Source organism: Pholis gunnellus (genome assembly GCF_910591455.1).
Source record: "Pholis gunnellus genome assembly, chromosome: 3".
Lineage (NCBI taxonomy): Eukaryota > Metazoa > Chordata > Actinopteri > Perciformes > Pholidae > Pholis > Pholis gunnellus.
Window position 1 is genome coordinate 3,936,678 of NC_136529.1, and position 72,089 is coordinate 4,008,766.

At 43.6% G+C, this 72,089-nt stretch overlaps 3 protein-coding genes across 5 annotated transcripts in view; 2 read left to right on the forward strand and 1 right to left on the reverse strand.

Annotated features, from left to right (window-relative positions):
- Positions 1 to 6,598: 6,598 nt before the first annotated feature.
- aldh1l1 (aldehyde dehydrogenase 1 family, member L1) lies at positions 6,599 to 23,751 on the forward strand. Its single transcript, XM_079186635.1, has 23 exons — positions 6,599 to 6,682; positions 7,718 to 7,863; positions 9,006 to 9,240; positions 9,318 to 9,483; positions 11,258 to 11,359; positions 11,499 to 11,588; positions 12,134 to 12,271; positions 14,460 to 14,585; positions 14,667 to 14,758; positions 15,000 to 15,144; positions 15,235 to 15,354; positions 15,572 to 15,699; positions 16,260 to 16,410; positions 16,557 to 16,627; positions 17,026 to 17,131; positions 17,460 to 17,547; positions 18,890 to 18,983; positions 19,073 to 19,172; positions 19,253 to 19,351; positions 19,733 to 19,898; positions 20,025 to 20,130; positions 20,687 to 20,886; positions 23,277 to 23,751. Exons 2-23 carry the CDS (start codon positions 7,737 to 7,739, stop codon positions 23,330 to 23,332), a joined length of 2,706 nt encoding a protein of 901 aa, XP_079042761.1. The 5' UTR covers positions 6,599 to 6,682; positions 7,718 to 7,736; the 3' UTR covers positions 23,333 to 23,751.
- Positions 23,752 to 30,609: 6,858 nt separating this feature from the next.
- Positions 30,610 to 34,357, forward strand: pdrg1 (p53 and DNA-damage regulated 1). Its single transcript, XM_079156546.1, has 5 exons — positions 30,610 to 30,712; positions 31,608 to 31,683; positions 31,821 to 31,895; positions 32,032 to 32,112; positions 33,020 to 34,357. Exons 1-5 carry the CDS (start codon positions 30,629 to 30,631, stop codon positions 33,100 to 33,102), a joined length of 399 nt encoding a protein of 132 aa, XP_079012672.1. The 5' UTR covers positions 30,610 to 30,628; the 3' UTR covers positions 33,103 to 34,357.
- Positions 34,358 to 70,501: 36,144 nt separating this feature from the next.
- The window catches only part of LOC306693892 (endothelin-3), a 14,432-nt gene continuing 12,844 nt past the window's right edge, over positions 70,502 to 72,089 (reverse strand). For all 3 annotated transcript variants that reach the window (XM_079156553.1, XM_079156554.1, XM_079156552.1), the window contains exon 4: positions 70,502 to 72,089. This exon is cut by the window's right edge. The gene's annotated coding sequence lies outside the window, so the exon portion shown is untranslated.

Below are 72,089 nucleotides of genomic sequence, written 5' to 3' on the forward strand. Positions count from 1 at the left end.
ACGGCACGAGATCATTACAGAGAAGAAGACCTCTGCAAACTCTGAGAGAAACTAATGTTTTTCATCGAAGCATCGCCTACATACTGTGTTTTGTTTAAATCAACCTTGTTTCACTAATTTGCATGAGCACACTGGCTACATTCAGTCCCACTACGGTAAGCAGTGTTGCACTGTGACGCGTAGAGGAGATCGAGGTCCTGTCTTTAACATTAGTGACCCTATTTTTCTTCATGTAGACCTACAGAAAGATTATCACCACCTCTGCAGTTCCTCTTTAGCTCTATGGAGCTTTTTTTCTGCCTAAACCTTTACTGTTTGGTTGTTTCCAGTTAACCCAATAATGCATCAGTTGACCAAAACCAAATGGTGTAACCTGTGTCCTTCAAAATAAAGTTCCCACACAACTAAACTGCATTCTAAATGATGTTCACGTTTGTCTACCCTGATATTCTTACCCTACACATAACAGAACTCACCCCTCATTCCTCAACATAACCAACCCAAATGATCTGGGCCTATTAAACTATTTATTGATTTCAAATGACACCCTTTGGTATTGCTGATCAATGCTTTAACCATACGTTAATCACGTAATGTTTTGAGTTAAAATATCTACATTTTAGGGCTTATCCAAACAAATGTTGATGTGTGTGATTGTAATACATAGATTGTTGAATGCTCAAAGTGCCATCCGTCCATAAAGGCATGCCAAATGAGGGGAGGAAAGAAAATCTATAATTTGTACTATTTGTTAATATTATTTCATAATATTTAAAAAAAAGCCCACAACAACATAAAAATGTAGCCTATAAATAGACCCTATTTTCTGGGTTGCACGCAGCGTCATTCTAATAACATTAAGGTCAGTTAGTGCCACCTTAAAGCCATTGGGGAGAGGTGGAAAGACTATTCTGGTGTTTGGGGAATAGCCTAAAACATCATTTTGATAGTTTTTCATTGTAAGATTGATCTACATAGCTTAATCTCAAATACATAAAGCTATAAGCTGTTTCTGTGTCTATGACCACAGCGATTGTTGCTGGAAGTAGCTGAGATAGAAGAGCACCGGCTAAAATCTTGCCTATGGCACCAAAATGGTCAGAGCCAGCTCTGCACTCTGAGCAAGAAAAGGAAAGCATAATTCCCAAAATGTGGAACTCTACCTTTAAGGTTTGTCATTTACTGAGTGGAGACGATTTTACAGCACTGAATATAGTATAATACAGTATAATACACTTTGACCAAACAGGGATGAAACAAGGGTTCATTTACATATTAAGACCTCATGCAGCTTCATTCATACATTCATGTTCTATACGTCCAGGTAACACATAACCATTGTTTCAACAGCAGTAGCTACTGCAGTGTGGACCTGCATCATGTCATCACTGGTGAACTAGTCTTGATGTGTCAAATAGGTAGAGTGCTCCTTTAAGCTGCAACTCACAAAGAGTTTTGCTCAACAGTTTTACTTCAGGAATTTCTCACTGCCTCGTCTCATTTCAGTTAAGGTTGAATCAGGCTTTTACTCTTGTCAAAGTCCTTGTTGACCCCGTTCACTAGCTGTGGAAGAAGAAGAGAAGGGTTTTTAGAGAAAACTTTATCTTAGGGTGATTTCAACTGAACAATGATTTATGCTTGTTATTACATTCAACACTGTGCGCGAGTGTGAGTTGGTTGGTTGGGGCTGGTGGTGGTGGTGGTGGTGGGGGGTGCAGGTGTTTTAGTTTATTCCAGGAAAGCCAACGGAGCACACTGTGTATTTATATCCAGTGGATCTCCAGCTGTGGAGCCTGACTTTCGGTGTGAAAATACACTCAGACGCCTGGATACACAACAGCGACCCCACAGGAGCGTTCTCAGCCAATCAGGACGGACACACACACACACACACAGACACACAAGCTATAATTATAATCTCCATGATGGATATGTGGAGCTCCTGAGCACACTGCAGAGTATAGAGCAGCCTCCTCACACACTGAACGCCCAGCAAACACATTGAAATAGATGGGAGAGGAAACACAAGCAATAGACCAGGTCTTGGAAACCAAGGCACGTTTTTACAGTTTAAGTTTTACATTTGTTCAAGTTGTGAAAACCCAAAGAAATTACTTATTTTTCCTCCAAGATCCTCTGAATATTTGTAGACATCTTTTATTTAATGTGAAGCACACATGAAAGGAATCAAAATGACAAATGTTTGCTTTGTACCCAAATCTTGACAAGTGGACGACATTTAAAGGAAGTCTAGCAGTGATTTTCCACCTGAAGGTGGCTCTTCCATAAATTTGGAGGACTCACAAGAAACTATGTTTTTGTGTTCTATATCCTGCTAAATGGCAAAAATTGAGAAAACAATTGATCCTAAATTTCCCTGAATGATAAATGTGTATCCGTGCTGCCTGTGATACAGAAGCTGGAGCCTGAGTAGCGGCTGTTTTATGGTGGGGTACTGCCCCCTTGTGTATGAGAAAAGGAAAGAAAATAGAATGGTGGCAATACAACACACGTCCTTCTATCCTTATTTAAATGACCAGATTACATTCAATAAAACCTATTCCCTCTAAAGAATGTAAAACTAAATTTAAAACATATACCTTTATTGGCTTTATTTGGCACTAAGTATAGAAAGCGAAGACATGTCCAACCACAGTGCCTCTGGTGCTGGTCTGATGGTCAGGTTACTGTATGCTGAGTGGATCATTAACATGAGCGATAACTGAGGACCAGAACTAACCAGTTCAGATTAAACGAAGGTTGACACAACTTTGCGGAGGACCTTCATTTGCATAAAACCTTCCCTGTAGCTCCTTACTCTAACCTACACCATCACAACTAAATTTCTTACCCCAACCCTTCGCCTTAACCTAAGCCTGATTCTGGCCTGAACCTTAAACCCAAGATTGAAGCCTCTAACAGGCCATCTGAGGTCTGGCCAAAATATCCTCAATCTGTAACTCAGATTGGTCCTCACAAAGGTGTAGACGTACGCACACACACAGCACATGTTTGTGGTAATAATTAGAGAAGCACAGATATAGATCAGTTGACTGTCCAGCGGTTTCATTCTTTGAGTTCCATTGTTTTGCTGCGCTTTTTTCGACACACCGACTTGGACCTTCCTGCCCTTTGACCTTTCTGAACAGGAGTAACAACAACAACCTTATCAGCTCCAAGTTCAGTTAGTACGTTTGTCTTTAGCTTGATCTGTGAACTGTGGCAGTAATGTAATAAAAGCCATATACAGATTGGGTGATTAGCAGTGTATTGGACAGACGGTCAAACAGGTTGTGCAACGACCAGCATGGATGCTGAAGTTTGTTTGGAGCTTTGCATAACGGCCGACCTGTTTGGAGTTTATGGCCGTTTAATGGCCTACAGTGAGAGTCTCCTTATCTCTGCTTCATTGTGAAATCTACCTACCAGCAGTAGAAGATGCCACAGTCACTTCGTTTAATTTACTTTTTAAACACTTGGAGGGAAATGGATCTCATGTTAGACTTCTATTTGTTGATTTCTCCTCTGCTTTTAACACAATTCAACCCCATATTTGAACCAGTAGGCTTTTAGAACAGTCTTGTGGGCTCCGACCCTCCGACCCTTTGCACAGGGTCGGAGTTTCTTCCTAGATGGAGGTATAGAGTCCCACGGTGTAGAACAAAGCGGTATAAATACAGCTTTGTTCCAGCAGCCATCACTCAGGTGAACAAATTATTGCAACAGTGCACAGATGCTATTGAAGCAACGTTTGTGTACTTATTGATTTTATTTATTGATTTACTTGTGTACTTTTATCATGTTTATCTTGTTGTCTGTGTTGATTGTAACGTGTGTTGAGATGGATGCCTCGCCTTCTATTGCAAACCTACGGGTACAAATAAAAGTAACCTGAACCTGAACCTTGATGTGGAGAAACAGCTCTGAGGAGCTCTACTGTAAGAGTTTCTTAGACGACGAGCTCAGCAAACCCACGTCTATCATCATGTTTTGTGTCTTTTGAATATCTCATTATTTAGCCTTTATTTGTTCTTTTGTATTGTATACAAGTCCCTGTTTCCTAATAATCTCCTAGAAAGTGCTCCAGGATTATGTAAGTCGTTTTTTAACAGAGAAAAAAACAAACACTGTTGATTGCTAAAAGCTAGCATAGCCTATTTCAGTCTGCGCACAGCAGGTCAGTTGAGCTTGTAAAACTGTGCAATTTGTCCATAAGCAGCATACAATTCAATGTAATGTAGGAAACAGTTAGGCGACAACATCATTGAAAATGCTAAAATGTAGATTAACAGTAGCACAAGTAAAATAAGAGTGCGTAAGTCAGTTCCAGTAGCGGCTAACAATTAAATAAATTTGCTAACATTAGCTAGCATTAGCCACTGTCCAGGGTAATTGACCATGCCGGCCCCAAAACGACTGGAGCTGCATTTTATTGTTTCTAAATCCAACTTGTAGTTTGTGAGAATAATAATATGTAATATAGTTTTTTTTAAAGTTACAGAGTCTAAATTTGGTTATTTTATGGAAATTCACCTGGAAATAGCAAGCAGCTGCTTTTCAACATAACATAGCTAAATTAAGCGTAGAAATACAACTTTAAGAGCATCGGTTTCTGATATTAAAACCTGGTACGTGTAGCACTGCAGTGCTGTGTGTAATATTAGTAGCCTCTGCCCTCACTCTAACTATTTCTCACTGAACCAAACCACACCCACAGGGTTCACATACATTGACAGACCTGGTGTTCAGGGCCGGGGTAGGTGGTGTTTCCAGGAGGGACATTAAAACAACCGCCATTTCTATTCCGGTCGCTCATTTTTTCCGACACCTCTTTCGAAACCCCTCCTCTCTCTCTGACTTCTCTGATTTTCCCAACTTTCCTTCTCCTCCTGGGTGATTTTTAATATCTACATTGATGACACTGACTGATAACCTTCCATTGGTGGCATTCCTGAAACCGCTACAAGGCTTCAACTTCACACGAGATATTAACTTCCCCACCCACGGCAGTGGTCATGTTGGATTTGGTCTGCTGCACTGGTGTTATAATGCATACTCTCCAGCCTCAACCTCAACATCTGTGAACAACTGGCAATCACTATGGACACTGACACCCCTGCCTTCATCGCATCCAGAACTGACTACAGCAACAGCCTTCTTTATGGCACATCATCAGAAGATCCTAAATAAAGTCCAGTACATCCAGACCTCTGCTGCTCATCCACTGGCTCCCCGTCCCACAACAGATCTATTTCTGCCATAAATAAAACGCTCTATAAATAAAATGTATTTGTATCACTATGTACTGCTGTATGGTTTCCTTCTGCCTGTGTGATTTGCTGTCCTTGATATTGGCTGTCGTCATGTGTTACTATGTCTGAATGTTTTAACCACGTATGTGTTTATTACGCAATCAATCAATCACAGGTTTTCCGTAAGTCACCTATTTAAGTCTTTTCTCTCTACACTTATACATTTGTTACTTCATTTTTTAATTTTTTTAAGGATTTAAAAGGTTCTATATTATATTCAGAAAATTATTAAGGATTTAAGGTTAACATTGTCATTATGCAACACATGCGCAAGGAAATCCAGTTGTAGCCCATTTGTAACAACAAACACATGACAAACAAAACATAAACAGTAGTACATTCCTGTATTGCATTCTTTTGAGTTTGCATCATAAGGAATGTAAACAGCAGCAAAAAAAATCGTCTCAAAGTCCGCTTTACTTATACAATCCCCACAATTTATAGCTGCAAACAACTATTATCTATGGAAAGATATAGTATCTGAGCAGAGGATGATGTCTCTCCCTCTGTGTGTGCTGTTATCAGAGATTCTATGTTTGTTCCGGCCGGCTGTGCTTTTTAGTGCATGTTAGTGCATTTGAGTCTGTCTGTTGTTCCGCACTGGCAAGCAAACGGCCTCCGCTAGCGTAGCGCCCACCCTCTAGTTCAGCCTCAGGTAAACACTGTTCGCTCTGTCAGCACTGTTGCTGTTGTTTGCACTGTTAGCACCGTCAGCTGTCACCATGTTGAGGACCTCAAAGCCACATTTCTTTTTTATCTTTATTGACTAATTGGTTGAAAAAATGTATTCAAATTTCACAGAAACTATTGTAGGAACACAGAAGACAAAATACATGAAACATCTGAGTATAATTCTGGACTTTATTGTGGCAGCCATAGTTGTTGTGGTCTTACATAAACTAGACTACAATAGTACCTCCATAATATTCATAATATTTCTGTGTTTTTTGAGCATGAAAGGTCAAGTTTGACCTTTGGGAACAGTATGTGTGACAAAAAACGTAATTATTGTTTATCTCAGAACAGACAATTATGTTGAAATAAAATATAAATATGTATTGTCACATAGACATTTCTCCCCCCTTTTGCACAGTTAAAAAAAAAACCGCATCGGTCCATATTGTAATATTCTCGTATGATTTCTCAAAGTTGACATTTCCCAGCGTTATTGGGCTGTCTCAAACACATTAGAAGCCGATAGGCTGCCCCCTGCAGCCTCACGGCCCGCCCCGTCCAATCACTCTGCCTCATTTGCATGTTATGCAATGGATCGCCTGCCCGTGTGTGCCGGAGGGAGGAAATTAAAACCAAAGCCCTCCGTCCGATCGCTCTTTCCAGGCAAGCAGAGGAGCTCCGGGTCTGCAGGCGGGGTAAGGACACACACTTCACTCGCTTTCCTCTATTTCAGAAGTATTTGCACGAGGGCTTCTAAATGAGAGTGCAGACTGCCTATTTGGCACAAAAACGATTTGTATTGGTAATTTGACACAGATGGTGTTTGCAGCACCTGTTGAGGAAATTAAACTCCACATTATGGCAGCACGTGACTTGATCACGTGTGGTGAAGATAACGCCTGATTATTATTATGAATGATAGTTTGTGGTTAAACTTGACTGTGGGTCTTGAACTGTCTGTCTGGGGTGGCTGCTGTCGTTCAATGGTCTGTCAAAGCCCTTCAACTCCTCCGTGAATTTGATTGGTCAACACCTGAGACATGAGCCACACTGAGGGATGTGATTGGTTAGCGGAACTGTTTGGGGTCAACAAACGGGCAAACAGTGATTCAAACACTCAAGACAGTCATGATGACTGGGAACTTTTTGATTCTTCTAGAAGACTCTAAATGATAAATACATCAGACGGCATGATATGGTACATTCTACATTTTGGAAATGGTTGCTTGGTAGTGATCATATATTGATGTTCTTATGCGAAATATATACGGTCTTATGCTATCAAGTTTTTTATATATATATATATATATATATATATATATATATATATTGCATGTGCACAGTCTTAGTTTTGTTGCATGATTTATAGCATGAAACCACCATAGAACTGATTAGTTTGCTCTATGGACCTAGTCACACTGGAACGACTTTGACATGTTTGCATAAAGTGTGAGAGAGAGTGTGTGTGGGGGGGGGGGGGGGGGGGTGTGTGTCACTTGTTTCATAACAACCCTGAACCGCAGAGCTTTATCATGACATAATGCCTGCACATGTGCAAACCGAACAGAAGCACAGCACATCATGATATTCAGGATGTGAACCTTAGCCCAAGCAGCCCACTTGCAATTTGAAATGTATTTTGTTCTCACATAAACCATTCACTTTGGTTCCTTGTAGTGAATACAAACACATGTTGTATTTGTCCTGGTGTGTGTTGCCGCCTCTTTTAGAACACAGTGAGGTGTGAGGATGAAGATTGCAGTGATTGGACAGAGTCTGTTCGGCCAGGAGGTTTACAAGGAGCTGAGGAAGGACGGCCACACCATCGTAGGAGTCTTCACCATCCCTGACAAGGATGGCAAGGCTGATCCACTGGGTGAGAACTATACTGGCTGACTAAGTGCTTGACTTTAGGACCGGTTAAAGTGAAATAGTAAAGCTTGGGTCGGCAACATTGGAGAAACTATAAGACTGTGGTAGATTTTGAAATTTTCAAACATAAAAACATTTTGAAAGTAGCTGGCAGCGTTCGCTCCAAACGCTGACATCACGTTCCTCCGAAGCCATTCACCCAAAATTATCATAATTTATCATTTGTTTATTATCATAAACAACGAACATGGCTATTGTTAGCACTCACAGCTGTCACAGCAGCTTGTGAAGCGTGGAGTCAGGATGGGGCCAAATGAAATTTGAACTCTTCACACCACCAATTCTATAACTTTGCTCCAGTACACTATTAAAAAAAGAAAATCAATCTAGCTGTCTTATCAAAGTTGCACAGTCATTTGTATTGGTGTTCAAGTGCAGTGTGTCATCACCTGTGTGCTATCTTTATATCCGGCAATACAGTAGACGAGTATGCCTTTCTGTTTTATTGTTGGTTCGACGTCATAAACTTGCCAGAAAACCGAGTTAGTGAATAGTAGAAAGCAGCACGGAGGCCATTAAAAAAAAAAGCCTGGTTACTTTATATAGATTACTTATTCAGTCTGTCTTTCAAACTATAACCAGAGTTGGTGATTGCTGGAACAGTGGAAACACTAACAAAGACTTTTACTTTTACTTGAAAGAGTTTTATTTTGTTAATAAATGCAAATGAGTGTTTTACAATACAGACAGAGTCGGGTGGCTTTGAGGTGCACATACTGTATATCGGCTGTTTCTATTCACATCTAAATCTATGAATTAAGGTTTCGTTTTGACCAAAACCAGAGTTGGTGAGTGTTGGAACAGTAGAAAGCCTAACAAGACAGCTGATGAGTTTTACTCTGTTTCTGTCGAGTTTGAAGGAAATGTTTCAATTATCAGCGAGGTAAAGTTACTGTTGGACTGTTGGTCATTCAAAACGGCAATTTGAATTGAGGTCTGATGGACTATTCCACTATTCTGACAATTAATTGATTAATCCAACAAAAAAATGAGGGATGAATAAAAAAAAAGAAAGAAAGTCATGTATTAATCTTTATCTTTTGTATGGCACAATTTTAAGAGTTCGATCGTTCTTTTCTACCACAGCAACTCAGGCGGAGAAGGATGGTGTCGCCGTCTTCAAGTTCCCCCGGTGGCGCGTGAAGGGCCAGGCTATCCCGGAGGTGGTGGCTCAGTATGAGGCCACTGGCGCCGAGCTCAACGTCCTGCCCTTCTGCTCCCAGTTCATCCCCATGGAGGTCATTGACCGGCCCAAGCACGGCTCCGTCATCTACCACCCCTCCCTGCTGCCTCGCCACAGGGGAGCCTCAGCGATCAACTGGTGAGTCACGTGACGTTCATTAGGTCGGGGAGCGGCGTGGGCGACAGGCCTATTTACGTGCCGTCTCTGACACACAGGACGCTGATCCATGGTGACAAAAAGGGCGGGTTCACAGTGTTCTGGGCCGATGACGGACTGGACACCGGACCAATCCTGCTGCAGAGGGAGTGTGATGTTGAACGCGATGACACCGTCAACACAATCTACAAGAGATTTCTCTTCCCAGAGGGGATCAAAGGCACAGTAAGTGTGGTGATGGGACAAGGCATCGTGGGTGGAGAAAACACAGGCAATGTGAGGTGTTGTGGGCTGAGTTGGTATGAGAAAAAAACATGTTTACTATAAAGACATTCCATATACTCATTAATACAGATGCTTAGGATTGTCACATGAATGGAATAGCATTCCAAGCTCTAGTGTGAAAGATGATACCTTTGCTCTCACCTGCCATAGTTAAACTTTAACATGCTTCAGAGGTTAAAGATGGTCATCTGGCACACACTGTGGTGTGACGCAATTTTATAGCAAGTGCTCTGTCTGTTTAAAGGGTACATTATTTAACATCAGAATTTGGAAAGTGTAGGAATGACAAAACAATACAGATCTATAGTAATTTAGAGTGACGACTTATTTTGCTTCCGGAATTTCCCCTGAATCGTTATTTCCCATTTAACTAATGTAACTCCCGTATTCACTCTCTTTTTGCTCTGTTTTGGTCTCTACCAACCCCTGAGGGATCCGTATCTGCTAAATACTCCACTAAGTTCACTAAGTCTTCATGTTCACCCTGATGGATCACAGTGACAGTGAGTTTGGCATCAAAAATAAAATTTGGCATTGAAAGAGGACACATTGGCACTGGAAGAAGTTCCACTTCAAATATGAGGACTTTTATTTGGTTCATAAAACGTGAGAAGTGATTTTTGTCCTTTTTGTCCGCTCCAGGCACCGGTATCGTAACAGCAAGTTAGTGTGTTTGTGAAGACGGTTCAGAAAGTTATTAAAGAGCATCTTTGATGATATTCTTAGACGTTGTTTTTCACATGGAGCGTAACGTTAGCTATGATAGCTGACATTAGCTAACTTATGCTAACGTCAGAGCTTGTTGTAGCTGTTGTCTGCCAGACCAGCATGATGTCAGTTAAAAGTTAACTTCAACAGGCCCAGATCTATGTGGGGAAAAAAGGCAGACAGAACAGAATCAACTGTCGTTTATGAGTAAAGACTTTATGGTATGCTAGCTGTGTGGTGATGTCCGGCTTTAGAGCAGACTCAGGGTCCAGAAGAGTGAAGTTCTTCTGTAGATTAAATTTAAATAACGCTATCCTTGCCACCTCCCCTCAAACCCCATCACGCCAAAATGGTGATGGAAAGTTGAAACTTAATGCTATGAAAAAGACTGGAAAAAGATTCAAATATAGAAAAGACTGTCATTGGCAAAAAAAATATAAAAGAAAAAATATCTTTGAATGCCTGTCTTTTATTTCTTTCAGTGGAACCTTTTCAGTGCAAATGTTTCCGTTTTTTAAATTCCAAATAGTTTTTTCTATAACTTACTGTCACTGTTCTAGCTCCATAATTTCATGCCGTACAAAAACGCCCTGGAACAGTGGGACAAATCTAAAACATTTTGGTTTAAAACGTTATAGTTTGTAAAATGAAAAAATATACATTTCATAGGATTTTTTGTTTATGGAACAAAACCAGTGGTATGGCCCTTTTAAGTAGAAAAATAAACAAAAACAGACACATTGGCTTGTTAATAAAGTCAAATTACAAAATTTAAAGAGCACTTTCTCTCACTAACACTAATTTGTGAATCCAGGTGAGAGCCATTATTGTTACCCTTTTATAAAATGTTACGCAGGCACATTGACCACTCATGTAAAGTGAATAAGTGAGGGTATCGCGTTGTGGACCCTCCTGCTCCCCTCCCCACTTCCCCAACATAACAAACAGCAGGATGGCAAAGTCCATAAGGATAGCAGTGACTTGAACTGCAATGTTCTGGTTCCAGGTGGATGCAGTGAGGCTGATCGCAGAAGGGAAGGCCCCAAGGATCACCCAGCCACAAGAGGGAGCCACATATGAGTGCATTCAGAAGAAAGACAACGCTAAGGTAATATACAATGACATCCAGACAGATCAAACCACATAAATTCCAATTAATGGTTTTCTAGTAAAACATTTTAGTGCTTTAATTTGGGTTGTATATTAAATGTTAAGACATAATGACGGATTCTTCTGTTTGTTGGCAGATTGACTGGAACCAGTCTGCTGAAGCTCTCCACAACTGGATCCGAGGAAACGACAAAGTGCCTGGTGCCTGGGCAGAGGTTGATGGACAGGTAACGCAGCATCTGGACCGTGTTTTTCAATGCTCAGTTAGAACAAAAACTATCTATTCTGGCATTTTCACAATTATGAATTTTGGAAGCTAAACACAAAACATTTTTCTTCCTTTTCTTTCTTGGTTACATGACAGCCGAGTCAATCATAGGTTCCCAGTTGCATTGAGAAGCGCAGAATTTATTGTTATTTACAGGATTCTGTTTATTTTTAGGGAAATAGAATATAACATATACATATAGAATGATAGAATAAAGGGGTTTGAGCTTAGATTTGGTTATTTTTCTTGACTGATACGTTCTCCACACATGATTTGTTCAAGGACCATTGCAAATCCGGCAATAATTTAGTTTTTTACAATTTCTGGGTTTGATAAACAGTGTTTTGATTTTTAAGAAATACGTACCTAGAAGCGAAGAAAGAAAAATAGTTAGGTTGGGATTTTGGCTTCTGTCAAACAGCACCCACAAGTATTTCTAATGCCAGTAGCATTAGTAGAGTTTTATTAGACATTGTCCTCACCAGAGTGTCTCTCTTCCTATAGAAAGTGACTTTCTACGGCTCCACTCTGGTGGATAACGGCACCGCGGCTAACGGTCAGCCCCTGGAGATCCCCGGAGCCAGCCGCCCCGGCATCGTCACCAAGACGGGCCTGGTGCTGTTTGGCAATGACGGCAAGGCGGTAAGTCAACAACGGTGTTCGTCTTCTTCTTCTATGAAGTTTACGGCAGCTTTTATCCGTAGTGTTGCGTTACTACCATCTTCTCGAGTTAGTAGAATATGACCCCAGCGGCACCTTTTTCTTATTTTTTAGTGTATTGACATCATTTCATAAAGTAAATCCTGACCATCAATGGACGAACCTGGTGTGAGACTGACTCACTGTTTGGTTTGGTTTGTTCAATCCAAAGTAAACACACTTAGGAAATGTGTTTGCCTATCTCGGCTCTGTCACTAGCACCTGACACTGCAGAACCTGCACATAGGGCTGAACCATATTGGAAATAAATGACTTTTTTTTCCTGCGATAAACATCGCGATGTGGAAAAAAAAGTTCACTGGATGATGAGATGACGACTGACGTTGCGTTTTTTCCTTTCCTGTGTTTTTCTCTTGTTCCAAGCTTATTTTCAGGATGTGGTAGACCACTGGTGGGGCTGCTTTGGTTGTTTGGTAAATCCATCAAGAAGGATTGTGATTGGTAGTCCGCTGTGCAACTAACGGTGTAGCCAGGAACCGTTTTGTCAGAGTAAATGATGCTTATCAGACAGACTTCTCTTTTAGATTAGTCCTAGAAAACAGGGCTGCAGACTAACTTTTCCAAATTTCTCAGTTGGTCGTGCCATCACATGATTTGGTCACACCCTCTTTTTTTTTTTTTACTGCATGGTATTAATCAGTGGTGGGAAGTAACTAAGTACATTTAGCCCAAGTACTGTGCATAGGTACAATTTTGATGCTATTAATTTATTAATAATGAGTGAATGAAAAATAATGCATTGTTATACAGTAAATTAAAATATGAACATATATAATGGTATGAAAAATAACTTTTAGCAAGCAGAAATGCATTTTAGTGCATGATAGTATCAATATCAATAATCTAATATTAGAATTAGTGCTGGGCAACGATTACAATTTGTAATCTCAGGATATTTTTGCGATTAATCGCATTGTAATGCGCAAAATTCAATAATGAATTCAAAAGTAGTGTATTGCACACTTTTATTTTAAAAGTACTGCTATATGAACAAAAGTGCAATAACATTTGGTTTGCAAACACTTTAAACAAATAAGGTGCTTTTTAACAGCAGTATTACACAGTAGCAGTTAAAATACCGTTATGATTCTAATAATAGATATTCAGCCATTTTCTTTTGTAATGTTTGTTAAATTCTCAGTAGCGATAACTAAATTATATGCTTATTATACATATTCCAAACAAAAACACTTTAAAAACTCTAAAAAAATAATTTAAATGAATAATTTCAGACACTATGCAACGCTGATTACCGTAATTTGTGTGGTATTTGTTATAAATGTACGTTGACATAGAGGGTGATAAGAAGCTGTACATGGAGGGACTTAGGACCCAGGGGAATGTAGGTGAAGGAAACAGGAAGAGACGCCACACAAACAGCTGTTCACCACTTGCTCAGCCTGCGGGTTCTTGTGTTAAAAATGTCCGCTTAATAATAATAAAATAAACTGCCTTAACGCACGATAAAATAATTGTCGGCGTTAATTGATTAATGCGTTAATGCGATAACGCGATAACTTGCCCAGCACTAATTATAATGTAACAACTAAAGAGCGCATTGGGTACTATGTTGCAAGACACTGAATTGGAAACTCTGCTCTTTAGTTTATTTAAATATATATATATATATATTTTGGTAATTTTAAATGTAAAATATTTTCCATTTTTTATTCATCTGTTGACAAGATAATGCTTTCTTCCTACCACTCTTGTTTATTTTATCTGTAAAGGGAAGGTTTTCTGTTTTTATTTATTTTAAAATGTACAGCACTTTGAGCAACATGGTCTGTATGAAATGTGCTTTATAAATAAAGATTATTATTATTATTTAGGTTGTCAGACATTCATAACTTACATTTAAGGTACAAATCAATTTGCCACATCAGATCAGGACAGATGAACGGGCCGATACGTATTTCCTACAAGTCCTCAAAGGGGATTAAAATGACCTTAAACAAATGTCAGCAATGTCAGAAAGGGGTTAAATATTTTCCATTAACTCTAAAATATAACCTCTGCTAATGACAGTAAGGTTTCTATCCATTAATGTAAAGCTACCGGTGTCGTCATCATGGTCATGTCATGCCTCTCTGTCATTGTCTCTCTGCAGCTGCTGGTGAAGAATCTTCAGTTTGAGGATGGGAAGATGATCGCTGCAGCGCAGTTCTTCAGCTCAGGGAGCAGCGCCGCCGTGGAGCTCACGGAGGAGGAGAAGACCTTCGCTGAGCAGATGAGGGTGGGGCAGATGAAAAAAATATCTGTGTATTTATCCTGTAAAAAAAAGTCCTGTTTGACTCTTGACAATGTTTCCTCACAGGCCGTGTGGCAGAGCATTCTGACTAATGTCAGTCACATTGAAGACTCCACTGATTTCTTCAAGTCCGGCGCTGCGTCCATGGATGTGGTCAGGTAATGAAGGGGAAGATGGATTTATCTCCGTAAAAAAGATTCATCTAACTAGCGCGGTGGCCGTCGAAAATGTATTTTCCTAAACACTAGCAATTTCCATCATTTGATCAGTTCACTCGCATGATCAATTTACCGACGTCCCACTTCGACAGATACTTGAAGCTCTGCGACTTCATTCGTAATCGCTAGCTGTCACCTGGGACCGTGAAATCCCGATGGATACGTTTTCTTTCTCCTCCAGGCTCGTGGAGGAGGTGAAGCTGCGGGCCGGTAGCTGCCAGCTGCAGAACGAGGACGTCTACATGAACTGCACCTTCCGGGATTTCATCCAGATGTGCGTGAGGAAGCTGCGAGGGGAGGACGACGAGGAACTGGTCGTGGACTATGTGAGTGGCTGTTACCGGATGGTGCTTGTTCCCAATTGGCCCTCGAGAAGACCACGTGTTCACTTTCTTGATCACTGTTTGACCCCTCAGGTGGAGAAGAACACCAACAACATGACCATAAAGATGCCTCACCAGCTGTTCATTAATGGAGAGTTTGTCGACGCAGAGGGAGGGAAGACGTACAAGACCATCAACCCCACTGACGGATCGGTAAGAGACGGACGAAATGAACGCTGTTATAAACTATTTCTTTGTATTTTCAAGGCCAAATTAAATTTTTTTTTGTTTCTGGTGTTTGTGGCTGCAAATGATTTTGACGTAATGCAGGTTTTACAGATTTTAAAGTCTCCAACAGTAGTTTTCAAATTGTACCACTGTCCTCCCTGCTGGCTTTGTGATTTGACGTCCCGCGTCCGTTGCCCCGTAGGCCATCTGTGACGTGTCTCTGGCCCAGATAAGTGACGTGGACAAGGCAGTGGCTGCTGCCAAGGAAGCCTTTGAAGAGGGAGAGTGGGGCAAGATGAACCCCAGAGACAGAGGCCGACTGATCTACAAGTCAGTGCTCTTGTTTTGTTTATTATTAAACTTAACTCTTTAAGGCAGGGGTTTCCAATTAATGTAGAGGTCCAGTTAGAGAAAAATTACAAGAAATGTAGCAACTCGCCTTCAACAACAGTGAAGAAGAAGACTGCTAGCTAGCAACAGGCAGAAACCTCCAGTTCTGAAGAGTGAAGCCAATGCTCAAGTGTGTTAAACTTGCATTCTCTCTAATGTCCACCATGGGGGCGACTGCTCTGGTTGTATAGAAGTCTATGAGAAAATGACTCTACTTCTCTCTTGATTTAAAACATGAGTTTATGGTCTAATACAGCATGATGTTCCTTTAGGGTGGGGCTACGTTGTGATTGACAGGTCACTACCAGAGCCATATACGGCGTCTCTACGTTAACCCCTCCACATTCCAAATATGGTCACTTCCTTGACTGGTTGCAAAAAGTTTAGATGGCGACGGCCAAAACCAATGTGTGACGTCACGACAACGTCGTCCACTTCTTGTATACAATCTTTGGCTAGCAACCATGTAACCTTACTCCCCCCCCCCTCCCCCGCCACAGGCTGGCTGACCTGATGGAGGAGCACCAGGAGGAGCTGGCCACCATCGAAGCCATCGACTCCGGGGCTGTTTACACTCTGGCCCTGAAGACTCACGTGGGCATGTCCATCCAGACCTTCCGCTACTTCGCCGGCTGGTGTGACAAGATCCAAGTAAGACCGCCGCTTTTAGTGTCAGTCGTGAAATGAGATCAAACTCACCTTGAACTTGTAAAACTACCAAATAATCGTTGTGTATGGCCAGTCAGCAATATGATATTGATAAATACATTGAAATAAATGATGTTCTCTTGTCACAGGGCAGCACCATTCCCATCAACCAGGCCAGGCCCAATCGTAACCTCACCTTCACCAAGAAGGAGCCAATAGGGTGAGAGAGTGGATTCTGCATATCTGCATCATCAAACACACACACACACACACACACACACACACACACACACACACACACACATGTTGAGCAGGTAGAAGATGATTAACATTCAGAGGTTAAAGTGGGCAGGAGTGATGCGGCACCTTCCATTAAAAAGTTTCACCACTCCACCAGATCTGACTGGGAAGCTTCTAAAAACATGTGGCCGTTATCCCACCTTCAACCCATCATTACATTGCATATGTTATTTGAGATTATAGCCCTTAAAATTGTAGAGGCACTACCTGAAAAACTTTAGTTTGCTGTAAAACAGTAACTCAGAAGCAAGACGAGTCCATTCAGCACCTGAAAGGTGTTGCTTTGAATGCGAACCTCTTCCCTTTCGTTCCTCTCAGGGTGTGTGCCATCGTGATTCCCTGGAACTACCCGCTGATGATGCTGGCGTGGAAGACAGCAGCCTGCCTGACGGCCGGAAACACCGTGGTCGTCAAACCCGCTCAGGTCAGCCTCCACACTGGCAGTCAGGCTCCGACCACACAGAGCTCTACGTAGAATGGATGGCAGAGAGTCTGCAGCCATGCTAGCAGCTCCGCTAGGCTCTAACGTAGGCACAGCAGTGCTTTGAGCTAAATGCTAACATGCGGTTGTTAAACAGGTGTCTTATTTTGACATGCTCATATTTGATTAGCAGCTGAGGCCGGCGGGAATGTCTTATTCGTTTTGCAGGTATTTGGTCGTAAACTACATTTTGACCTGTAAAGCAAAGCATCCTGTGAGTGTCTGCTGCTTTAAAACAAAACCAGTCTTTTGTTCCGTCTTTTGTTCCCAGGTGACTCCACTGACGGCGCTGAAGTTTGCTGAGTTGGCGGCGAGGGCGGGACTGCCCAAAGGAGTGATTAACATTCTGCCTGGATCAGGTAGGAACAGACTCCGTCAGGATGATCATTAGGATGAAAAAACGTGACAAAACAAAAACAGCAGCGCGCATTCCTGTACTGCTTTACACAACTGTTCTCTGGGCAATATGGCCGACATTGTAACATCAAAAACATGAGTCTGAAGCTAAAGTTCGGCCACTAGATGTCGCAGTCTCCCTCCCCCGCTACATTGCATTCACTTCTCAACAAGTGGTTGCCAGTTATGTCAAGGATGTGCATAGGAGTGTGCATCTTTACTTATAGTACAGATTTTGTTGTGTATACAGGGGAGATCTCAGGTGGAGATTCATGAAGGTAACAGACTTGAAGAGAGTACGAAGGTTGTGTTGGCTCACTCCATCTTCTGCACAGTTACTTAATAAAAGAGATAAAGTGAGAAAATTGTCTCATTACTTGAAGTTCTTAGCACACCCTGCATATTTCTTTGACGGTTTGAGTGAGACTCAGACTGACAGTCGTGCCATGTGATGAATCTTTGTGGTAGAGTAATGTAGCTAACGCTATATATTCAGGTTACTTTGTGCGGTGGTGTTTCGGGATTAATTTAACATATATATTTAATATACTATGGCTAGTTTAAGTTAACGTTTAGCTCGTCAGGATAAGTGCAGGTAACGTTAAACAGCGTTTTGTCCACCAACTTCTAAATCACCTCTGATGTCCATCTTCAATATACATTGTAAAAATGTTCTAACCGTCTACATCAACATTTTTGCAACATCACTATTAAATTGTAACTTCTGTATTTCTCACTAATGTGGACACATTTTGAAATTGGTCCAGTATTGAAGGAGAACGCTGCAGACTGCAGCCAATAAAGTAATCGCTCGAGCAACTCCTCACCGTCAATGTACGTCCACTAAAAGTGCTCTGATTGTTATTAGAAAGAAAACATAATGGAAAGAACCCTGCAGAGAAATAAAACCTTTTTGTTATTGTGTCTCTCTGAGAAGTCTCGTTCTTAAATCCCGCGTAACATCCACATTTTCTAAATCGGCTAAATATTCAGCCATGACATTGAAAATCTTTAAATAACACGAAGCTATTCTTTCTGTTCTCTAAAAAAAGAAACTCTGACAACACAAACACTCTTCTCTCCAACTCTCAGTCACGTTTCCATCGGTGTCTTCCGGCCACAAGTCACACAGTAAACGAAAAGTAAAGAAAGGTTTCCTTTCCCTGTAGGGTTCATAATGTTGTCAGACTCTTTTAATGATCAGCCTGTCCGTAACAAAAACAAACGTTTAGTAGCTGCTGTCTAGTTACAAAGTTACCCTTTAACTAATGAAGCTAAACGGTTGTTATTAACCTCCTCTTCCAGGTGCTCTGGTGGGTCAACGTCTGTCCGACCACCCTGACGTCCGTAAACTTGGCTTCACTGGCTCCACTGAAATTGGTAAACACATCATGAAGAGGTGAGAGGGCAAAGTAGCTTTTTTACAAAACATGTCAAACTAAATGTAACATCACCGCTCATCGCATCTGCGTCCTCCTCCATCTGCAGCTGCGCAGTCAGCAACGTGAAGAAGGTTTCTCTGGAGCTGGGAGGAAAATCCCCTCTCATCATCTTCGATGACTGTGACATGGACAAGGCCGTTCGCATGGTCAGTTCATTCAGCATGTTGTTTGGCATTTTGCACATGTTTAAATAGTTGCGGAGGTAAAACACTCTTGTGTATTTCAGGGCATGAGCTCAGTGTTCTTCAACAAGGGAGAGAACTGCATCGCGGCTGGCAGACTGTTTGTGGAAGAAACCATCCACGACCAGTTTGTGAAAAGAGTGGTACGTGTCCTTCGATCTCACACTGGATGATGTTTCTCTATTTCTTCTGAACAGCTAGAGGCATTGTGCTTATTTCTGATCTGGATGTCAGAGTATTTGAATATTTAATTTGCAGTTGAATCCGGCTCCTGAGATGGAATTGTCAGTCTGCTATTCAGAGTCAGCCCTAGTTTGTAAGCTGCCTGTAAATGCTGATTAGAGGGGGTAACCTAAGACGTACGTGTCATTTTGCGTCCCTTGCCGGTCAAATCTCATTATGAAATCGATTTGTTTAGAGGCTATTTCCATTCTCAAATCTGGGGGACAATCCACTAGCTTCACTGAGCCAGACTTACCGTAGCATCTATCTCTCTCTATTTTCGTGGTTGACATTTCTCTCAGATTGATGAGATCAAGAAGATGAAGATCGGTGATCCGCTGGACCGCTCCACAGACCACGGCCCTCAGAACCACAAAGCCCACCTGGACAAACTGGTGGAGTACTGTCAGACCGGCATCAAGGAGGGAGCCACTCTGGTCTGTGGTGGCAAACAGGTGCAGCGGCCAGGTGAGGCATTGCTGTCTGCACTGCAGCTCGATGATGTAGTGAGTCTAAGATAACCAGTCCGTCTGGCCAGATTGGCTTGTTCCATAATCATTTTCACATCCAGGTCTGTATTGTGCCGTCTTGCAGGTTTTTTCTTCGAGCCCACGGTGTTCACTGATGTGCAGGACCACATGTACATCGCTATCGAGGAGTCGTTCGGCCCCGTCATGATCCTCTCCAAGTTCAAGAGCGGGTGAGGCTAATAGGAGACCACTTACTGACTCGTATCCCGATGATGTCACATTTACAACAGCTCAGAAAACGTTCACAATTCAACTCGTTCTCACTCCCAACTTGTCTGATACCATAGCATCGAGCGGGTTTGAGGGGTTGGATGGGTCAAACAAACAGGACTTTTTATCTTGTGGTAAACCAAGTCAAATTTAACCTTAGATTTGTTGCGTAACTTCCAAACTTTAGTAACGCCAGTTATGTAACAAAGTTATTTTTAGGTAAGAAACGCAGTTCTTTAACCCAAACCACGACATTTTTCTAAGCCTAACAAAGTACTTTTGTTGCCTAAACCTAATCAAGTACTTTTGTTGTGTAAGTAAACCTATGTTGGAAGTTTACTTTGAAAAGACACTATGCAGGAAAGTGACACATCATCCCTGACACGTACAAAACTGACGCTAGATCATCTGGCCACTGACCAAGCTGCGGTATTGGTGAGTTGGGAGTGAGAATGTGTTGCACAGATTCACAAAAAAAGCATGATCAAATCTTTCCTCTCTGTCTACCTGCCTCAGTGAGGTGGACGATGTCCTGAGAAGGGCCAACGCGACAGAGTACGGCCTGGCGTCGGGCGTTTTCACGCGGGACATCAGCAAAGCTCTGTACGTCAGTGAAAAGCTCAACGCCGGCACGGTTTTTGTCAACACCTACAACAAGACTGATGTGGCCTCACCTTTCGGAGGCTTCAAACAATCTGGCTTTGGTAAAGACCTGGGTAAGAAAAACTGCTGCGGTTACCAAGTAGCTGTAGTTCTTTTATTCATGTACTGTAATATAATTAGCACTGCAGTTAAAGTAAAGGAAATAAAGATACATTTAGGCCAGGGTTGCAGTAACACTTGGAATAGTTTGACATTTTGGGATAGTCGCTAACATTAGGAGTTTGATACTGTCTGCATGCTAAATGTGTAGCTAGCCTCCGCTGATTATCCTATCTTAGCATAAAGACTGGTGACGGAAACATTTAGCCTGGCGTTCACTGATAAACACGTTATATGTTGTTTGCTTAATGCTATTCTGCGCATGCGGCTGTCTGCACCAGCTCAGCTGCTAGCAGCTAACTAGCAGCTAACCAGCAACTAGCTCTCCTCCTGATGACACAAAGCGCTCCGTTCAGTTTGTCATTAGCTAAGCGATGGTTTTTCAACCTTTTCTGAGCCGCGGCACACTTTTTACATTAAAAAGATCTCGCAGCACACCAACAACCAAAAACGTTACAGAATGACACCTTTTAGCATAATACAGCATCTATGCCAGGGGTCGGCAACGTTTACTATCCAAAGAGCCATTTTGATCTATTTTCCACCAAATAAAATTTGTCTAGAGCCGCAAAAGCTATTTGATGTCACAGTTTATAAAGTTTTATATATAGTTATATTATATATACAAAAACTATAGTTTGTTGTATTTATAAAATGATAGAACAAGAATAAAGACACTTGTTGATATTTATTGCTATTTTATGTGTTACAACAATATCACACTCTTATGAAGAGGAGAGTTTGCTGCAGCAGTTGAGGAATCGCTCTTTTTCGCTCATCTCCAGCGTGATACTTTCCAGTAAATGCTGTGTGTTTGTTCTGGAAGCTCTTTCAACATTACTCGCCACATATCAAGCATACAGGTAAGCCAGCATCGTTGGCAGTGAAAGCAAATTAATACGTCCACGCAGAATTAAACTCTATTTTCCTCCATGACTTTTCTGTTTTTGGATTTATCCATTGATAGTTTACTGAGGGCGGGGCTCTGCAGATCATGATCAGCCACCTGCAGGGAAAGGCGCCTGACAGCGACGAAAGATGCAAGTGGCGGATCGCGTAGCGTGGCCGTTTTTAAATATATTACTATTTTGCTCGACAGAGTTCGAATCTAGGTTGATGCGATCTTTCCATAAATGTATTTTCTTCAATGTATTTCTTCATACGTGGCTGTGATGTAGTGCTCACTTATACAATCGTAAACCCCGCTATATATATATATATATATATATATATATATATGAGATGTGGCTTTTAGATCTCCAGCAATATGTTTGTGAATGTGTGACGAATCTGGCAACAGAGGCAGAAAACAGCTGCTGCTGTTACACGAACACAACACACGCACGGAAGGAAACCAGTAGGTTTGAAAACCAGTAGGACGCAACACCCACTGCATGCCCAGTGTACGTGAATAGTCGCATGATATTCGTTATCAGGCATTTAAGTCTGGACGGAGATCATCTTGAAAACAATGCTTAAACGCCATGTGGACGGAGGACTGAGGGAGCCGCAACAGAGGGGCCGAAGAGCCACATGACCCCTGATCTATGCAATGGTGTCAAACTCAATCTCAGAGAGGGACAAAACAAAAAATTGGGACTACGTTGAGGGCCAAATAGAGTCACCATTTCATAAACAGGATAGAAGGGATATTGGACAAAGTGCAAAAAAATACATATTTAAGTAAGCTACATTATTGTATGCATACGTACGTTTGGCATCTTCTCTTGGCTGCTAGTTCATTAATATCTGGGGTTAGGTTCTGTGGAAACCCTCAAGATGAAGTGAAGGTCTGCATCAGTGAGACGACTCCTGTGTGGGTTTTTGTTCATCTTCATCACAGAGAAAAGCTGCTCACACAGGTATGTGCTTCCAAACATGCAGAGCGTTTGAGCAGCAGGTACAGTAGGCGGAGTTGAGGCATCGTTTCGGGGGTGAGGTTGGAAACTGTGCAGCGCCCACAGAGTCACACTTGGTAGCCATCTTTTACAACCCTCTGTGTACTTATTTCTTGGCTTCCTCTACAACCGTCCCCAGTGGAAGCTCCACTGATCGTTGTGTGACAGCTCCCTTTCCCTCACCACCTGGCTCGGCATCCTGTTTGTCATGCACACAATTGAGCTGTTGTCTCTTCAAAGAGTGACCTGTGCTTAAAAGGTTAACTGGCTGTGTGCATATATTTAGTATTGGTATCTGGATAACACATTCTAACAGTGCAGACATGTATCAGATTACTATATCAGATATTGACCACATGGTGATACATTTTAATGCACACATACATTTTCCTACCAGTGTTGATTAATATCCATACTTACAGTCGGTGTCTCTGTCTCTCCGACAGGACAAGATGCTCTCAACGAATACCTGAAGACGAAGGCGGTCACCATCGAGTATTAGGTCAAATCACAGGAGGAAGAGGAGGCGAGACAGCAGCTGCAGCCTGAGGCACGGACATGTGTGGACACTGACCGAGCAGAGACGTGCAGAGGGATGGACAGGGTCATGTGGACGAAGGACTAATCCATGAAATCAACTTTGAGTTGACCAATAATACTGTATGTGCCTTAACATGTTAAATTAGTCTAACACCGAGCCATGTTGTAGAAAGTGGAACTATGCAAATGAAGAAGTGACCTCTGAGACTGTTTTGTTATCAATGTGATTGAGTTACATTTTTCAGAGATTGCATTCAATTGTAATATGGCTTACATTAGGTCAAAAGTCTAAAGAAATGTAACATTTCTAATCAGAATGTTTTTGGTGATCAATAAAAACTGCTGAGCACCATCACTGCTGTGTCCCTCTTTATTCATGTTGCGTTGGTACATCTCTGCTTAACTTCATGATGCAGTTGAATTTAGATAAAACCCACCAGTGTTGCGCAGTAACATAAGCAGCATGTACTTATGCAGGCAACATATACTGTATATGTTCATACAAACCCAGGGTTCCAGTCATTGAAAACACATGTGACATGAGAGAATATATGAAACCTTGTTTTAAATGTTTAAATCTTCTTATATACAGTCTGTGGTTCATATACAGTGCTGCAGGAATATGTTTCAAAACCCAGAAATGAGTCCGCATTGCTTCCGGTTCCCTCGTCTCAGTCATTGGGTTTTTTCGATGTTTTTTTAGGTTATTTGTCTGAAATAAGGTCTGTGGTTAACACAAGCTTAAGAGATTTTTATAGTTTGTTGTACAGTATAAAATATGTCAGTAAATAACCCACTCCTGAGTTTTGAAACTGTCACCTGTCTTAAAAAAGGCGGTTGCTAAGAAGTGGCTAAATGAGACTTCTACACGGTAAACGCCGTCTAGTCTGCCTTTACAGCCGTGTGGATACTCATGCCACTGTGGTGTAGTTGGTTAGCTTTTTGCTTCAGGTTAAACAAATTCATAAAAGTGTTAATTTGTGAAGATTATTTAACTAAACAAAACATCTAAGTATCATGAACATAAACATTTTCTGCAATAGTCTCAAATCCAATGGGATAATCCCGTTGTCTTTATGTGTAAGGGAACCAGTGCGACGCTAACGTCCAGGGTTGACCTGCAGAAATACTTCCACCTCTGCAGCTCTCTATCATGTTATCATTGGTTAGCATGTTTGGTTCAGTTGCTAAAGTTGAAAGTTGTGTTAACGGTACTTTTGTACTTTGCTAGCTTTGTCTCTTCAAACGCAGTGCTGCATTGTTAAAGTCAAATGTACCGTTACGTGTCATGAAAGGTTGATTGGTGTTGAGCTACTTTGAACCCAAATACAGCATGAAGCAAAGCTGTCTGTGACAGTCTGGTGCACATCAGCAACACCAGTAACCTCCTGTCGTGGTGGTAGCCGTGCCCCAGCTTAGCTCCCGCTCTCCTCCCCGGCTTGTCTTTCTGTGTGTGTGTGTGTGTGTGTGTGTGTGTGTGTGTGTGTGTGTGTGTGTGTGTGTATGTGTGCGTGTGTTTCTTTTCCTTGCATTGCTTTGGAGAATGACATGAACTGTTCCCTTAGTGCAACCTCACCATCGTCCTGCCTGGTCTGCCATCCAGCACGGTCACCATTGGTTCCATAAACAGGCCCAATCCCAGGCTCCACACTCACTGACTTTGAGGCGCGTTCCCCGCAAAGTATTCATAGTATTGTGACGTTAAACACGGGGTTACCAGTGAACGCTGGAGATGTAAAAACAAAAAAGGTACACAAAGAGGACGGCACATTGGTGTTCAGCCTGGCATATTACATTTTGGGCCACAAAAATTCTCCTCACTCCTCTTGTCAGTGTCCTGCTTTTTGGGTTCTCACTCACTGATCATAACCCCAATTCAGACATTCAAAAACAACATACCCTGACAGTTTTCAGAAGGTTTATTATTTAATCATATTTCTGTTAAATACTGGACTATTTATTATATTGATTAGCAATAGCATTTTTCTATAATTGTACTCATTTGCGTTTGTAATACATTTGTTATAATGGCCAGTATGTGTCATGTGAGTTACCTTTAAAAGGTGCAATGTGTAGGAATTAAAAAACAAGCTAATTCCAAAATATTAACATTATCCAGAATGTGAAGAAGTAACATATTACTAGAAGTAATGTATTGTGTTGTAGAGATACTGCCAACCAGCAAGGTCCTTCTGTCTATGTCTAAAAAAAACATGTACCCGGAGGAATCGTGAGTCTCTGCAGCATCCAGTCTGTCCTCAGTCCAACATGAGAGGACGAAGACGTAGAGCTGCCCCGAGGGATCGTCAATAATACATCCATGGTTCTCAGTTTTTTTATTGGATTAATTCCAACGGTGAAAAAACAATAAGATGCCTGGCACTCTTCCAAGTTTCAGCAGTTTGATTTGTAGTTAGTTCAGAGTTTTTGTTTTTTTAACTGATTGCTTTAAATTTAAAATGTATGGAACCAGTAGTGGAGGGGAAATGCAGAGCCTTATTTCGATGGACCAGGTGGTTAGGTATTTTGTGTTGCACCTTTAAGTTTACTGACCTCTTTTTGTTTTTCTTTAAATTACCATTATTTTGGCAAACTCACATACCCATTTAAGTAATGATCAGCACTGGTATTATTAGCTTATCGTCAAAATGGTACAAGAAATATCGGTAACATCACAAATTAAAAAAGTTAGGTACCTTTAAACGTGCTTTAGTTGTAGAAAACACAGGTTGCAGTATGAAAAGTACATTACGATAAACAAGTATCATAAATATGTCATCTATCTTTTTTTTTTTAAACTAACTTAAACTACTTATTTAACTCGTCCCACCCTGAGACTGTATGGTCCCACCAGGTAGAGCATCACACAGGACGGAGCTGTGCTGCCCTCTGCTGGATGGCAGCTGAATTGTCCATCATGCCGACATGTTTTTCATAAAAAAACACGGTGGGTGCTTTTGGCTCTTGCATACCGCGTGAACAGCCCCCTCTCGCCCTTTTCATTGGTGCCTTCTGAGAGCTTTGGGATGGGCACAATTCTGCTGGAGCGGGTGCCACAACAATGCGCGGAGAGGCTCTCCGCCAGGGACAGGGAGTGGAAGAAGAAGGTGCCGTGGATCAGCAACAGGCCTAATGTGGCCAGGTAGCGCGAGCCTTAGATGTTATTTGTTATTATGCAATGACAGCTGACGGAGACAGCGATGCTCTCGTGCGTCTCTCGAGCTGTCTCCTCCGTGGCGACACGGGGATGCTCCCGTGCAACTGCACGGATGCTCCCGCGTCCGCGCTTTGATCTCCAAACGCGGTGCATTAGTCCGTCGTCTGTGTAATTACAAAAGAGACCCGTCTTGTGTGCACTGCAAATAGCTAGATATACGTTCATACATTTCATTTATGCCGCGTTATTCGGTTAATTGGTTGTGTTTAATGTCAAATGATTTTCTCTTTTTTTTTTTCAAGCACCAAAATGGGCAGGCGGCAGCCACAAAGGAAGTCCCTGCAGCCGCAGTACACGCTGCCAAGTCAAGAAAATAACAACGAGAAGGTAAGCGTGAGGTAGAGCCGAGAGCACGAGTCAATTAGTCGATTAGGTCACAGAAATTAATCGCCAACCATTTTGATAATCGATTATTAATTGTTCAAGCAGAAATGCCCAACATTTGCAGATAAGAGCTTGTCGGATGTGTGTTTTTCACTGCTTTAGCCGCTGTTACTATAAATTGAATATGCTTTGAACTTTTGGTCGAACAAAAGCAAGTAGTTTGAAGACATCACCTCGAGCTCTGGGAAATTGCTGTTTTTTTAAAACACAATTTTCAAGTATTTAACCGATTCATTTAAAAAAAAGTGTCTTGACTAATCAATAGTGAAAAAGTTGCAGCATAACTGAAATAATGATGTGTTTAAAGGTGCAATGTGTACCGCCTAGCGTAGCCTCTTCACATTCCGTTGGCAATGCTAGTTCATTATTTGAATGTGTTAACATAGACTGTTTATAAGAAGTGGACGTAGTCATCTTGATGTCACCCATTGGTATGTGGACTGCTGTTTTGAAACTTTGAGTTATGCGCTTTGGCCGTCGCCATCTTGGCTTTTTGCAACCAGTGAACGAAAGTGAATTTATTTGGACTGCGGAGGAGTGACAGCTATACAGCTCTGGTAGCGACCTGTCAATCACCGTGTAGCCCCGCCCTAAAGCATACCCTGCTTTATGGTCTGTTTGGCTCTAAATGGACCATCATTTACTAAATGAACATCACGCTGTATTAAAGAAGACTTGAAACTAGAGATTGAGACCATAAACTCATGTTTACAATGTTTACTGAGGTAATAAATCAAGAGAGAAGTAGAGTCATTTTCTCATAGACTTCTATACAACCAGAGGAGTCGCCCCCTGATGGACATTAGAGAGAATGCAGTTTTTTTAAGACACTTCCACATCGGCTTCACTCTTCAGAACCGGAGGTTGCCGCCTGATTTTAAACAAAAATTCTGGCCACATGTTACACATGTATTAGTGATAAGATGAAAATGTGTGCAGGCTTAACAGTGCGTCTCTGTCATCACAGAAGCTGCAGCAGAGAAAAAAGCCGAAACCTAACACCCCCTCGACCAAACCCGTTACTTCTCAACACAGGTGAGATTGCTGTTTTATGCAAATTTCGTGCCATTCTGTGCTGCCTCTGAGCTAATATTTAATAATTTGCTTTTCCCTCTAGTGCTCAGGAAACCTCAGAGCCAAATTCTCCCCCGCTGTGCCTCGCAGAGGACAGGATGGAACCGAAGGTGCGGCCAGCTGCTCAGCACTGCGGCCACAGGGAACACAAGCACACGGGTTTGAGAGGGAGCAGACACACACCGGCCTTTCCCTGCCACCGCTTACCTCCTATGAGTCCTGATCCGCATGAGGAACCGTCCCCAAACCCAAAGGTAGGGAGCCCGAGCAGCCATGGAGAGGGGGACAGTGACACCGACTTGTCTGAGTCGGAGAGACTTCCTGCGCCGGCCTGTGGTCGCGTTCCTCCACAGCTCCAGCTGAGGCCGGAGCTCATCGAGGCTGAGGACTACTCCTCTTGCAGGCCCAGAGGACACAACCACGGTGGTTTGGACTTCCCAGACTTCCTTCCTCCGCCTTTCAACTCCTGGAGCCTCGGTCAGCTGGCCGTCTTCTACAACACGGAGGGCCGGGGGGCCCCTCGGCCCAGGCCCGTGGGCCCTTTGGAAAGGTACCTGGAGAGGATGCTGCAGCTGGAGTGGCGCCAGATCCAGACTGTCCAGGAGGAGGGCGGGACGCCGGCGGTGTCAGATGTCGTATCCAGCTGCCACAGGTCGTCCGCCGCCGCCTCGTCGCGCCTCAGCTCTCCGAAGTGCATCCTCCAGTGTCAACGTTCCTTCCCCCTCAACTTCCTCTCCTCCCTGGCCAGTCACTGCGCTCTGCTCTCCGGCTGCGCCTGCACCCTCTGCCGCCTCCGCTACTCCGCCTGCAGCACGCCGTCGTCGTCGTGCTGCCGCTCCGCCCGCCAGTCCAGACTGAGTCCCACGCCGGAGCGCAGCAAGGGCCCCGCATCACTCCCCAAAAGGAGCTACAGCGAGAGCCGGGTGTATTCCGCGGACAGGAGCTCTGCGTCCCGAGCTCAGAGGTTCGGCAGCCCCGCGAGGACCAACAGCCACCTGAGGAGAATGCAGGCCTCGGGCAACATCCGCAACCCCGTTCACGGTGCTAACGCCAAGCCTCAGTCCACTGCCAGAGACTCAAGTGTCGGGGACAGTTTGGGAGCGTGGGGGGGCGGGTCGGACTACAGGCCCGGGGGGTTTCGGAGGAGGAGTGGCTCTGAGCAGAGAAGAGGTGGAGTTGAGAGACAACAAGGTGCATCGGTGAAAAGACGAAGCGGTTCCGAGTGTAGAAGAGGAGGAGCCGAGCGGAGGAGAGAGGCTGAGCTCAGGGAACAGGAAATAAAACCAGATGCCCTCACTGCAATAATGGACAATTTACCTGGGTCCAAGAATTGTCCAATAAACCGACCAAACAGACCGAAACAGGTTGAATTTGTTACATAACAGCAAGTTGAGGGCTGTAAGTGTAATCACAGCTGCAGTCGTCGCCTTTATTATTTGATTATGAATGTATTTTTTCAATATATTTTTCCTTATTTGAACAGAAAGTGCAGCAAGATTGTAAACGTACTTTTTTTTCTTGAGTGGATGTTTTGCTTTGCCAGTTGTTTAGCTATTTATTGTTGCATTATTACGTTTAATCCAATGCTGTGATTGCAGTCAAATAAGCTAATGCGACTGTGGATGTTTACATGCATTATCCATCATACATACAATAAATCCTTTGAGCATGTGGATATTTATTTTAGTTTCCGATTGCAATCAACCCAGGGAGCCTTCGTCAGCACAATACACAATGTACTGTATATATTTGTATGCAGGAGTTTTCAACACACCACGAGTGATTCTGTTTTGGTCCGTCAAAAAAGTAACTGCATAATAAAAGTTATTAAAGTTCACCAAACAATTGTAATTGAAGTGTGTGATTCTTCAAAGTCATGGGTACACATGTGGAAAAAGCTCCGTGAAGGTATAGGAGGAAATACTGGGGGAAACCCTGCTGCATCCGGCAAGACAACTTCAAGTCTGAGATTTTCTGAGGTCAACTCAGTGTCTGGACCTCATTCCAATATACTTGTAATGGCTGGACCTGTATATTGCTGGTCACTTACGGTCTCTGTGGCTCTTAACAGAGCCTGAGCAGTTTGGAGAGAAGAATGTGGGGAGATTTTGCAAAGCGTGACAAATAATCCCATTGAATCAATCACAGCCTATTTTGTCAGGTGATAACCTGGTTATCTAGGTCCTAGAGGAAATCTGAGGGGTGGAGGTGAGTCATTGTAGTAGGCGAATACAGTTTGAGTGTTGAAAGATAAATGCCCATTGGGATACATACACTTAGAATGAAAGTTTGTTGTCTTAATGCAGCCTTGAAAATATCAAAGTACTTTGTGTACACCTTTGTATATTACAGATCGTGTAAATGTAAGCCTCTAAAAAAAAAAAAGAAAAGAGAAATAGAAACTAAGTTGCTAAAATACAAGGCAAGCAAATATTGTCATGGTGCTAAATGCTGGTGTATCTTAGATTAATGTTCATATCTATTATTTATAAGGACTGTTTGAGGGGAATTGTCACCAAGCGGACCGTTCTGTTTCCACTCGTTGTTTCAGGCCGGACGTATTTTCGAGGCGACACAGCCACCATGGACGCCGTACCCGTGCGTGTTTTGGAGTACTTGACAGAAGTTGAGGAGGCAGCTGAGGATGTTCTCACCACTAAGCAACAGGTCATTAAATACTTACTGGGCAACAGTAAGCTGTTAATGATATGCAGCGCAGGGTCACCTGGGAGGACCGACACGTCAGCTGCCACTGAGAATGTTAGCAGCTAGGCTAACTAGCTCGCGCTTCACAGTCAGTTTATCTTAAACTACATTTCCATTTCATTAACGTCAAAATGAACAAACCCAACATGGCAAGGTAGCTCGGTATCTCTGTGCTGATATTGGTAGGACAGAAAATAACGACATACACTGAAAAAAACACATAGTACAATCCAAAGCAACACTGCACTGTAACAGTATATATAAGTTAACGTTAGCAAGTAATACTAACTTGAATTAAAACCAATAACAGACGCTGTTGGGCTTTCTAGTACACAGAGTATTGGCCCTGCAGTCCAGTGATTATTAAATGTGCTATTCTTTGATAAAATGAACCAATACAGTAGTAGATGCAGAAAGCAACAGTGTTCTCTCTTTTCAAGAAAGAAGCCACCAATGACAAATGACATTACTTTGATAAATACAGAAGCTAGTCTGGAAATGTGACTTGAAATTTATTGTACTGCCTTATTTTGACAATATTTCATTTAGTTATTTAATACAGGGATGTATATTGCCATGATATACAACGGTAACACATTTAAATTAATGCCACTTTGCAAAGTCCCTATGCCAATATTATAACGATGTTCCCCCTTTAAACACCCTGACATTACATATTTATACCACAACTAGTCAATGACTGTTGTCTGTAATTTGTATTATGTTTTAGCCCATCAAGCCAACTGGTTGTAAATTGATATTAATGTATTTTTCCATTTTCTCACATACCATAATGACAAAGCATCACCTGCTGTGTATACGTGTGGAGAACTCATGCTCTCTGTGGGTGTTTCAGATAGTGGACCTGGACACAAAGAGAAACGGGAACAGAGAGGCATTGAACGCACTGAAAAATGAAATGTCAGATTCAGGTGAGCGACCCTTGGTGACACGTTGGCTTAGTTTGAGAAAACAGTCATTCACGTTACATTACAGTACATTACAGTCATTCACAGTGGAGAGGAGTCGGCTGTACGGTTGTAGTAACGCTCACTGCTGTCATCTGCAGAGAAAGTGAAGGTGTGCTTCGGAAACATGTTCATCAAATTTCCCAAATCGAAGACGAGAGAGATGATCCAGAAAGGTACACAAAAATACGATTTGAATCTATTGGCTTGATTTCCATCATACATTTGAATATAAATAGATTTGTGTTTAGATGTTGTCGCCACATGTGAGCTCACCCTGAACTCTTTTGATCTTTCTTTCTCACCTGTTAGACCAAGAGCAGCTGGACAAGGAGATAAACGACCTCCGCACAGGACTGAAAGCTAAAGTCAACCATCTAAATGTGATGCAAGGTACTGAGGAGCGTCTCCGCTGTCCAGTCGAACCACCAGGCTGGTTTGAAGGGAAATGATACTCTCATGTCTCACGTTAAAGGGATAGTTCAGATGTTTCGTGAGATACTTCTCCATGGTCAGTGTGTCACAGTAGATGGAGTTTGTAGAAGCAGACAGGAGTACCAGCACAGGAGCAAAGTTATGTACCGCTCTGGATGTTATCTATGCTTTCTTCAAAGCCACGGGACTCCTTTGACAATAACAGGGATTTCACCTCACAGGACACAAGAGTTGCTGTTCTTTGTGTCACCTCAGACATTTCTGAAACTTGGGACCATCGTCATGGATGCTGATATGTCCTTAAACTCTGGATATCTTCCAATGGTTCAGGGAGGCCTTGCAACTACTGACATCACTGCAAAGCAGAGTCACACTGAGGGACAATTTCACAAAAGATTGCTGCTAAGCAAATAGCATATTGGTGCTCCTGTGCTATTTGCATATACTTCAATAATAATATTCAGACATGAAAATGAGCCTCATTGCAAAAAAACAGTCCAATTCACAAAGATCAGAGCTAATAGTCACACGCAGTTACAGTGAAATTATTATCGTCATAGAGTTGGTGTTAACTAAAGCACATTTATCATGATGTATGCTCAAACTCCTTTATTTTAAAAACAAAAAAAAAGACTGAATAAAAATTCACAAACAAATAAATCATTTCTTTCCTGTCCCTCTGTAGAAAAATTAAATTTGCACTCAGCTGCAAAACTCTACGTGCTTGTTTACGCTGTCATATCGTAAGCTAAGGCGGAGAATATGACGGATGCAAGTGATGAGCAATTCATCAGCGGCCGCAACCTCATTGTGAATGTCCTCCCAGCAGTGTGAGCGTGACGTGTCTTTGTCTTTGTCTTTGCAGGAAAACCTGAGCTGAGAGGCTACAATCTTTCTCCTCTGTCCACCGATGAAGTCCGAGCTATTAACAGCCTTCTGAAGAGATGACAGCGGATCTGCTGACCGCGGAGAGGACATGGGAGAAGAGAACATGTTGACAAGATGCCCGAAGAGCCTCTGATCAGCTCATGCTAGCTACGTTAGCCTATGGATGATTGACATCTCCATCAGCCTGTAGCACTTTTCTTTTTTAATTGTTGTCAAAACATTGTATTCTTGGTCTCAAATCTACAAAAAAAAGAATCTAAATGAAGACAGTGTGTTTTAGCTACTCCCTCGTTCCCCTCACTGGTTGAAGTTCAACTCCAACATTTTTCAGCCGTCTTGAGTGATTTAAAAACGCCTCGGCAGATAACCTGCATTTTGTAAAAAGAGATGTTCCGATACCATTTTTTCCTTCTTGATACTGATGCCTGAACTTGCGTATCGTTCGATGCGGAATACCGATCTGACACCAGTGCGTTCAAAACCAAAAAAGTTAAACCGGTCATAGAATCATACAAGATGTAAACATCTCCTTCACACAACTGAATGTATTCAGGTTTTATTACAAAAAAAACTACATTTTACAAGATTACATTTGAACACATCATGATAATAATATACCTTTGCCCGATACTCTTTTTACTGAATAGAGCCTGAACGCACCACGACCTGACTTAATTAATGCAACCTCCGTTAACATTAGCTGTTAGGACACACGAGTGCTCAGACGATCACACAGGCCGTAACCAAACTAGCTCTTTATTTGATGGTAAAAATGGAAAGTCGGTTGACTGCTCCTGTTTCTTGTACCATTGGACCCGTTTTTAGGTCCAATAGAACTCAACTTTGGTGAGTACAGCATCCCCACCAATATAACCGAGGACCGGAACTATGAAGATAAGATCTAATAAGCAATAGTTTTCCTCTAAATTCAGGCTTTTCAAGGTCTGGGGCTGTGGGCCTCCCGTCTGACTAAGCTCAGCCCCTCTTTACTTTACTGGATTAGTGCCGCTGGAGTCCTGGAGGCCTACAGCATTAGGATCCCATAGACACTCAGCAATTCAACCCAACATTGCTGTTTGACATAACGTGATACTATGACCACATGGTGGCGGTGTATAGCAGAAAGACAGAGCTTCTAACACGCGGTGTTGATGAAGCCTGCTCTATGTAACCCGCACCACAATGTGTTCTTGGGGTTTAAACTTGTGTTTTCCTGTGCAAATGTTTATGTTTTCTCATTGTTCAACTATTTTTTGCAGGTTTCTGCCCTTTAACTTTGTTTACTACCTCGTCTTATACATAAATAAATGTAATATGTTGATAATGATTTGGTGTTTTCTTGCCAGTGAGAGTTGCTCTCACTCAGTATGAGTTTTAGTTTTGGGGTTTTTTTCTGTCTCTGACTCAGACATACCGTACATCCTTAATTACAATGTGACAACCGGCTCGGGAATAAACTGTAAGTAGGTGTATTGTGTGCAATTCCGTCGTGCATGAGTAGACACGGGCCGCCCCGGGCTGCAGCCATCAATACAGGAGGTGTGAGTGTGTGTGTTGTGGGGGTGGTTTTGTTTTCACACTCGGACTGGTTGCGTGCCACCGCTCTCAGACCTGCAAACCAGCTCTGAGTGATGACTATGAGTCAAAGGATGGGAACCCGCTGATCATCTCGAAACGTTGCGCAAACTACTAGAGCTAATTATTCACACCAACAGCAATACAAAACAAAGCTGTACATTGTGTAATTATAGGTTTGGCAGTGTGGAGTGGAGACTTGGCTGTACAGTGATAGTGCTGCAACAGCTGGACTAACAAGGTGTGTGATGAACACGTCCAACAGCTGTCACTCAGTGGGGTCACTTGAATTTTATGGAGTTTATCAGCATCCATTGAGAAGCAGTCTGGTTGAATAGAAGTCTATGAGAAAGTGACTCTACATCTCTCTTGATTTATTACCTCAGTATACATTGTAAACATGAGTTTATGGTCTCAATCTCTAGTTTCTAGTGTGTGTGTGTGTGTGTGTGTGTGTGTGTGTGTGTGTGTGTGTGTGTGGCTTACTGCCAGACTGAATTGCTTACTGTCTTTCTAGGGGTTATGTCTCATTCTGCTGTCATCATCACAATCTGCAGGAGCAGCGTACTACGGTGGGTTATGTGGCTTCTGGTGGGCGCGGGGACCTCTCACACTGCGTGCGGTCAGATGTTAACGCGAAGGCGTACCTTGACGAAATGAGGGGGATCAGTTTCACGTGCGGGTACAGAGATGATTTATTTTAACAGACTCGGCCGAGGGTCGTGTCGGTGAACCTGAGTGGAGGAGACTTTATAATGAATCGGTGAGAGGGTTAAGCCTGACAGCGCATTAGGGTCAGTGTAGGCACAAAGACAAATACATGCACGGAGGTAGGGAAGGTAATATAACGAGAAAAAACACACAAAGTTCCGAGATGAAAGTGTGGATTTCGTTGCTACTAAGGTAGTGTTATTATAGGGTGCTGCAGGAATGTGTCCTAAAACCTGGAAATGACTCAGCATTTTTTAACTTCCCCTTCCCTCATCTTGAAGTCAACAGGTTTTATACATGTTTTTTTTAATTTGGTTAGATGCAGGCGACAACAAACAGGTTTTGAAAATTGAAGCCAATGTGGAAGTGTTCTAAACTTGCATTCTCTCTAATGTCCGCCAGGGGGCAACTCCTCTGGTTGTATTGAAGTCTATGAGAAAATGACTCTACTTCTCTCTTGATTTATTACCTCAGTAAACATTGTAAACATGAGTTTATGGTCTCAATCTCTAGTTTCAAGTCTTCTTCAATACAGCATGATGTTCATTTAGTAAATGATGGTCCATTTAGAGTCAAATAGACCATAAAGCAGGGTATGCTTTAGGGCGGGGCTACACTGTGATTGACAGGTCACTACCATTACTAGAGCCATATATGGTGTCTTTACGTCACTCCCCGCAGACCAAATATGGTCACTTCTGTTAACTGGTTGACAGCTGAAACACCAAACTCGAGGCTTCAAAGGTCGACAAACCAATGGCTGACGTCACGATGACTACGTCCACTTCTTATATTTCATGTTATATCTATGTTTAGATGCCTAAAATAAGGTCAGTGGTTAACGCACATTTTTGTTGTACAATAAATGAAATGCGTAGGGTGTTTTGGAAGCTATTACAAGTCTTAAAGAAGGCAGTTGATAACAAGTGGCTAAATAAGGCTGGGAAACATCTTCACGCTGTTCTTTTGTGATGATTATCTTGTTGTACTAAACGTGTAATTGTCATGAATTTGTGTTTGTCACGGAGCGTAGTTTCTACAATAATCCCAAATCTAACGGAACAATCCTGTTGGCTTTTTGTCGAGGTAACCAGTGTGATGCTAACTTTCTGGTTGGCCTGCAAATATACACTCTACGGTAAGGATGGCCTCTGAATAAGGCGAAGCTCCTGAAAGATACATACATGCATTTTCTTTCGTGTTCTTTCTGTGTTCTTTTATGAACACAATGTAGACATATGCACTGTACCTTATTCTCATGTTAGACCAATGGGTTATCAGATTAGTCCTAAAGATTGCTGTTTCCAAATCAATATCCTCTCTGGTGAACTACGTCTGAAGGAGGCAAAAGGTCCTTAAAGAGTTATTTCATGTTTGTTATTTTGTGAACATGAATTAATACTAATATTGTAGAAGTTACAGGAAAGTAGAGACAAACAACATGTATCTTTGACTACACAAGGGCATGTCTTTTATTTGCAACCGTTGAGAAGATGTTACTCCAAACACACTGCGTTACTGTGTGAAGGGAACAGAACACCGACAAGGCACATATCATATGTTGTTTTCCTTTCACGCTAACACAGTGACAATAAGAGACGAGAATGGAAACATAAATGGATGGAGGTTCAGCTACAATATAATATGTTTTGCACTGTGCGGCTCACGTTGCGGCAGTGTTAAACCATGGCATCCGAGGTCTGATGAGGTTGAGCCAACCTTACAAAGTGAGGCGATGTGGTTCCTTAACCCTCACTATCTTTCATCACAGCACTCCAGTTATTACGATTTTATTTTTTTCCAAAATTTTGGGTGTTTTTTGTCTCGTAAATTTGTTAATTTTATTCTCAAAATATAGTTTTTGTCTCGTAATTTTACGATTTACATCTAAGAAATTCCGCGTTTTTTCTTGGAATATTACCCACCACTCTCTATTACATTACATTACATTACAGTCATTTAGCAGATGCTTTTATCCAAAGCGACTTACAATTCAGTATCTATCTATACACCGTAGGCACAGCTACGGGAGCTTTACCTGGGCAGTAGTAGGTTCCATTCACTGGAGTAGGGGGAAGGTGGCAGCTTGCTTTGAGACTGCCGCTTTCGTTTGTTTGATGTTCTTTTTCTTTAGTTTAAATGACGCATCGCATTAGTTCATGCAGGACACGGAAGCCATAGGCCCCCAGCTGTGACCAGCTGACAGCCAGCCGATTGAATCATCGCTTCCAATCGGCCACACACCAATCACACCTCAAGGAGGTTCATTTAAATATGACTCCCCTCACTGATCCTTTCACAGGCTTTGTTAGGTTCAAATACATCCCGTAAAACTGAAATTCAGACGAAGATGAGCCATGTTTTACAGATTTTTATATGGCCCAGGCTCTCAAAATGATGCCAAACTGCTGTATTAGATAGATTGAACGCTATTAGTGATATAAGAAGTGAAATATATAGTTATATAGTATATAAAAGTACAATAAAACAGCTATATCGGCTCCTTCCAAAATCAGAATTGACGTCGGCTGACCTCAGCTGACCTGTACACTGGCATTGATTTCTCAGGCATACTTCACTCTATCAAAGCCAATTTTTTTGTTGTGATATGATTTGGGAGAGTTTAAGCCTTCGTCTGCATCATTTCAAATCAATAAAAGTGCTTTTTTTTTAGGCGAACCTGAACATTTTTTATTTGAGCTGTGTGTTATATTCATTCAGCATTTTAACCAATAACATATACACTGATATGTACATATATTAAAAAACTATCACAAACCAGATATTTATCTCAGGAGTTGGTGGGGACCAAAACAGAGTCAAAAGGAGAGTATTGGACATGACATTCTGCAAAATGTAAAAAAGGGTTTTATTGTAAGGTAAAAAGGTATTGCGTTGCTATGGGTACCTGAACACATGGTGCCATTTTAGCACTTGTATCAAAAGTAATTTCAAACAATACACAGCCTTACTTCTACCACCTCAGTACGATGGAGGTGAATTGTGTTTGTGCGGCTCACAGCAATGAAAATGACTGAAGCATGACCTCATATTTCCTGCCATAGTTTTTTGTAGCCAGAGTTGTTAAATACTGCGGGTCTCATACGGGAACACGCTGAACTTGATCGCCATTTAAAGCCACTTATGTCTGATGAGCTACTTATATATACGGGCCAGTGTTTGTCTGTGGGCGCTTCACATTCTTTGGCAACTCTTTTGACAGCTGTGACAAAACCGCACTGTTGGTGTTACATGTAAATCAGAAACAGTCCCGTAACGGCTCTCTCTCTCTCTCTCTCTCTCTCTCTCTCTCTCTCTCTCTCTCTCTCTCTCTCTCTCTCTCTCTCTCTCTCTCACAGACCAAGCACACTTAGGATTTATTGAAAATGTGTAGGCTTCCTGGAAATCGATCTCAGCACTCCATCATGAGGGACGTCGCAATTCAGCTGCTTGTTATTATTCTATCAACTAGAACATTCTCTTGCATTCATCGTTCATTTGCAGTAGGCTATCTCATGGGGGCAAACAGTAGTCAGCTGCCCTTTATGTAATCCCCAAATGATATTAAAAAAAGTTTAGTCCTCTGGGGAAAGTTGCAGTGGAAGCAAAAAAGGCCTGGGAGGGAGTTATGCTATGTGTGTGTTGTGCATGATACTGCAATCCATTACTGTTGTTGCTCTCAACATATGGTGTTTTCACTGGGTAGTGGCGTATATGATAGTGTAGTGTGGTGTGTAGGGTTCACGGTTTTTTGTGTGTACCTTTAGCTGATTGTAGGGTCTTTGTTTGTGCTGGTGTGCAGTCGATTAGCACGCGCTAGTCGGCCGCGTGCTAAGCGCTAGCATGGACCTGCACTGGTTGACCAGGAAACACGGCGTAAAAATTGCGCCGTGTTTCGCGTGTTCGGTTGAAGACTGCAGCTTAGCGGTGGGTAAGGTGGTTGGCCACAGCAGCGTGAAGTCCGCTGCGAGGATGAATAATGCTGTGGTCATCTTTTTGGAGGGTGTACATAAGGCCAACACGGTGGTGGAGAGCGGGATCGTGGTGTTTGACGCCCTTGTACCCGTTCTACCCCTCAGCACACCGGCAGTAAAGATAACTTTGTCAAACGTCCCGCCGTTCATTAAGGACGAGACAATCACCAGAGAGCTGTCTAGGCATGGGAAGATAGTGTCTCAGGTTAAAAAACTGTCCTCTGGGTGCAAGTCTCCGCTCTTAAAGCACGTTGTGTCTCATAAGAGGCAGCTATTCATGGTCCTGAACAACAGGAATAAAGAGTTGAACCTAGTGTTCAAACTGAGAGTGGAAGAGTTTGACTATGTCATTTTTGCTACATCTGATAACATGAGATGCTTTAGTTGTGGTAAGGAGGGACACCAGAGCAAAGCCTGTCCTCAAAAGACCTCTGCTGAACAGGAGGGTGCCAAGGAAAACCCAAGCCAGAAGGACACTGAGGAGGACAGTGGGGACAAGCAGGGCGGCCAGGAAGGACAGGAGGGGGCAGGTGGAGTGCAGCAGGTGAGCAAAAAGGGGACAGAAGGGGTCCGGGAGGTGGTAGAAGAGGGGACAGAGGGTGTCCAGCAGGTGGTAGAAGAGGGGACAGAGGGTGTCCAGCAGGTGGTAGAAGAGGGGACAGAGGGTGTCCAGCAGGTGGTAGAAGAGGGGACAGAGGGTGTCCAGCAGGTGGAAGAAGAGGGGACAGAGGGTGTCCAGCAGGTGGTAGAAGAGGGGACAGAGGGTGTCCAGCAGGTGGAAGAGGAGGGGACAGAGGGTGTCCAGCAGGTGGAAGAGGAGGGGACAGAGGGTGTCCAGGAGGTGGAAGAGGAGGGGACAGAGGGTGTCCAGCAGGTGGAAGAGGAGGGGACAGAGGGTGTCCAGCAGGTGGAAGAGGAGGGGACAGAGGGTGTCCAGCAGGTGGAAGAGGAGGGGACAGAGGGTGTCCAGCAGGTGGAAGAGGAGGGGACAGAGGGTGTCCAGGAGAGTGCACAAAGTCGGGATGACAGCCATGTGGGAGATGGAGGACAGGAGGGGATGGAGGAAATTCAACAGGGCAGTCAGGTATGCACTGGAGGACAGGTGGAGACTGATGATGGTGAAAGTAATAGAAAGCCGAGAGAGGAAAAAGTGGTGAAGGGTGTTGGGTTGACAGACAGTGAGATGGACATGGGGGAGGTTGAGGAGGGAGTTAAAGTCCCTCGTCTGAAAAGGAAAACAAGGAGCGGAAAAAGTTCCCAGGCAAAGAAGCCGGCAATAAGTACAGGAGAAGGAAGTCAAGAAGCGGCAGGGGCTGAGTCCAGTATGGAGGAGGACTCTGCGGCTGACGGTGAGTTATCTGGTGTGGGGGCTGTTAGCCGTAAAAGCACTCACCGGTACAGTGTGAAGAGAGTACAGGGTTTTCTACAGAAAACAAAAGGGGACTGGGGAGTCGAGTTGGGAGACCACTTCTCTGATGAGGAGGGGCTCTGCAACGATTTGAAGGCACATATGAGCAGCAACAACAGAGGTGGCTTCACCGGGGCAGAAGCCCACAGGGTAAAGAAGATGATTACAAAGTTAAACAGGGGCCTTCAAGTTCAGGACGGGAATAGCGGATGTTAAGATCTCACAGGTCTTTTTCGAGTCAATGATGATGTCTTATTTGTTGGTTTTACTTCATCTAACTATGAGTCTTTTAAATGTAAACACGCTAAATGTAAATGGTGCCAGAGACTCAGTAAAGAGGTCTCTAGTCTACCAGCTAATGAAAATGAAAGGGTCAGATGTGATGTTTCTGCAAGAGACTCATAGTGACTTGGCCAACGAGACCGACTGGAAGAGAGAGTGGGGGGGCGAGGTGGTGCTGAGCCATAGGAGCACCACTAGTGGGGGGGTGGGGATCCTGTTCTCGAAAAGTTTTACCCCGAAGACTCTAGAAGTGGAGCAGGTGGTGGAGGGCAGGCTGCTGGTGGTGAGGGCAAAGCTTGAAGTTGTTGACTTTGTCTTCATAAACGTGTATGCTCCTGTGGCTGGTCCTGAACGTGTGGGTTTTTTAAAGGCTCTAAGCCAGGGGTCTCAAACTCGCGGCCCGCGGGCCAAATGCGGCCCGCCGGACGCTAGTTTGAGGCCCCCGCCTTGATATGAAAGTTTAATGTTAGTGCGGCCCGCGCGAGTTTGACATGGATGCTGTATGGTATCATGTACCCAGAAATGACAGCTTAAAGCTGTGTGCACACCGGACACAATTGACACGATTTTGTCTCGCCCATACGCGAGCGAGCCCGCCTGTTTTGCTTTTTCTCTCATCATCCATGACTGAGATCACCACCATCACTGCGCTGTACTGCTCTGAAAGTCCGAAGCTCCGCTGTCATTTCTGGGTACATGATACCCTCTGGAGGCGTCACATTCTCCCTAGTTCTCCCTATAAACGTGCATTTTTTTCACACTGACAGGCTCAGATAGTTACAATAAGTGTCCGACAACATACTAGAAAGGAGAAATGAACGTATGTCTACCTTTAGCTTGAGATCGCTGTTTGTTGTTGTTCTGTTGCTGTGTGGACTAAAGGGGTGTTCACAGCAAAAGCGACAAAAATAATCGCAAAATACTCAAAAATACTCCCATGGTCAGTAAACGGCCGCCGGTAAACTGTGGGTTTTTCCCCCAGTTCTATCCTTCAGTGCTGCTGCTCTGAGCCGGCTGCCTGCCAGCTAGCAGTGGTTCAGTCCTCCGGTCCAGTCCCGCGAAAAAAATAAACAACCTCCGGTCTGCATTGACTTTGTATGTAATCTCGTCGGTTTTCCTCCGGTTCTCTCCCTCCGAAACTCCCGGTCAGGTAAACCGCCAGCGAACTCCGGTCCAGTCCCATTCCCCCGGTCAGGGGAAGTTCACAGGGGATTCACCGGCTCTCTCCCTCCAGAGCCGGCTGCGAAACATAAACTCTCCTGGTCGTTAAACGGTTGTCGGTAAACTCTGTCTTCCATAAACTGCAGCGGGCACAGCAGCCTGCAGGACACCGCACAGGACCTGTGTGCAGTAACGTTATGAGACTCTCCACACTGATTGGCTCTCGCAACAAACAGCGATCTCAAGCTAAAGGTAGACATACGTTCATTTCTCCTTTCTAGTATGTTGTCGGACACTTATTGTAACTATCTGATCCTGTCAGTGTGAAAAAAATGCACGTTTATAGGGAGAACTTATAATATAAATATTAAACGGCCACCACAAACACTTTGTGTTTCCATGGTTTCTGACGTTCAACCAATCACTAACTGTGCCGTGCTCGACGTCATATGCAGGCGCAGGACCCTGAGCCAATCTGGTACCAGCGGAAATTACGTTCTTTGTACGTCAGCTAAACACTAAAACTTAAACTTCAACACAACAGCGATACCTAGTGGAATTATATATTACACAGCCCCAAACATGTCTTTCTCAAAGCCTGCAGTGAAGAGAAAGGTTGGTGATGAGCACAGACAATTTCAGGAAAAGTGGGAAATTCAGTATTTCTTTGTGGAGCACAGGGGCACTCCGACGTGTCTTATTTGCACAGAGAAAGTTGCGGTGCATAAGGAATACAATTTGAAACGTCATTACACAACTAGACATGCTGAGGACTATGCAAAATACCAGGGAGATGAGAGAGCCAACCGAGTTGCCAATCTTAAAACATGTCTACTGAAGCAACAAGATTTTTTTAAGAAAGTAACCAAAGAGAATAACGCAGCAGTCGAAGCTAGCTATGTGGTTAGTGAGATGATTGCTAAAGCAGGAAAGCCATTTACAGAAGGTGAATTTGTCAAAAAGTGCCTGTTACAGGCTGCAAGTATTGTCTGTCCAGAAAAGAAAGGTCAGTTCAGCAACATCAGCCTTTCTGCCAACACCGTGGCAGAGCGCATTTGTGACATGTCAAGTGACATTTATGATCAACTGTGTGAGAAAGCAAAATGTTTCAGTGTATACTCAGTCGCTCTTGATGAGACCACAGACATCACTGACACTGCCCAGCTCGCAATATATGTCCGTGGTGTTGATGACAATTTTGAAGTGACAGAGGAGTTGCTCACAGTAATGCCAATGCATGGCCAGACCACCGCTCAGGAGATATTTCACCAGCTGTGTGATGCCATTGAGAATGCCGGTTTTTCATGGAAGAGATTTGTTGGGATAACAACTGATGGAGCGCCATCAATGACAGGGAGGAAAAATGGACTGGTGGCACTTGTTCAAAAAAAACTGGAAGAGGAGGGTGTGGAGGAAGCCATAGCTCTGCACTGCATTATCCATCAGCAGGCCCTTTGCAGCAAATGCCTGAAATTTGACAACGTGATGTCTGTTGTTGTGCAATGCATCAACCACATCAGATCCAGGGGCTTAAAACACAGAAGGTTCCGTGCTTTTTTAGAAGAAATGGAGTCAGAATATGGGGACGTGCTTTACTTCACCGAGGTACGTTGGCTCAGCAGGGGAAACATGTTGAAGAGATTTTTTGAGTTGAGAGCAGAAGTGAAAGTCTTCATGGAGAAGAATGGGGTGGCTGTTCCTGTGTTAAGTGATCCTATATGGCTCATGGACTTAGCTTTTCTTGTTGATGTCACGCATGAGCTTAATGTACTGAACAAGAGGTTACAAGGCCAGGGGCAACTTGTCAGTGCTGCCTATGACAATGTGAGAGCATTCTCCACAAAACTTATGCTATGGAAAGTTCAGCTATCTCAGACAAACCTTTGCCATTTCCCAGCATGCAAGGCACTTGTGGATGCAGGCACACCATTCAGTGGTGAGAAGTATGCTGATGCCATTTTGAAGCTACAGGAGGAATTTGACCACAGATTTGCAGACTTCAAGACGCACAGAGCCACATTTCAAATTTTTGCGGACCCCTTCTCCTTTGATGTGCAAGATGCCCCTCCTGTGCTTCAAATGGAGCTCATTGACCTGCAGTGCAACTCTGAACTCAAAGCCAAGTTCAGGGAGGTGAGTGGAAGAGCAGACAAGCTTGGGCAATTTTTGAGAGAATTGACTCCCAGCTTCCCTGAGCTTTCCAGAATGTTCAAGCGGACCATGTGCCTTTTTGGGAGCACGTACTTGTGTGAAAAGCTCTTCTCCACCTTGAACTTCAATAAGTCCAAGTACAGGACCAGACTTACTGATGAGCATCTTCAAAGTCTACTGAGGGTCTCAATTGCTTCCTCCCTCAAGCCAAATGTGGCTCGGCTATGCAAGAGGAAGCGCTGCCAGACCTCTAGCCAAAAGTAGGCAAGAGAAGCCATGTTCAGAACAGCTCATGTTGAAAGTTTCATTAATGTTCATGTTAAAGGTTAAATAACTGTTAATACTGTTAATTTGAATCTGAAAAAAAATAATTTCTCTACCCACCAACTATATGTGGTTTCTTAAGTTTTTCTTATTTGCTGTTTTATTATTATTTTATTTATTTATTACTGATTGATTGATTTATTTTCTTTATTCTTTATTTGTTTATTTATTTTTTCATCTTATTTTGTGTAGAAAATTAAAAATTAAGATATTTGAGAACAGTGGAATGTTTTATCAGAGCTTTTCTTGTGGAAAACCGGAACCAAAGCACTGAAAAAGTGTAGGGTATAGCAGAAGCAAAAGCATTGAAGACAGTTTTTTTTTCTTTTTTTTTCTGTTTTTAATAAATGCGTTTTTTTTGTTGAAAACCTGATGCGGCCCAGCCTCACCCAGACCCTAGCTCCAGTGGCCCCCAGGTAAATTGAGTTTGAGACCCCTGCTCTAAGCAGTGTTTTGAGCAGAGTGAATGTGGAGGATTTTTTATTTTTGGGAGGAGATTTTAACTGTACGGAGGATGAGGCAATAGACAGGAACCACTTGGAACCTCACGGGCCTTCACAGAGAGCGCTGAGGCAGCTGGTAGAGGAGCATGAGGTGGTCGATGTCTGGAGGAGGAGAAATGGGGACAAGAGACAGTACACGTGGGCTCATTCAAGAGGCAATTTGATCTCCCTCGCTAGACTGGACAGGTTTTATTGCTTTAAACACCATTTCAACGTCTTTGAAAAGTGCAGCATCCTGCCTGTTGGGTTTACTGATCACTCTCTGGTTGTGTGCAACATTTTTATTCCCAACGTGAAGTATAAAAGCGCATACTGGCATTTTAACACGTCTCTCTTAGAAGATGCACATTTTAGAGAGGTTTTTAGGTTTTTTTGGAGTAGTTTTGCAGAAACAAAGCATGAGTTTATCTCTTTGAAAAAGTGGTGGGATCGTGGGAAGGTGGAGATAAAGCAGCTCTGTCAGCAGTACACTCTCAATGTCACACGGGACATCTCCAGATCTATGAAGGATCTGGAGTTTGAAATAGTGGAGCTGCAGAATTTAGCAGAATCCACTGGAAATCGAGATCATATTAGAGATCTCAAGTCTAAAAAGTCCGCTCTTACAGACCTGCTGGGCATTAAGGCCCAGGGGGCGCTGGTCAGGTCCCGCTTCATGGATGCAGCACTGATGGACGCACCATCAAGGTTCTTCTTCGGACTGGAGAAGAAGAACGGGCAGAGCAGGGTCATCCATGCTCTACGCTCTGATTCAGGACAAGAACTCAGGGACGCGAACGAGATCCGGAGGAGAGCGGTGAATTTCTATTCTGAGCTCTACTGCAGTGAATACACCAATGACAGTGAACTGTTTGAGTCTTTCTGTGGGGAGCTGCCAAAGGTCCCAGAAGATGTGAATGCCGGGTTGGAGGGTCCTCTGGTGACCGATGAACTGTATGCGGCTCTGCAGGGCATGGAGGGGGGGAAGGCCCCCGGAATTGACGGAATCCCGTTAGAGCTCTACAAAGTGTTCTGGAGCGTGATGGGGGAGGACCTGTTGACTGTTTTTAACGAGAGCTTTAAAGACATGTTGCTGCCGCTCAGCTGCAGGAGAGCAGTAATAACTTTACTGCCAAAGAAAGGCGACCTGCAGGACATGAAGAACTGGCGTCCTGTGTCCCTTCTCTGCTCTGACTATAAGATCCTGTCCAGAGTGCTAGCCATCCGGTTGAGGGAGGTGATGGACCAGGTGATCCACCGGGACCAGACCTACTGCGTGCCTGGTAGGAGCATTCTGGACAATGTGTCCTTAATTCGTGATGTTTTGGACATCTCTGGTTCTTTGGGCATTAAAACTGGTCTCATTTCGCTAGACCAGGAAAAGGCTTTTGACCGGGTTGAGCACCTTTACCTCTGGAAGGCGCTAGAGAGTTTTGGCCTCAACCCAGGTCTCATAGCTATGATCAAGGTTTTGTACCAGCACATTGAGAGTGTACTGAAAATTAATGGAGGCCTTAGCGCCCCCTTTAGAGTGTTTAGGGGGGTGAGGCAGGGCTGCTCTCTCTCAGGGATGCTGTTTGCACTGGCTATCGAACGTTGTTGTCTTTGTTAAGAATCAAGAAGAGGTCGGAAAACTGACAGTTATTGTCAAGGACTTCGGCACCCTGTCGGCCGCGAAGGTGAACTGGGCAAAGAGTGAAGCACTGGCGGTGGGGAACTGGAGGGAGAGTCTGCCCAATCTACCGGGGGGGCTGACCTGGAGAAAAGACGGGTTTAAATATCTTGGTGTATATGTGGGGAATGAATGTATTGAAAAAAAGAACTGGGAGGGAGTTGTGGAGAAAATGCAGGGAAGACTGGCAAAGTGGAAATGGCTGAAGCCACAGATGTCGTACAAAGGCAGGACTCTGGTCACCAACAATCTGGTGGCTTCAGCTCTGTGGCACAAGCTGGCCTGTATCCACCCACCTAGGAGGTCTCACACAGAGACTACAGGCCATCCTCACTGACTTCTTCTGGGACAAGCTGCACTGGGTCCCTCACAGCGTACTTTTTCTCCCTAAAGAGGAGGGGGGTCAGGGGCTGGTGCACATTGACAGTAGAGTGTCCACTTTCAGGTTCCAGTTTTTACAAAGATACCTCACAGGCCCGAAGGATGTGGTGTGGAGAGAGGTGACAGACTGTATCTTAAGGAAGGCAGCTGGTCTGGGGCTCGACACTGCACTTTTCTTGATGGATTTTAACCTCTTAAACCTGTGTGGGTTAACTCCTTTTTACCAGTCACTCTTTAAAGCATGGAACTGTTTTGAATGGAAGAGACCGAAGTCCACGTGCTCACTACACTGGCTGCTTCAGGAACCGCTGGTGTACGGAGCCAGGATGGACGTCCAGGACGGCTCAACTCCAGGTTTGACCAGCATGCTGTGCTCCTCCGGAACCACCACCCTGAGGAGACTAGTGGATGTAGCTGGGCCCAGACTGAGAGACGCAACTGCAGTGGCTTCTCTACTCGGGCAGACATCCATCCGGCAGAGTACGAGGATCCTGACCAGATGGGCGCAGAGACTGACGGAGGATGAGGTCGAGATGCTGCAGGAGTTCGACAGAGGAGAGGAAGCCCCTGACTCCACAGATCCGTTTCCGGATCTCGGTTTTGTTCCACGGCTGAATGGGGTCTCAGGACCCTTGTTCAATGAAGCAGAGCGTAAACTATTGGACCTCCACACAGTGAAAGGGAAAACTATCTACACAATGTGTGTGAAAGTGCTCAACAGACACACACTGGACCAGAGAGCCGACACTGTGTGGAGACAGAAACTGAGCATGGACGTTGGTGTGAAACCAGGTTGGAGGGTTTTATATAAACCGCCTGTTAAAAAGAGAACTGGTGATCTACAGTGGAGGATTCTACACGGTGCTATTGCGGTTAACGCTTTTGTTTCTGTCATAAATCCCACTATTTGTAGCCAATGTCCATTCTGTGAGGAGGAAGAGACCGTGTTCCACTGTTTTTATCAGTGTGACAGACTCTGTCACCTTTTTACCACACTGCAGGATGTTTTTAGAGGGTTTGGTGAGACCTGGTCCAGGACCACCTTCATTCAAGGAGTCTGCTATAAAAAAGTGAACGCCTCCAAGTGGAAGCTGTTGAACCACTTAGTTGGAGAAGCTAAACTGTCTATTTACAAAAGCAGGAAGAACCGAGTAGAGGACAGAGCAGGACAGGAAGCTCTCCCTGTCTTCATCTGTCTGGTCAGGGCAAGAATTCAGGTTGAATTTAAATACTTTAACAGTATGAACAACATGCAGGATTTCATTGACAGATGGTGTTACAGTGAAATAATATGTAATGCTCTCTCTCTCTCTCTCTCTCTCTCTCTCTCTCTCTCTCTCTCTCGCTCTCGCTCCTCCTGGATCCAAGCCACACACCTGCAAAATATGAACCTGTCAGCCCTGCACTGTGTCTGTATATCAGTGAAGAATTCGATAGCGGTGCCATATATTATTTGCTTTAGCAACAAAACTGCCGTGAACTCACCGAACATACGAGCATTTACATAAAATCCAGCTTTCCACTTTTCTCCTTTTGGACAAAGACATTTTCCCAGGTCTTAATATTGTTCACCTCACACACCCGGCTTCATGCATCGCTGAACACACACATTTTATTGTGATTTCTTTAAATGGTGTAAGTGCCAAAGATTCATCTGTGAATGTTGACTTTTAAAATCACAACAATTTGCAAATTTGTAGAAAATCACAACTTGTTGCCAAAACCAAAATGTTTCAAACTAACACAAATAAATAGATTGTGTTAAACTATATGGCAATGGTGATTGGCCTATTGGTCTTTCGGTCAAGTGTTTTTAGTAGTTCGTTTTGTAAAGGGACTTAATGGGTTTCAGTTATGTGGGAGAGCATGCATACAGAGTTTGGCTGCCTCCGTTGTTAGCTATGGTCTATATGCCTAAAGTTAGCCAGGTTGAATTTGATAGTACCAGACACCTTTTTAGCATGCTTTTTAAATGACAGATTTGAATCTAAGATGATTCGAAGATATTTGAAATCGGACACCACCTTGAGCTTTCTCCTTTAACAAATACATCAGATGAACTAAATTCATCGACAACAGTTGAACAGTTTACAGGCTGCGTGTGTGTTGAGGAAGTAGAGGTGCACACACACACACACTGCTATGCCAGCAGAGTTGTAGAAGTTGCATAGCTTGATTGACCTGCTCTGTGTGTTGTTAGAATAAAACTGATCATCATTAAACATCATAACTTAATTTGAATGTCATTTAACGTTTTAAAAAAAAAAAGGGTTAGCTGCGGCAGAACGTTTAACATTTGCCAGCATCAGGTTATTATTAAACAGTTTTGTAAAGGCAGCAAGCAAGGATTAAAAACGTGCAGGCCTGTGCCGGACACAAACTGGAACAATTAAGAAGCAAATTAAAAAGAAAACTAGAATCGCTCTTGGTGAGCGCAGACAATGGTGCATTCAAGTGTTTTTCGGATGGTCCCATTTCCCGAGTTGTAATATGGAAACAATGTACTGGCACAGGACATTGTAGTGGTAGCTATCGGACCGTACTAGCCTACTTTAACTCCTACATGAAGAGTAGTCTATGCTTAACACTGTTGTGTCACATAGCCTGTACGTAAGCATGTGATGTCTGTGTGCATTATCTTGCTCTTTATACAATGCAGTTGCTCTGACCGTTGAATAATGAGGCCTCAGCTCTATGACTCCATTGGAATGTCTGATGTAGGGGCAGTTAATGCTCGCTGATCAAGTTTGTAGTCCATGTAAAGTAACCATGTTATTCCTCCAGACTGGAAATAAGTCAGGTCTTACTCAGCTAAAGTTACCGCTCCCTGTTTTTCATTTCCTTCCTTCAGGAATGGGCCTTGAATTCTCCTGTGAGATTACACCATATATAGTGTTAAGGAACGAGGAGTCGGATAAACAGCCTGATACAAAAAGTGATATCTGGAGAGATATTTTGCTGTGTTTTTTTATGTAATTGTTGCTTGTATTAAGACAACATTGCGTTGGTTCGGATATCATAAACCATGAAAACATAAAACTGAACTACATAAAAGCATAGTACAACACCCTTTTGTTAGAGGTGTATAAAGTTAAGCATACAACCAAACAATGTCCATGAAATGCTGCAGGAATGAGTCCTAAAACCTGGAAATGAGTCCAAATGTTTGCACTTAGCTCTCGTCTCGAGGTCAATGGGTTTTTTGTTCGTTGACTGAAATAAGGTGTTGTTATCAAAAACTTAAAAGAATTTGACATTTTGTTCCGCAACATAAAATACATCAGTAAATACCCATCGAGTGAAATTTGAAGCTTTTGCTAAGTAATGGCTAAATGTTAGCTTTTTATTTCTGCCGATTGCATTTATGCTTCAATAAACGTTGTTGTTTGCAACAAAGCTAATTTTCTGCAATAATCCTATAATATACGTCATCCCTGTAGCACTCTATTGGCAAAACAACCCAATCACAAGACAAGAACATCAGTGTTGTACAATTCTGTAAAACCCCAGAATATGTTTAATTATAACTATTTCTGGTTTTCAAATTTCACTTGGCCTACCATCGTCGACCGAACTGGCAGCGTAGTTATGCAAAGAAGGCAACAACTCAGAGACAAAGTAGGACAGGTATTCAGGAATTCAAACGATGCGATGCACTTCTCTGACCAGTTGAACTGAAAGCCAGCTCACTGGATGTGCTCATTTGCTAGATGCACAGCATTGCTCTAGCAAGCATCAAGCCAACATGTCTTCAGCAACAGCCACACATTTTTATTATTTATTATTTTTATTATTATTTACCCAGGGATTAACTTGAGCTGCACTTTCAAATGTACAACATGGAAAATAAAAATCTAAAAACCAGCAGACATGTGCCCTACGTGTGGTAAGTTAAGAATAATTCTAGTTTTACCTCCTCCCACAGGCATGTCACAGCCTGAAGATCAACCCTCGCCAAACACTCCCAAAATCTCTGTAAAGCTGTCAAATCCACTTCCAGCTGCAGTGGTTTAGCTCATGCTCACATCAAAGTTGTGTTTTCTCTGCAATAAGAAACAGGCTTTAACAGTTTTACATTAGACAAGCAACTTCTGGTCTATCTGTAACAGTGTTGTGATGAAAAAGACCACCTACAATATGAAGACCAGAAGAAATGGCGACAAAAGCAGAGAGTGTTCATATTGCTCTAAATTAAGCTATCAAACAGTAGATTGATATTACCAGAACACTATGCCAAATTACATGATTGTATCTCTAGAATGAAAAAAAGGTCAGTATTTGGCATTCCGTCAGAAATCAATCACTTTCTGACTGCACTGCTTTCGATTTGAACACATAGTTTTAGATGTTAATCTATATGTAATAGTGTTAGAACTTGTTTTGATTAACCAGAGTGACCAACCATTCAGGGCCCTTAAAGTTGACCCATACTAGCGGTCCCACCTCAATCTGATTACACACAGATTGAGACAGTTATACAACTATTAGTTACAATTAGTTTTGCTACAATAATGTTAGTAGTTTATCCCATGGGCGCATGCGCAGCACTAAGAGATCTGAAATCCACGCCCACCAGTGTGTGTGTGGGCCTTACCTTAATCTCACCGTGGGTATAAATTGCTATGACACCAGACAATATTTTCCCATATGAAAGCTTTTTTTCTTCAGCTATGCAAGGAGCCAGTGAGTCCCAGATCTGAGAGGGTACGTTACTATCAATCTATTTCGTATAGAGTCCACACTCTAAAGATACCACTAGTGGGTTAAGGGAGGAGCAGGATATAGTCTATGCCTCACTGTGTCTGTCCGGTACCACAAGCACAAACACACCCACTTCAAGAGAGTGCGTCATGCGCAATGGAGCATTTAGAAAAGACCTCCATATGCACCATTGTGGCGCCTCACAGTAGAATACCTGACATTCTACTGCTGTAAGAAAGCGAAGACGAAGATTGCGTACTGTAACAGTGAGGAGCAATGTATGGAAATAAAGGCAGAGCTCCACCAGCAGAAGTGGCGAGGGAGCGAGCGATTAAATCCCTCACATAAACTCTGTCAAAGAGAAACGGGTGAGATCCGGCAGATAGAGATCAATGAAAGAGCAGGTGGAAGACCAGAAGAAGCTGTGTATTCCACTGTCATTCCTCTGTGCAAAGCCATGGAGTATGAAATTCCTCTGGTGGAGTGCGCTCTGATGCTCTTAGGGGGATCCATGCCAGATGACACCTGAGATTGCCCCTGAGATTGCTCTTTGTAATGACCAAACACATGCATGAAACCGAGCAGGACAGGGCAAGACTGGGCAGAGGAGATGAAACGTGGCCTCCTCCTCAGAGCTGTGAGGAGGAGGAAAGGAACCATCCAAGATTACCACTCTTGATCTAAAGGAGCCAGTGATTGTTTTTCCGTAGTAAATGCTCGGTTTGGACGCAAAATAGCCGAGCTGCCATCGCCTTGGGTCTTCAGACATGAAGGAGCCACAGAGAGAGCAGATCAATTACTGACTGTCTTCGCAGACGTCAGAGCCAAAAGCAGAGCCGTTGTGACTGACTTGACCGGAACCAGATCCAGAGGTTGGAAAGGGGTTTTAATCAGTGGGCATAATACCTGTGCTAAATCCCACTAAGGAGATTAAGAGCGTAATATCGGTCCATGCCTCTGTACGCCTGTCAGAAAACATTCTCAGAAAATATAAGTGATTGGCTGAACTGGTCACCGAAACTCTCATGATAGGATGAAATAGCAGCTGCATTATTTTTAACCATGCTGAAAGCCAAATTCCTGTCCACCAGTAGTTGAAGGAATGAAAGCATGTGAGGCAGAGGACACGCACTTGGCTCCAGGCTCTTTTCCACACACTAACGCTGAAAAGCTGTCCATTTGGCTGACTGAGACGCTCTGGAAGACGCACAATAGCATGCTCAACATCCTGAGAGGGGCTGGGTATCTTGAAGCGCTCCTTATTCAGGGGCCAAACGCACAGACGATGACCTATAACCGGGTAATTCCTGATCACTACCTCTGCAAGGGAGAGAGTGTTCCCGCGCCACGAGGGTTCAAACGGGCGGCCTGATGGCAACTGCTGCAGGCACAGAGACCTTGACGCGTCCAGGCATCTCGGTGCTTTCAGGACCAACGCTGACAGTACTCGGTCCGAAAACCGAGGGATTAACGGGGCTGTCGGGACTGTGTATCCTGGGCTACGGCCAATGCTCAAACGCATCCACTTCCAGTAGATGATTGTCCCACACGCTTAGAGAGAACCAGAGAGCGCAAACAGATACAGCTCTGCCTAATTTAATCTTTCCCAAACCTGCGTGATCAGGTCGGGGATGGAGGCTGCAATCTAGCAAGGACCTCGTCTCTACAAATGTCCGCTCCTCTGTTCAGTTTGCTGGCAGTATACACTGCTCTGATGGAGAGTAGGTTTGTGTACCTTAAGCACAGCGGCTGTCTGGCTATGCTCAGCAGCTGTAACCATCGCACAATTTATGTAAGCTGCTGTCGCTTTGTTGTCTTCAAAGATGAAACGTTGAACCACTTTCACAGTGAGCCCCCGCATTACCCCCTTGCCGACAGCACAGACGGATGTCTGAAGGATCGCTGAGGGTGCTTGGCTGCAGTGAGCAAAATGCCCAGTGGCACTTTGGTCTTTTGGGTATGAAGCGTATCCCTCCGAATGATGGTTTGACACTTAACTGATGATTGTGTAATTTATTGATTAATCAAACAAACAACAAACAACTACAAACAACCAACGTAAGAGCTTGTGCCTCTTCGGGGGGGTACTCATCCCGTACCGTTAATATCCATTTCCAACCGTCTTTCTCTCCGTTCGTTACTCTCTGTCCCACCGTCTTTCTCTCCGTCCGTTACTCTCCGTCCGTTACTCTCTCTCCAACCGTCTTTCTCTCCGTCCGTTACTCTCTGTCCGTTACTCTCTCTCCCACCGTCTTTCTCTCCGTCCGTTACTCTCTGTCCGTTACTCTCTCTCCAACCGTCTTTCTCTCTGTCCGTTACTCTCTGTCCGTTACTCTCTCTCCTTGCGCACACAAAACCACTTCCGTCTATTACTCTCAGAGCTGCTTTCAAAATAAAAGCATTTCGTTTTAAAAACAATAAAGACAAACTCAGAAAAACAGGCAAAACATGCAACGAAAAACAACAGATTGCTTGCCACATATGAATTTGGTTATTTACACTCCCACCAAATTATGAATGTTTCATATTACATCATATGAACTATGAATAATTTCACATTAAGAGCGACAATGTCCCTTTGTAGTCTTGAGCTTAAGAAGCCTCTAACATCAGAACTAACTTCTGCACTGGGCGCTCCATTATGGAGAGATTTCTAAGGCGCTCACCCTTCTTGTTCAGTCTCTTATCTCCCACTGAGATTTTCACTCTCCTTACAAGTCCATCCTTACCACTAACAGTCTCTAAGACCCTTGCAAGTCTCCATTCACCTCTGGGCAACAGTTCATCAATGTCCATCACTATATCACCGACACATAAATTTCTGTGTTCGTTTAGGTTTGTGCCGCTGTACCTTGCAGAACAGTCGAACACAACCCGTATTTTTTCAGGTTTTTTAGGGTGGTAGATGCCATGATGAGGAATGTACCATCGTTCACCAGGAGTTCCATCTTTGTTTACTTCCTCAACATCACCTCTCTCAATGACTTCTTTCATGTATGCTGTGTAGTCTTTCTTATATTTCGCGTCCCTGTGGAACCTCCGTCGTAAATGACTAAGTCTGATTTCAGCGAGTTTTTTGTTATCAGGTAAGTGTGGCCGCTGCTTAAAGGGCAGAGGCATCTCGTAATGTCCCCGATCATTTTTCCTTATGCCTTCTTTGAGTTTGTTTAGGAAAATGATATCCTCTTGTGAGACAGTCTTGTCATCTCCTTTGGTGTCCTTAAAATCTGATTCCAGGGCGCTTATCACATCCATTGGCGTGACTATTGGGAGTTCCTTTACAGTGACTCTGTGACACAGCCTTGATTCTGTTTCATCGAGGCACTGTGTTGAGCAGCCTACAATGCTCCATCCTAATTCCGTAAGGATGGCATAGGGCTCGTTGTCTTTTCCTGCTACTACTTGTCTGGGTGTTAGTGTTCTGGGACAGTTATACCCAATCAAGAGTCCTACATCACAGCTGAGAAGAGGTGGCATCTTATCTGCGATCGCTGTTAAGTGAGGCCATTGATTTGCAGTTTCGTGAGTGGGAATATGATCACGATTCACAGGAATGCAGTCCTTGGTGTAAGAAGGAGGAAGGTTGATGTGAACACCTGAATTGTAACCTCTCACACGTAGTCCCGATACCCTTTCACTTTTCACAATCATGTTTTCTCCAAGCATAGTGGTAAGTTTCAGTTTCACAGGGTATGCGTCTGCTTGTAGTTCCTTGCTTATCTCCTTGTTGATGAAGGTGCTGTCACTTTGAGTGTCTAGTAATGCGTAGACAAGCTGTTCTTTGGCTGGGTTTTCAGCAGAGGACACCCATACAGGAACGATCATGGAAGTGCTGCCTGACTGACTACCTCCAGTGACACTGAGTGCTGTGGCTGCAATGGTTTCGTTTACAGTGTTTGGAGCTGTGTTGGCAAGGGGTACAGACCTTTCTCTACCATCACGTCTTCTGTAGTTCTCATCGTGGAGACAAGTAGGGTGCCTTCCCTTACATATATCACAAGAATGGCGGTGACGACATTCCTTGGCACCGTGGCCTGGTTTCACACATCCATAACACAGCTTGTTATCCTTCACGTATGCTCGTCGATCCTCAAGGGACTTTTCTTTGAAGTCAGGGCACTTGGGAAGTTGATGCTTGTCATCGTTGCACCACAAACAGGGGGACCTTGGTTTTGCATTGTTTAATGTTGACTTGTCACTGTTCATGGCAGTTTGAGTGCTGAAAACATTGGCTTTGTTTCCCTTTGTTTCCTTTATGTATCCTTTGTCATGAGATGAGTTGGCTGAGTGAAGAGCATATATGGAAGTGACTGGGTTGCATGCTATCTCTGCTTCTAAAGACACAAAGTTAGTGAAATCCTCAAAGGTGGGAAACTCTTTTCCTTCCATTAGGGCTGTTGTAACCCGACGATTCCAACTTGATGCTAACCAGTCAGGAACCTTTTGTATTAGCTTTACGTTTTCTTCGCAGTCACTTAATATTTCTAAACCCTTCACGTGGGCCATGGCTTGCAGACAAGCACTTAGGAAGTCCGAGAATGTTCTTAACCCTTCAGCATCCTTGGGCTGAATTTTTGGCCATTTTGATAGCTTGTCCCTGAAAGCTCTTTGGACGACAAAAGGCTGTCCGTAGCGATGGTTGAGCTTATTCCATGCATCCCTATATGCCTCATCATCATTGCGATAAAATGTGCCTTCGAGACATTTATGAGCAGGGCCACTGACGTATTTCTTTAGGTAATACATTTTATCAGCTGAAGAAATACCCTTTCGGTCAACAAGTGACATGAACGACGCTCGCCATTCAATGTACTGGATTGGGTCTCCACTAAACACTGTGGGCGTTGGCACTGGGAGTCTGTTTATGGCTATGCTGTCTTGGATTGCTTGGGCTAGACAGGACATGTCATTAGTGGGCGCTGGTGTCACAACGTGAGGGTTTTGATGGTATATAGCAGGGTTGAAAGGAATGATGGGGGGTCTGTTGTTCTGCTGAATGGACTGTCTATCAGTTTCTTGTCTGATTTCTCTGTCGTAGATCTCCAGTCTAGCACGAGCAACTTCCATATCTCTTTCTACTTGTAGACGCTCTAATTCAGACGTCTGCTTTTCTAATTCCTTCCTATGGTTTTCCTCCATTATCCTTATTTTTTCCTTTTGCTTTCTTTCTTCTTGCAGTATTTTATACTGAGCCTCCTTTGCCGCGAGCTCTGCGGCTGCCTCAGCCCTTTTTGCAGTTATGATCATTGACTCAGAGTGGTGACTGCCACTTGACTGAGAAGCAGTGCCATATACTGAGTACGCATAGTCGTGGGCATATAACTGACGGAGACGATGCCTTTCACATACTGCATCATAATCGCCATCGACTGCTGATAAGCGTTCATTGACTATCTTCATAACATCTTTAGTCACAGCCTCACATGCATCAATCTTGCGTCTCAAGTCAGTGGATGGTGTGGCACGCTCTCTTATTTCACTGTACGCTCTCATGACATCATCCATTCCTTCTTCAATGTTGTCTGCTATTGTAGACAATTCGGTGTCTGATATGTCTTTCTTTAAATTTTCTTTGGATGTTCTGATTTTAATTTTCCATTGATCATACAAATTTAGGAGTCTTTTTTCTTTTTTACTCATTTCATCCTGTTGGTAGGCAAGCATTTCCTCCGTTTGTACAATATGACGTTCTGATCGACGTGGTAATGTAGCATCATCCATTTCAAGTTGAAGCTCAGCTAGCTGTTTTTCCTTACATTCAATTTCCTCCTTTAATTCCTGCTTCGACATTACTTCATAATCCTCCAGATGTAGTAAGCCTCTAATTTCTTGAATTTCCGTTTGTAGCTTATATATCTGATCCTTTATGGAATCCATTTGGAATGTATTTTTCCTTACCGCTACTGTTGACCATCAAGCTAGGTGCTGCAACTCGCTGCTCTGTGCCGTTCCGTCTTTTTTCCAGAAGTAGCGAGGTGTAGCAGATGAAGGTGAAGCTCTTACTTTAGCGTAGCAGATGAAGGTGAAGCTCTTACTGTTGACCATCAAGCTAGGTGCTGCAACTCGCTGCTCTGTGGCCGTTCCGTCTTTGTTCCACAAGTAGCGAGGTGTAGCAGATGAAGGTGAAGCTCTTACTGAAGCGTAGCAGATGAAGGTAAAGCTCTTACTTTAGCGTAGCAGATGAAGGTGAAGCTCTTACTGAAGCTCTTACTGGTACTGCAACTCGCTGCTCTGTGGCCGTTCCGTCTTTGTTCCACAAGTAGCGAGGTGTAGCAGATGAAGGTGAAGCTCTTACTTTAGCGTAGCAGATGAAGGTGAAGCTCTTACTGTAGCGTATCCCTCCGAATGATGGTTTGACACTTAACTGATGATTGTGTAATTTATTGATTAATCAAACAAACAACAAACAACTACAAACAACCAACGTAAGAGCTTGTGCCTCTTCGGGGGGGTACTCATCCCGTACCGTTAATATCCATTTCCAACCGTCTTTCTCTCCGTTCGTTACTCTCTGTCCCACCGTCTTTCTCTCCGTCCGTTACTCTCCGTCCGTTACTCTCTCTCCAACCGTCTTTCTCTCCGTCCGTTACTCTCTGTCCGTTACTCTCTCTCCCACCGTCTTTCTCTCCGTCCGTTACTCTCTGTCCGTTACTCTCTCTCCAACCGTCTTTCTCTCTGTCCGTTACTCTCTGTCCGTTACTCTCTCTCCTTGCGCACACAAAACCACTTCCGTCTATTACTCTCAGAGCTGCTTTCAAAATAAAAGCATTTCGTTTTAAAAACAATAAAGACAAACTCAGAAAAACAGGCAAAACATGCAACGAAAAACAACAGATTGCTTGCCACACATGAATTTGGTTATTTACAGGGTATCTTGCCCGAACAATGTTCACTGGCACTAGGACTGGACGGATGTGACCTTTCCAAAATGCCAGTTTTGGGCGTTAATTACAGCGCCACCATGTGGCCGATTGGAGTCCCATTTCTCCGTGGAACAAGCTAGTGAAAACTAGATCGTCCAGATGAAATAGTATTGTCATACCTACCTTGCATCTTGGCTCCATTGCCATCTCCAAACATCTGGAGGTGCATGAGGCCAAACGGTTACTGAAAATGTACTCCCCGGAATGAAAGATGCAGGAATTTCCCGTGTTTTGGATACTTGTCTTACAGATCAATACAGTTGAGTCAGTTGCCCACAAATCATGGATGGGTCTCACTCCACCGGGCGGTCGTTCAAGCATACAATGCACTGCGGTTGCCAAGGAGACGAGACGAGCCAAGCCAGAGCCGCCGTCGTTTGTGTCAGAGCGATCTCCGAAGCAACCCATTTGGAGGCTGCACTACGCACTGGCTTGCAGCCCGACACTGCCGGCGAGGTGATGCGCAATAAGCGGAGACATCAGCCTCCAAACGGCACCCTTTAGAGGTAGAGGGCCCGCAAACATGACCTGGAGGCTTGTCTACACTCACACACACGGAGGGATGAGAAGAGCTTGGCACAGTTTCGTCCACACAAACTGTAAAAACAGCACCCGTGGTGGTTTGAGGCAGCCGGCTCACACAGTGTGAGGGATGTGCTGCGGCTGAGTCATAGAATTCAGGGACTGGCTGTATTTCTTTCAGGAACCTTACTCTTGATGATGACCGAAGGAACGCAGAGGGTGTTTGGCAGCAGTGAGCGAAATACCCAGTGGCAATTTCATCCTTTGGGTATCCTGCCCGACCCCCCTGGGTCCGGGCCACGTGCTGTCTGAAGTCTTCTGATTCTGTCTCATAGAAACGGAGCCAGAACAGCCCGTTATCGACCACACATCCCTGACTGCTGTAGCGAAAGCTGGCCTCTCAGCCAGAGGAAGGCCAGCACAGCAGTGACACAGCGTCTCAGCAGAGAGAGCTAAGTTGTCGCTCTGGGTCCAGGAACCACTCACAATGTGGAGCATAGGGCATGAAGTATCCCATATGGCAGGCCAGATAGATGCGGACACCGCTGTCCGAAGACATCGAGAGCGAGTACATGTGAGTAGGTTCTCATTCTTATTCAGATGAATAAGATCAAGAGAAAGGGGAGCCGATTGTCCGGTCTCATCGCAATCTATACACAAGGTGGGACCAAGTTGAGGCCCACACACTTTGACTAAACTTGTTCTCACGTTTCTTATTATTATTTTTGCACCTGAAACATTTTCTTTTCATTCATAAGGAATGTTTAACCTCAACAATATAAGGGATGATGTTTGTCCCAATATGTTAGGATAACATTCAGCATTCCACACATTTTTCAATGCTCCTTGACGGGAGGATATATCCACTGATTACGTGCACACCATGCATCGACTTTTGTTTGCTGACCTACTGCTCACCTTCTGACACGGGAAAGCACTCTTCACGTTTCAAATGTGAAAAAAACCCACTAAACACTTTGCTCTGGAGACTGCGGCTTGCTGCATCAGATGAACGAGTGTATTTGGAGACCCAGAGCAGTCATTTGTCCAAACATAGAGTCCCAGTAGTCTGGTCTGGTCTCATCAGCCTCAAACATAATTATAAAAACAAATGTAGCCGCTAGCGGTTGTTACAGGTTCAAGCCCTTTTTCACAACAGAGAGAAGCAGGTCAATTGCCAGAATCAAAGCCAAGCAGGTTTCGCGATTCACAAAGCTGAGAAAAAACACTTCAGCTGGTGTCTCTTGATAAGGAGTAAGACCAATCACACTCTTGTTTCATCATCAGTGTGTAGGCAGCCTTTCAGTAATTGCACTCTCAAAGCGCCGTCATGTTTCTTGACATTTGGGGACAGGTTTCAAAAGCTTAATTAAAAATATTCACCAAAGTTGTGGGATGTTTGGACAAATTGTTTTGGAAATCGTGGCATCCCATACTGAGGGATTTCAACAGTCATGTTGTACATTGTCATGAAACATATCCTGCACATTTTGTATGGATTGGACAGACAATTTCTGATTCATAATCTGGTTTGCATTTGTACACTGAAAAAAATGATTCGGCCCCCTTGTAAATGTTACATGTCTTAATCTAGCTTATTTAATCGATTTTAATGTGTAATTGAATCTTTTTTAATTAATCTCAAAATGTTCTGCGCTCGTTTAAAATTAGTTAATTCCATTCAGGTAAAAGTAATGAGAAAGAAATATGTACAATTTAATTTCCACACGTTTTCCTGTCTGCGCATGGGCAGACTGCTAGAAATTCAAATTCTGAAGGCGGGATTGTTTTCACTCTAGTTTTATGAACTGTATTGAGAGGGACCCTTGATCATGGTTCTAACTTTATAACACAACAATGAATAACCCACAACTAACGCTATTTAACAGGGCAAAACACCACGACACAACAGTTTGTGACATAGAAACAATTTGTAACACTAATAATTGTACATTTATAAAATGTCACCGCCGAACTGCATGCTGGGTACAGCTCACTCGCCTGCTAGCACAACAGTCTGCTAACAGCTGGGAGAGGCTCATCACGTGCACAACGTTACATTAAAGAACAGAACAGATTGATGCAGGATGAACATAGACAGACCGGAGATGCACCGACAGAGTTTGACACATATGCAACGCTGATTACGTTTAATATGTGTGGCATTTGTAATAGATGTACGTTGGTATATAGAGGGTGATAAGACGCTGTAAAGGGAGGGACTTAGGACCCAGGGGAATGTAGGTGAAGGAAAGCGGAAGAGACGGAAGACACGCCACACGAACAGCTGTTCACCGCTCGTCACGATCCTGCAGACCAGAGATTCTCAACTGGTGGGTCGCCGCGGACCCGTTTTCAGTGGGTTGCGGGCCTTTGCCTTATGCAGCGAACTCATTCACGCTCCTTTCCAGCATTTACGGCGCTTGTTAAAGCGCTTGTTAAGCGGTGCAGGAAAAACGCCGACCAATGCGTTGTAAATCACGTCACGTGATGCAGTTTAGCCAATCAAATAAGGGTATTCTGAAACGTTTCCTTACTCCAGTGAGATGTACCCACACCGTGACACAGGGAGGAGAGACAAGGAAAGACATCATAGAGCAGATCTCATGAGAATCTATGTGTGAAAATCTCCGGTCGATTTTAACAATTGAATTTGCTGAAAAGACCGAATTCCTAAACCAGTGCTGCGAATACATTGAAATAAGAGTGTTTCTCTTCTGCACGCTAGGCCTTATGGTGAGGTATAAGAGTTTGAAAAGAATACCGTGGTACCGTCAAAGTTATGCAAAATACCGTGATATACATTTAGGGTCATATCGCACAGCACTAATTGAAAGTTAAGATACTAGTAATAGCTAAAAATGTTTAACTAAATCAAACTTAATTTTAGTTTGTAGAAATTAAACCATTAAATTGATGTCAATCTACTAAAACAAAAAAGGTAAATAGTAATTGAGGTTACATAATACATTTGAGTACATGAACATAGTGAGTAAACTTTACTCAAAATAGTTGAGGTAAAATTATGAATATAAATTAAGTAAAGTCAACTTAAAATATATATCTGGATTTAGATACATTTATTTCGTACAACCACTTACCTAAAAAAAATTAAGTAAATCCAACACAACATTTTTTTCAGTGTAGTGCCCCTTAGCGGTCGATCCATATCCTGCAGGTTTTGTGGTGATTGGTGCAACAGTTAGGTACTGAGCCACGTCCTTTGAATTTGGTCAATATCTGAAACACTATGTAAGATTTCAGCAAGCTTTTGATAAGCTTGTTCCAATAATAATCCACAGGAGGAGACCTCAGAAAATCTAGGTCGGCAGATTTATGTCGAAGAGGCTTTGACATTGAGCTGGACATGAGGGTCAAATTGGAGTTATGTTTATTGGGAAGCACATCATTTCCAGTTATTGGGCCAAGTTTCATATTTCCAGCTCACAGGAATTTGAGCCGCTGTGGCAGACAATATATAATAATAAACCGACACAGATCCGATGGGTTGGTGTGGATATATACAGGATGTCAAACAGGTTACAAAGTAAAGATAGAAGTTAAAGCTACAGCTCACGGTGTTAAAGCGAACATCACCTCGCGATCGAGAAAGAAGACAATGAAATTAAGAAGCTACAGTGTTCCTGTAAAGCCGGGTTTTTATTCATATGTAGACATTCAGTATACCGTCATTAGCTAACGTAGCATATAAATGCTAACGCTAGTAAAAGATGTGCTACCGTACTCTACCAATGTTAGCGCCGCAGATTTTTACGGAGAAACGTAACATTTTAGAAACGTATATCTCCTTCCAACCTCTCTGTAACGAGTATCTCTATTACACGTTTAACCACGACGAGCCCCAAATCCACTAAACCAGCCTGATAGTGGAGACAATCTAAAACCATTGCACAAGCCTACGGAGCAGAGCTGTGATAGTTGTTAGACCCTGGTCAGAGCTGGACGATGCTACGCTATGACTGGCAGGGACTTAGTGAAGGGTCAATTGATTGCATTTTTCAAGTAACTTGTCCAATTCTGCCATGCAGTATAATATTCAGCTTGATAGATGGTAGAATTGTAAATAATGGCATTCTAGGCTTATTAAGACATGACTGTATCTCATGTTTCATTTTGGGCATCTCTAGTCTGCCTCGGGCTCCCCTCTCTCCACCAGCCAGAGGCTTGTGTTGTAAAGACACACAGCTGGGTCAGATATCCGAATCTAACTTAAAAGGAAAGCTGTGTGCAGAGTGCAAGAGACGCAGTCTTCTGTGAGGTCCTCACCTCACAGGTTGTGCAGGGTTCAAAGCAAGCACAACAAGAGAAGAAAAAGAAAGGGAATGATGTGCCACAGACTTGGGTTGCAATCTTTATTGTATTCTAAATGGTTTCAACTCATGCCAGCAGCACAGAAATGCTACCATCAGCATAACAGACACTTCACTGAGAGCAACCTCTGTTACACTTTGCTTTGAAAAATGCAGTAAAAACAACCAGATAATAACCTGAACAAATTGGAGAGTGAAACAGGAAAGCATTGACTTCATCTTCCATGCACTGTGTTGGAAAGAGCAGCTATTATTTCCCCGTGCACCATAATGATTCTCTTTGTCTCACAGGATACAGACTAAATGAAATGTGCTGACAACCATGTCAAATAACTAAGGAAATAAACTGAAACATTCCTGCAAAATAAACGTGATGGAACCTAAGGAGTCTCTGTGACGATCCTCTGAACAAGGTACTGTAGCTGTCCCAGCCTGCACTTGGGATCGGGCTGATTAACCTCTAACCTCATCCCCTTCTAGCAAAAAGAGAGCTAACATTAGCTATCTGCAGAAAGATGTCAGTAACACAGTCATTTAAACCAGACCAAACACTGGCTCTAGAGAGGGCCATTCACGTTTTATGTTACCTGAGGTCCACCTTAGTTCTCCAACATGCTCGGACAGGGAAGAGTGAGCAGAGGGGTATTCAGCTGGCTGCAATCTCTAACCTCCCCACTAGAAGCCACTACATCCTACAAACTGGCTCTTTAAGGTCAAGTTGAAGTCAGTTCTAGAGGTGGAAATTACAGATCACTTGTGATTTGCGTCAATTTCAAAGATTCGAGGTCACCGACTTTGTTTTTGTTTTTTCTGTTGTTGAATACACTTATTGTAAGTCGCTTTGGATAAAAGCGTCTGCTAAATGACTGTAATGTAATGTAATGTGTAACGCTAACAATTAGTAGTTGGTTTTAATGCACGCTGTCTCATTCGAATTCATGTCTGTATGAAAGTTCGTGTTTACGCATCTCTTCTCGCGTGACCCCTTTTCCAGCTCTGATGTTGACGAAGGTGATTCGCGGGCACGGCTGCTCAACGCTCATTTGAGGCGAGTTTGCACAATAGATATATTTGAATACACCTGTAAGCCCAGTTCTTTATTTAATTAGCTTCACGTCTGGGTTTAACTGTTTTCATGCAGATTATGAAACGGTTTCCAGTCATGGTGTCTTGTTATAAAATGTTGTAATAGTAGGCTAGCTAAAACCTAGAGTAAATCGCACCATGTGGTCGTATCTCTTGGGAAGCACATAATAACCAGTTATTGGGCAAAGTTTCATGTTTCTATCTCGTTCCAGCATGAAGGAATTTGAGCCGCTGCAGCAGACAACAAATCAAAAACTGACACAAACTCAATGTTTCTAAAGTCGTGTCAACTTCAGACCTCAACACCTGTGGTAATACATTACATTACATTACAGCCATTTAGCAGACGCTTTTATCCAAAGCGACTTACAATAAGTGTATTCAACATAGGTATTCAAGAGAACTACTAGTCACCAGAAGTCATAAGTGCATCTCCTTTGTTAAACAAGTATCTAAGAGCATAAACCAGAGCACTTCATCATCATGAGACAAAGTGTTGGGGCAGGATTATAAAACCTTCTCAAGGCAAAAGGTAAAACACTGCAGCTTTGGACACATTTGCAGTTGTGGTGAGATTTTACCATGTTGTGGCGTTACTTGGACGAATTTGCCCTGTACCCAAAATCTCATTACAATGTGGTTCTCCCAACTAAATAAACAACAATTTTTTCAACAGTATTGAACCCAAAGCCACAATCAGCAGGCACTACAGGGGAAATGCACGTGGGATTTGTGGGAAATAAGAGAACGCATTCTCAAATATCCTTTCGACTAGAAGGAATTCTTGGTTATAGTAAAGTACAACCGACAGCTAGAATCAAGTAACAAACGCATATAATCAGAACTTACCAGGTATTATTCGTATGAGGAGGTGTTGTAGAGCTCAGGGTGCCCACAAACTGCTACTATCAATTTAACCTCCATAGTTTCTGATTCAGCAGCGGCAGGACGTCAGTGAAGACAGAAGGAGCATCTCAACGCTGATCGGCTTTCGCGACACAGCGTAATGCGAATTTCTCGCCCGAGATGAAACATTTCAACTCGCGAGAATGTGGCAAATTGAGCTTTCTCGCGTTGCGTCATTCGCATATGCAGATGCAGCTGAGTTCCGATCTGGTGCATCCAATGACAAAGTCGCATTGAAAATACAAGTGTAACTACGGCCTACATTGTTTAAACATTGTGTATGTTTAAGATGAGCCAGTTCTTCCAGGGCCCTGTTCCTCGTACGTGGCTAACTGAGTTAGCCGGATAATTTTCAGGATGAGATTACATAAGTGAGGCTTTTCGGTTCCTCGAAGCAAGTTTGGAAAAATCACCATAGCAACACATCCATAAGCCTGAACCTGCTCCAGAGCAGGCTTGAGCTAGATCCGCTGGATAAGCTGCCACTCCCCCGGAAACAAGTGTCAGCTCCCTTCCTCAGAGATCCATCGATGAGGAAGCGATATTAGTCAGATTAGCGTTTTATAGGGAGAGAGTTCTTCGAGATCGCCAAGATCCGTTATCACATCATGATGACTTCCTGTACGAGCGCTATCGATTCTGCCGACAAGGAATCATTTATTTAAAGACCTTCTCGAGCCGTACATTGAACACCACACGCCATCTACTGTCTCACGGACTGTATCACAGCCTCGCGCTGTGTAGCGAGTGCTTCATGTTTGTACAGTGTCGGTGATGCGGAGAACATCGGGAAAGCCGCTGCATGCCGTGCTGTTCATAAAGTTTATTTGGCGATTAAGAAACTTATGGATGTGTTCATTACATCGCCATGGCACATGTTGTATTGATCGCCAATTGATTTTCAGTGAAAGCACTCATAATGATATGACAGTATTATTAGTACACCATAGATATCATTATTGTAGAACATGATTAAGGTGGACTCATGATAAGAATAGAGAGAATTACACACAATTTATTTTCACCGCTTATTATGAATAATACATACACACTGATCCGCCCATACACAGATTTGCACACGCATATTCAAACTCCTATTCTATATGGTAATCTACACATACATGTATATACACACATATATATATATATATATATATATATACATGATACATAAGCGCATACAGTACATATATCCTCATAAGTATCTATTAATTCGTATCAGTTAGATACTCTTTGGGCTTGTTTTTATCTACTTATTCTGAAAGAGTTGATATAATTATTTTCGCTATAAGATCTCATTGGATGATACATTTCATTAAGCCTACTTAAAGAAATATCATCTGATTGATTGGGGTGATGAGGCACTTAAAATTAACCCATACATTTTCCCAACACTTGCGCATTTAACGACGTCTGCGATATTTTGCCATGCTTCTCGTCTAGCCCTCGCAGCGTTAGATTTCGCCATGATTATGGTCTTGAATTCTTCGTATGTGTTCATGATCATCTCCTGCTCGTCAGCGGAGAAAAAAGAGGCTCTTTCTTTGAGTTTATTTGCCGTTGTACTGTTAGAAAATCAGGGTTTCGGTGATCGACGCTTCTCCCTTTTGAAGTAGGACGGGCACGCGCAACGATCCTGTTGTCTGACATCTGGCTCGAATTAACGAGACTGTTTGAGCGGATCAGCCTTTGAGGAACCGAGATAGCCTGATGTCAATCATCGAGTTAATTTAAGCTGGATAATAGGACATTTGATCGACTTAGTTGAACCACGTACGAGGAATAGGGCCCTGGTGAGGCATTTTTCAATGATTGCAAACACATTCAGTCCATTCTGAAAAATGATTGAAGTTCAATTCCCAGTCGAGCATCTGTGTTTGTATGTTCTGTAGCCCCCCCTTCACTACAAACAGCCCCCCCCTTCCCTACAAACAGCCCCCCCCTTCACTACAAACAGCCCCCCCTTCACTACAAACAGCCCCCCTTTCACTACAAACAGCCCCCCCCTTCACTACAAACAGCCCCCCCCTCACTACAAACAGCCCCCCCCTTCACTACAAACAGCCCCCCCCTTCACTACAAACAGCCCCCCCTTCACTACAAACAGCCCCCCCCTCACTACAAACAGCCCCTCCTTTCACTACAAACAGCCCCCCTTTCACTACAAACAGCCCCCCCTTCACTACAAACAGCCCCCCCCTTCACTACAAACAGCCCCCCCCCCCTTCACTACAAACAGCCCCCCCTTCACTACAAACAGCCCCCCCCTCACTACAAACAGCCCCTCCTTTCACTACAAACAGCCCCCCTTTCACTACAAACAGCCCCCCCTTCACTACAAACAGCCCCCCCCCTCACTACAAACAGCCCCCCCCTTCACTACAAACAGCCCCCCCTTCACTACAAACAGCCCCCCCCTTCACTACAAACAGCCCCCTCCTTTCACTACAAACAGCCCCCCCCCTTCACTACAAACAGCCCCCCCTTCACTACAAACAGCCCCCCCCCTTCACTACAAACAGCCCCTCCTTTCACTACAAACAGCCCCCCCCTTCACTACAAACAGCCCCCCCCTCACTACAAACAGCCCCCCCCTTCACTACAAACAGCCCCCCCTTCACTACAAACAGCCCCCCCCTTCACTACAAACAGCCCCCCTTTCACTACAAACAGCCCCCCCCTTCACTACAAACAGCCCCCCCTTCACTACAAACAGCCCCCCCTTCACTACAAACAGCCCCCCCTTCACTACAAACAGCCCCCCCTTCACTACAAACAGCCCCTCCTTTCACTACAAACAGCCCCCCCTTCACTACAAACAGCCCCTCCTTTCACTACAAACAGCCCTCCTTTCACTACAAACAGCCCCCCCTTCACTACAAACAGCCCCCCCTTCACTACAAACAGCCCCTCCTTTCACTACAAACAGCCCCCCCTTCACTACAAACAGCCCCTCCTTTCACTACAAACAGCCCCTCCTTTCACTACAAACAGCCCCCCCTTCACTACAAACAGCCCCCCTTTCACTACAAACAGCCCCCCCCTCACTACAAACAGCCCCTCCTTTCACTACAAACAGCCCCTCCTTCACTACAAACAGCCCCTCCTTTCACTACAAACAGCCCCCCCTTCACTACAAACAGCCCCTCCTTTCACTACAAACAGCCCCCCCTTCACTACAAACAGCCCCTCCTTTCACTACAAACAGCCCCTCCTTTCACTACAAACAGCCCCCCCTTCACTACAAACAGCCCCCCTTTCACTACAAACAGCCCCCCCTTCACTACAAACAGCCCCTCCTTTCACTACAAACAGCCCCTCCTTTCACTACAAACAGCCCCCCCTTCACTACAAACAGCCCCCCTTTCACTACAAACAGCCCCCCCTTCACTACAAACAGCCCCCCCCTCACTACAAACAGCCCCCCCCTTCACTACAAACAGCCCCCCTTTCACTACAAACAGCCCCCCCTTCACTACAAACAGCCCCCCCTTCACTACAAACAGCCCCCCCTTCACTACAAACAGCCCCCCCTTCACTACAAACAGCCCCTCCTTTCACTACAAACAGCCCCCCCTTCACTACAAACAGCCCCCCCCTTCACTACAAACAGCCCCCCCCTTCACTACAAACAGCCCCCCCCCTTCACTACAAACAGCCCCCCCTTCACTACAAACAGCCCCCCCCCTTCACTACAAACAGCCCCTCCTTTCACTACAAACAGCCCCCCCCTTCACTACAAACAGCCCCCCCCTCACTACAAACAGCCCCCCCCTTCACTACAAACAGCCCCCCCTTCACTACAAACAGCCCCCCCCTTCACTACAAACAGCCCCCCTTTCACTACAAACAGCCCCCCCCTTCACTACAAACAGCCCCCCCTTCACTACAAACAGCCCCCCCTTCACTACAAACAGCCCCCCCTTCACTACAAACAGCCCCCCCTTCACTACAAACAGCCCCTCCTTTCACTACAAACAGCCCCCCCTTCACTACAAACAGCCCCTCCTTTCACTACAAACAGCCCCCCCTTCACTACAAACAGCCCCCCCCTCACTACAAACAGCCCCCCTTCACTACAAACAGCCCCCCCCTTTCACTACAAACAGCCCCCCCTTCACTACAAACAGCCCCCCCTTTCACTACAAACAGCCCCCCCTTCACTACAAACAGCCCCCCCTTCACTACAAACAGCCCCCCCCTTCACTACAAACAGCCCCCCCTTCACTACAAACAGCCCCTCCTTTCACTACAAACAGCCCCCCTTTCACTACAAACAGCCCCTCCTTTCACTACAAACAGCCCCCCTTTCACTACAAACAGCCCCCCCCTTCACTACAAACAGCCCCCCCTTCACTACAAACAGCCCCCCCTTCACTACAAACAGCCCCCCCCTTCACTACAAACAGCCCCCCCTTCACTACAAACAGCCCCTCCTTTCACTACAAACAGCCCCCCTTTCACTACAAACAGCCCCCCCTTTCACTACAAACAGCCCCTCCTTTCACTACAAACAGCCCCCCCCCCCCTTCACTACAAACAGCCCCCCCCCCCCCCCCCTTCACTACAAACAGCCCCCCCCCCCCCTTTCACTACAAACAGCCCCCCCCCCCCCCCCTTCACTACAAACAGCCCCCCCCCCCCCTTCACTACAAACAGCCCCCCCCCCCCCCTCACTACACCTACAAAAGCAACAGTTGAAAAGATAATGAAAGCAACTCTGGAATGCTTAACTTGATTAAAATAAATGTGTCCTAACATGTTTACCAAAGAATCAGACGGTCCTCAGTGAACATCAGGTACAACCACAAAAAAACAAACAGGATGTTTCTCTCATTTTATTCACATAATGATTTATTTTGACGTCGTTACTTGAATATTCCTGCTGTGCCATTACAACTGTTTGCGGCCAAAGTGGCCACATGAGAATTTCAGTGGAACATTCTTGAATCAATTTCGTTAGCAACAGTCCCAGTATGATCACTAACTGAACTGCCTCTGCCACAGTGAACATACCAGCAAACCAAACAATTATGAAAAGTCATTATGTTTAATATGTCATTTTTCTTAATAGAGAATTTATTTCTTCAACACCTACGCATGGCAACAATGCCAAGATTGTGGTTGTGATGAAGGTTAGGTCAATAAACACTTGGTTAGGGTTTGGGAAAGGTGGGAACTCGAACAAAGCAAACATTTACTGTTGATCTTGGGGCAAATTTCTGAGAAGCAACCGGGTTGGTAACACTGAGCCGACACTGTTATTGGTTAATATAGTGATATAAATCTGACTTGTGGGTTTAATCTAATGCTGGGATCTACAATATGCTGCTGGTTGATTCAAGCCCTATGTATGTGTGTCCACTGTACACGTTTAATATGCAAACTATTCCAGAAATACACACTTCCAAGTCAAGCCTCAATACACTGTCTATGACTTAAGTGTGATTTGAGTCCATGTCCCAAGTCTAAGTCTCCATCTCTGTACTATACTGTGGTAATGTTAACTTGTCAGGGAGTCACCAAAATATTCAAAGCATGCATATTCTGTAGTTTCAATAGTTTGATCCTGAAATCAAAGAGCAGATACAATATATGAACCACAAATCATTAGTGTTATCCCGCCTGCTGTATATACGTCATATATACGACATATTGTTCAAGGAAAAGTATCAGTATCTCCTTATATGAACTCCGTATGGATGTAAAGGGAGTCTATGATCAAACTAACCAAACATGGTTGATCAGAGACCATTTATCCAGGCACATTAAGTCGGGGGCCATTTCATTTGAAATGCTTGGAGTGTAACTCCACCCACCCCATCATTTTGAAAATGCTAAACAAGGTGGTAAACGGGGTTTTCAACCAATGAAATACAGATTTTTATACGTTTGGAAAGAAATTCAATATCAACAATGATATAGCCAATATCAACACCAGCAGTGATGCATTTCATCACAGTATAGTCATATCATTGGGTTTTGCAGGTCAAAAAACACATTTAAGTGTGCAGTACATCTTTAAATAAAGCCGGATGTGCATCAGAATATTTCAAACATTAAGCAAGACGTGTGCTTCTTTTGTCAGACTGAAATGGAATAATGGGGGGCACTAAGCTGATGCCCATCTGACAACAAACCACTAGTTCTAACTGTCACTCTTAACATCTCTAGGCCCTGATCAGACCGCTTTAGCAGCCTGATGCAGCATTTTGTAATCATTTTCAACGAGTGAAGCGTTATGCGCACTCCTTATGCATTGCTGAGGGTTGCGGGATGTTTTTCTGCTCTATGCATCTTGCATTTTTGCAAGAGTGCCCTAAATGAGAAAGATTCGACTCGGAGCGGAAACAAGGCCCAACTTCAGTGAGGTGATTTTTGTTGGGATACCCAGAGCTGTATAACTTCACCAACCATAGTTATCATGATCATCTATCATCATTTCATTAATGTAAAC

Coding starts and splice junctions, on each gene's coding strand:
- aldh1l1 (XM_079186635.1), top strand. CDS start 7,737: ATGAAGATTGCAGTGATTGGACAGAGTCTGTTCGGCCAGGAGGTTTAC. Junction 11,360..11,498: donor AGAAGAAAGACAACGCTAAG/GTAATATACAAT, acceptor GTTTGTTGGCAG/ATTGACTGGAACCAGTCTGC. Junction 12,272..14,459: donor TTGGCAATGACGGCAAGGCG/GTAAGTCAACAA, acceptor GTCTCTCTGCAG/CTGCTGGTGAAGAATCTTCA.
- pdrg1 (XM_079156546.1), top strand. CDS start 30,629: ATGGACGCCGTACCCGTGCGTGTTTTGGAGTACTTGACAGAAGTTGAG. Junction 31,684..31,820: donor AAATGAAATGTCAGATTCAG/GTGAGCGACCCT, acceptor TGTCATCTGCAG/AGAAAGTGAAGGTGTGCTTC. Junction 32,113..33,019: donor CCATCTAAATGTGATGCAAG/GTACTGAGGAGC, acceptor TTGTCTTTGCAG/GAAAACCTGAGCTGAGAGGC.